Source organism: Macaca fascicularis, chromosome 17, assembly GCF_037993035.2.
Source record: "Macaca fascicularis isolate 582-1 chromosome 17, T2T-MFA8v1.1".
Classification (NCBI taxonomy): domain Eukaryota; kingdom Metazoa; phylum Chordata; class Mammalia; order Primates; family Cercopithecidae; genus Macaca; species Macaca fascicularis.
In genome coordinates, this window is record NC_088391.1 from 26,892,236 (window position 1) to 26,964,324 (window position 72,089).

The following is a 72,089-nucleotide window of genomic DNA, read 5'->3' on the forward strand; positions in this document are numbered from 1 at the left end:
TAGAATTGGGTTGTTTGTAACATGAAGGATAAATGATCGCAGGGATGGCTATCCTGTTTTCCATGATGTGATTATTACACACTGCATGCCTATATCAAAATATCTCACGTACCCCATAAATATACATAGCTACTATGTACCCAAAAAATTAAAAATTAAAAAAAGCCTGAAAAAAAGAAACATATACATCTGTTTACCAGGCTTATTCTAAGTTCTTCAGTGGCTATGATAACGTCTTCCATTTTAATAAAAAATCATAAAAAATATTCCTAAAATTATTACAGTAGTGCCTATGAGGAAATTCCAGGAGCTTATTATAATGCCTCAACCCCAATAAAAAGAGAATAGAGGGCTTCCATAGGTTACCACCCACCTGGATATCTGGAACTAAGGCTCAGCAATTATAATACCCCGGCAATACTAAACACACCTCGTTAGCGAAAAGGAGAAAGAGTGACCTTAAAGTTAGAAATGCCTGAGGGAAGCAGCAAGCCAGCCGGAACAATTACCTAGCAATATCTTGCTAATTAGTACAAGCCCATGGTTCAAAAATGTTCCCAGAACTTACATAAGAGCCATCATTAAAGACTAAATATTATTGGCCTGGATAGAAGAAAAACTCTTTAAAGTATAAAGTCTTAATTTCCAAAATAATTTCGTTTTATTTTTAATTAGACAAAAACATTCAGCCATATGAAACACTCAGTTCTTACACTCCATGGTAATAAGGAATGACAAGCCCTTTTCCTTCTAACTTAGCCTTCTGCCTTTTGAAGTTGAAGCTTGTATTACTACTATCATAATTTAAATTAAGGTGCTTCTCTAGCAGCTTCTAGCAGCCTGTCTTGCACATCTCTCTTGCCTATCCAAACTCATAGAAATTGTGCTCTCAAAAGTCCAGTGTCTTGACTGGATGTAGTGGCTCATGCCTTTAATCCCAGCACTTTGGGAGGCTGAACTGGGCAGATTACTTGAGGTTAGGAGTTTGAGACTAGCCTGGCCAACCTGGTGAAACCCTATCTCTACAAAAATACAAAAAATAGCTGGGCGTGGTGGCATGCACCTGTAATCCCAGCTACTCGGGAGGCCAAGGCAGGAGAATCGCTTGAACCCAGGAGGCAGGGGTTACAGTGAGCTGAGACTACGCCACTGCACGCCAGCCTGGGTGACAGAGTGAGACTCTGACTCAAAAGAAAAAAAAAATGTCCAATGTCTCTTTTGGAACAAAGCATTTTTCAGCACAACATTACTATATCTCTGTATGTTACAACAGAGATTTAAACTATTTGACATCCCCCAATTTTTCTAACCATCTCTCGAATCTCCTTCCCATGAGGTCAGGTTTGTGAGGTCCCTTGGAACAGGCTGCTTAGGACCATCGAAATAGAGTTTGGCCCTGCTGCAGAGGGACTCCTGATCAACAATCAAAGGTTGTTTCTCTGTCTTATTTTCTTAAAGGAAAGTTGCCTTATTTTCATGCTAACCTGGACATATCATCAGGTTATTTCTCACTGGTATTCCTAAAATAGAGGACAAGGTAGAAGGTGGGAGGTGTGGTGTGGCTGTTCTGGGGCCCTCACAGGAGAAGGCTCCTTTACAAATACAAGCATTTGTAGAGTAATAGCTCAATGTGCCAGATAATAGGCCACTGCCTCTCAGTGCCAAACCCACCCTCTGTACTCTCCCCTGTGATTCCTCTGCCAGCTTCTCCTTGTCAGGTGCTGCCGAGAGGGGAACTAAACGGAGATTGCAAGGTTAGAGGAGGTAGAAGGGATTTGCTCCTTCCTGCTTGCTTCCTGTGTCACCCTGCTTTCCTTCTCTACACCAGCAGGTGCAGCTCCGTCCCAGAGCACCAACGGAACCAGTGCGTTTTCCCGGTACTTGTGCATCTAGCCCCATGGTACCCCATCAGAGATACCAGCACCAGCCGGCCAATGTCCCTGCCTTAGAAGTCAGGACACCTCCTCTCAGCTCAGAGAAACAAGTACCTGCAAAGCAATGGCTCCTTCTCAGAATTCTCACTTGCATCTCCATGAGATCTGTTTCATGTTTCTAAGGTTTTCCAATTCCCACCTTTTCTCCTTGTTCTCCCAGCCCTAACAGTGGCAGCTGCCTCCTGCATTTGCTCCCTCCACAACAGCTTCAGTCATTTTGCCTTTCATTTCTTAGTTAGCCATTCTTTACATTAAATTCTCTCTTATAAAATAAAACAAGTGGTGGTCTCTGTCTCCTGACTGTGTCCTGACTGCTACGTTCATAATGTAATTGTCCAAAAGAACAAAGAGGTATGTATAATGGAGGCTGTTGCTCAAAGTGTGGAAATTAGGTAAAGTCACAGGAAAATATTAGGATGCCCTTACCAATACTTGGAGTCATTTAAGGTTGTACAACAGAATTATCAGTCGTGAAATGCGGAACTATTATAAGCCGAATGCTTTGAATATGAAAAGGTAAATCTATTACTGCTATGGGTCTTTAAAGATCAAATCAGATGCACAGGGAAATACTGACTACATTCAGAGCGCCCCAGAGATGGATAAAGGGAGGTGAGGGGAAGGTATGCAGAAAATATTGGAGAACAGGCTGTCCTTTAACCAGATACAAACTCTGCTAAGGTGTCACTCTGACTTTAAATTAGGAATCTTCTACCTTGTGATGAAAAGGGAAACCTTTGTGTTCATTCACCCCGGGCATGAGAGATACATGAAAAGTAACCCTGTGTCACCTCGCTGTCTATGACAGACATACTAGCTACATCCTCAATTAATAGCAAAGATTTTCATCAAGTGAAGGCAATACTGTCCCAAACTGGCAGGTATAGATTAAAGGAAAAAATAAGTCCGGAAGTCTGTTTTAGAAGGAAACTGTTAGATGATTTTTTAAATGCCATCTGAGCAGAGAAAAGCGCATTAAAAGTGGGGTGCAGAGGGTCACATATAAAACAAACTGGTTGACCCCAAACCATCTAGTGTATTTCTTGTAGAAATACTAATAAAGGACTTTCTGGTTCTCTCTCTCTCTCTCCTTCTCTCTCTCTCTCTCTGTCTCTCTCTGTCTCTCTCTGTCTCTCTCTGCCTCTCTCTGCCTCTCTCTGTCTCTCTGTCTCTCTCCTGCCCCCTACCATCCCTCCCTGCCTGTCGCACCATGGGTCTGCCTAAGCACAGACACATCCATCTATCTGATTCACAGGGCAGTGGAAGAGATCGTCTACCTTTTCTGTTTCAACCCCAACTACTTTGTTCTTTTTTTGTTTTTATTTCTTATATATGACTATGATTTACATGTATATTTCTTAAATATATTCTGGGGGGTTAAAAAGACATCACTGCCAGAGCTACAAATTAGACTAGCCAAAGCCATCTCCCCTTTACCCATTATATAAACAAAGGAACAAGAAACATGGACACAGAGTCACTGACGTGAATCCAGAAGTCAAATTAAAAAAAAAGGGGGGGGGAACTTTGATACGAGTTGGAAATAACAGAATATTAAATCAACCATAAGAGCATGGATTACAAAATTATAAGTATATACACAGTAAGTTCTAGAGAAGAACTACTATAATTTAAATTTTATTATACAAATACTTATTTCAAAATTGCTGGGCTGAAACTAAATTAGCTCTTCAATATGGTTAAGTGGTTGTTTTTAGTTTGGGGTGAAATTTTGTTACAAGGCTAAGTATGAAATCTGTTTCCATAAATTTGCTTTAATTGCCTGCATCTCCTAACCAAGAAGGAATATAAAGAATTGGGGCTATAAATTGATAGTTTACCACCACCAAGACTTTAAGAAAATGTTACCAAATATTACAAGTTTAGTAAAAGTCTTACATATTGGAAATGTGAGGTGTCCTCAGAAAACTCAGTTCTTCATTTGGGCTAAAATCCAGGATCAGACCACTAGCCCTCCACCACCCACAACACATAAAGGACATAAAATCAAGGAAAAGGCAGCAAGACTCTACCCTGTGCTCATTCTCAGAAGGAGGAAACATGTATTGAAATTAAAAGCATGGGCCAGGCATGGTGACTCATGCCTGTAATCCCAGCACTTTGGGGGGCCAAGGTGGGTGGATCACGAGGTCAAGAGATGGAGACCATCCTAGCCAATATGATGAAACCCCATCTCTACTGAAAAGAAAAAAGAAATTAAGAGCATAGTCTTTGAGGCAGGCAAACTGAGTGTGAGTTTGAACTCAGACTACGTAGTTCACCTGTCTCACCCCAATTTATTCGTCTGCAAATGGGACCACCAGCAAAACTACTCTCAAGGGTACCAGAGATGCCCACGTTGTCAAACTGAATGAGCCCTTCTCCACCTGGATAGTGGAAATACCTCCTGAGATGCTTAATTCTATGTGTCAACTTGGCTAGGCTGTGATGTCAAGCTATCTGGTCAAACACCAGTCTAGAAGTGGCTGTCAAGATGTTTTTCAAATGGGATTACCATTTAAGTCAGACCTAGACCTCTTGACTTCATTTGGCATAGCAGAGACTGTCCCCCTTTTGAAACAATTTTCCCTATGCTTTCTACAAAGGAAGCCTTCTCACCCCACATCTGCTCTGGTTCACAGTGGAATGAGCCAGTCCTTCCCGACATCCTTTGGGCCATGTTTAGTAGGAGTTGAGGGCACTGTTGTATAAGATCACTGATGGAGAATACCATGTCCCCTGCTCATTCTGTCATGGCATTTCCCAGGTAAAACACCAGCTCCTCAACATCTGAGCTAAGCTCCCCCACCTTCCCCACCTTCTCTGTACCTAAGGATGCTCACACTGTTTCTTTCTTTCTCTTCCTTCTTCCCTCCCTCTCTCTCCACTCTCCCTGGTAGTATCTCTCTCCCCCACCCACTGAAGTTGCCTGGATGGATGAGGTAGGGCTGTGCTCTTTGCTTACCCCAGAAATCCAGGGGATGGTCTTGATTGCTCCTGCTTCTTATCCCCTTTTGCAATCAGCACCAAGTGTGCTCATTCTATTTTCAAACTAAAGCTTGACTCCGGCCACTTATTTCAATCCCCTCAGTCATCACCCTAATCCACCATCTTCTCCCACTTTGATGGTGGAAATACCCCCTGCGATGGTTAATTCTGTGTGGCAACTTGGCTAGGCTGTGATGTCAAGCTGTCTTGTCAAACACCAGTCCAGAAGTGGCTGTGAAGGTGTTTTTTGGATGTGATCAACATTTAAATCAGTAGATTTTCAGGAAAGCAGATTATCCTCCACAGCTGGGCTTCATGCAATTATTTGAAAGTCTGAAGAGAAAAGACCTAGGTCCCCTGAAGAGGAAGGAATTCTGCCTCCAGATTGCCACTGGACTCAAGACTGCATCATCAACCCCTGCTGGAATTTCCAGCCCACTTGCCCTGTAGACTTGCCAGCCCCCACAATTATGTGAGCCATCTCTTTAACATTCTCTCTCTCTCTCTCTCTCTCTCTCTCTCTCTCTATGCCCCCAACCCCCAGTCATGCTCTCTGGAGAACCCTAACATAGCCCCCCACAGTGGTTTCCCTACCACCACTCTCCTGTCTGGTCTCCACAAGGTAGCCAGAGTGTTTGTTTTTAAAGCATAAATTATATCACGTCATTTTCCAGTGTAAAACATGTCTGTCACTTTCCACCACATTTAGAATAAAATCCAAATCCTTAAAATGCTCTTCAAATCTTGACATGATCTGATCTCTGTCCCCACTCCAGAGTCTACTCTCCATCCTGTGGCTACTTGGTGCACCCCAGTAGACTTCTTCTCTGTTTCTCCAGTGTGCCAAGCTGCTTCTCCCCTCAGAAGCTCTTCCCTTGGCCTGGGGCACACTTCCTAACCCTCTCACGGGGCCTCCTCCTAATCATCCCTGTCATTTCCTCAATGAGGCTCTCTCCCTGACCCCCAGTAATAATACTAGCTAAAGGTTAACACTGTGCTGGAGTCTGTTGTAATCATTTTGCATATGTTAATTCATTTAGTCCTCACAAAAACTCTATAAAGTCGGTGTTATTATCACCATTTTACAGATGAGGAAAGGGAGACACAGGAAGCTTAAGTAATGCACCTAAGATGACACAGCTAAGAAGTGGCAGAGCTGGAATTTGATGCAAGTCTCCTGGATCCAGAGTCTGTGAATGTAACCACTGAGTTAATCTGCCCCTAGGAGGCAAAATTGAATGGCTGCCTCTCATTCACAGTATTTATTAAAATTCACATTTTACGTATAAATATACACACAAATACACACACATGCACATACATATACACATATAACATGAACACACACATATACATGTTTGTATGGTTATTTGCTAGCTCCCACCACTATCCTAGCAAGCACCATTAGGACAAGGACACTACCTTGTTTTACTCACCTGTGTATCTAGTTCAGTGATTGGTACATTAATAGTATTCAATACTTATTAATATTTATAGTCATATGCCCTTGTCCTTCTTTTCTTTAGTTCCTCATTTTAAAGGTTGCAAATTCTCAAAACTCAACTTCATTGCCCCAAAATCAGATAGGAATAAAAATGGCAGTCTGTAATAAAGAGGAAAAGAGAGAAGAATCAAGTAGACACGATAAAAAGTGATAAAGGGATATCACTACTGATTCCACAGAAATACAACCTACCATCAGAGAATACTACAAACACCTGTACACAAACAAACTAGAAAATCTATAAGAAATGGATAAATCCCTGGACACGTACACACTCCCAAGACTAAACCAGGAGGAAGTCGAATCCCTGAATAGACCAATAACAAGTTCTGAAATGGAGGCAGTAATCAATAGCCTACCAATTTAAAAAGCCCAGGACCAGATGGCTTCACAGCCTAATTCAACAGAGGTACAAGGAGGAGCTGGTTTCATTCCTTCTGAAACTATTTCAAACAATAGAAAAAGAAGGACACCTCCCTAACTCACTTTATGAGGCCAGCATCATCCTGATACCAAAACCTGGCAAAGACACAACAAAAAAACAAAACTTCAGGCCAATATCCCTGATGAACATCGATGCGGAAATCCTCAATAAAATACTGGCAAACTGAATCCAGCAGCACATCAAAAAGCTTATCCACCATGATCAAGTTGCCTTCATCCCTGCGTTGCAAGGCTGGTTCAACATATACAAATCAATAAACGTAATCCATCACATAAACAGAACCAATGGCAAAAACCACATGATTATTTCAATAGAGGCAGAAAAGGCCTTCGATAAAATTCAACATCCCTTCATGCTAAAAACACTCAACAAACTAGGTATGGATGGAAGATATCTCAAAATAATAAGAGCTATTTATGACAAACCCAAAGCCAATATCATACTGAATGGGCAAGAGCTGGAAGCCTTCCTTTTGAAAACTGGCACAAGCCAGGGATGCCCTCTCTCACCACTCCTATTCAACATAGTGTTGGAAGTTCTGGCCAGGACAATCAGGCAAGAGAAAGAAATAAAGCCTTTGCAGATGACATGATTGTATATTTAGAAAACCCCATCAGCTCAGCCCAGAAAATCTTTAAGCTGATAAGCAACTTCAGCAAAGTCTCAGTATGCAAAATCAATGAGCAAAACTCACAGGCATTCCTATACACCAATAATAGAGAGCTAGATCATGAGTGAACTTCCATTCACAATTGCTACAAAGAGAATAAAATACCTAGAAATACAATTTACAAGGGCCCTGTAGGACCTCTTCAAGGGGAACTACAAACCACTGCTAAAGTAAATAAGAGAGGACACAAACAAATGGGAAAACATTCCATGCTCATGGATAGGAAGAATCAATATCATGAAAATGGTCATACCACCCAAAGTAATTTATAGATCCAATACTATTCTCTTCAAGCTACCATGGACTTTCTTCACAGAATTAGAAAAAAACTACTTTAAATTTCATATGGAACCAAAAAAGAGCCTATATAGCAAAGACAATCCTAAGCAAAAAGAACAAAGCTGGAGACATCACAATACCTGACTTCAAACTATACTACAAGGCTACAGTAACCAAAACAGCAGGGTACTGGTAACAAAACAGATATATAGACCAATGGAACAGAACAGAGGCCTCAGAAATAACATGAAACATCTACAACCATCTGACCTTTGATAAACCTAACAAAAACAAGCAATGGGGAAAGGATTCCCTATTTAATAAATGGTGTTAGGAAAACTGGCTAGCCATATGCAGAAAACCGAAACTGGACCCCTTCCTTACACCTTATACAAAAATTAGCTCAAGATGGATTAAAGACTTAAACATAAGACCTAAAACCATAAAAAACATAGAAGGAAACCTAGGCAATACCATTCATGACATAGGCATGAGCAAAGACTTCATGACTAAAACACCAAAAGTAATTGCAACAAAAGCCAAAATTGACAAATGGGATCTAGTTAAAGAGCTTCTGCACAGCAAAAGAAACTATCATCAGAGTGAACAGGAAACCTACAGAATGGGAGAAAATTTTCACAATCTATGCATCTGACAAAGGGCTAATGTCCAGAATCTACAAGGAACTTAAACAAATTTACAAGAAGAAAACAAACAACACCATCAAAAAGTGGGCAAAAAATATGAACAGACACTTCTCAAAAGAAAACATTCATGCAGCCAACAAACATATGAAAAAAACCTTATCATCACTGGTCATTAGAAAAATGCAAATCAAAACCACAGTGAAATACCATTTCACATCAGTTAGAATAGTGATCATTAAAAAGTCAGGAAACAACAGATGCTAGAGAGGATGTGGAGAAATAGGAACGTTTTTACATTGTTGGTGGGAGTGTAAATTAGTTCAACCATTGTGGACGACAATGTGACGATTCCTCAAGGATCTAGAACCAGAAACGATTTGACCAGCAATCCCATTACTGGGTATATACCCAAATCATTCTACTATAAAGACACATGCACACATATGTTTATTGCAGCACTTCTCAATAGCAAGGACTTGGAACCAACCCAAATGCCCATCAATGATAGACTGGATAAAGAAAACGTGGCACATATACACCATGGAATACTATGTAGCCATAAAAAGAATGAGTTTATGTCCTTTGCAGGGGCATGGATGAAGCTGAAAACCACCATTCTCAGCAAACTAACACAGGAACAGAAAATCAAACACCACATGTTCTCACTCATAAGTGGGAATTGAACAATGAGAACGTTTGGGCACAAGGAGGGGAACATCACACACCAGGGCCTGTCAGGAGGTGGGGGGCAAGGGGAGGGATAGGATTAGAAGAAATACCTAATGTAGATGATGGGTTGATGGGTGCAGCAAACCACCATGGCACATGTATACCTATGTGACAAACCTGCACATCCTGCACATGTATCCCAGAACTTAAAGTATAATTTTAAAAAATGGCAGTCTAGATGAAGAATTGGACTAATGTCCTCAGTGTCTCACCTTGTCTATGTATCATCCGTGTTCATTACATGGACCAGCCCATAGCAGCATAGGCAAACTGCTATCTATGGGGTAAGATCTGAGAATTTCCTAACCTCCAAAATTTCATCCATTATCTACTTGAAATAAAATGATTAGAGTTGCTGTTCCTTCCAATCACTCATTTGCATTCAAATATTCCCTGGAAGGTAACAGCCTGAAGTCACTATTAGTTAGCTCCTAGCTAGGATTACAAGACAGATAGCTCTGTGGGATAACAACACTGAGTGGGTGTTTCCATACCCCATGTTCTGGTACCTGGAGCTGGGTTACCAGAACTAGAGTGGGAGTGAGCTTTAAGTAGGGCAGAGAAGATCCAAAGCTAATTTTGCCTTTGCCACTATGTTCAGGAGCTCCCAACTTGGCCTTGCTACAGCTGCTTTGACAGGTATCATAAATGCCTCCTATGGTTTACAGAAAATCTCTTTTTTTTTTTTTTTTTTTTGTTTAGCTAATGCTGTATCCATGCAACAAGAAAGTCACCAATTTAAAAAGTGAGAAATTTAGTTAATCAAGAAGTTGTTTTGGCTTCAAGACACCAAACTAGTTTGGCTGATTTGTCACTGATTTAATGAAAAGTGCTGGGGTCATGTAGTTGCAATCCAATTAAACATTGTTTCTTTCTGCCTCTCCCCTACTGGGGACAGTGGAAGACAACTTAGTAGTTAGGCTTAAATTGGGAAAATGATGATAAGCATCAAAAAAATTTCAAAAATAGGTTTTTCTTCCAACTTCTCAAATTTATACCTTTTCCTTTTAATTGTGCTAGGCCAACATTTACAGACAAACTCTTATAAACTCACTTTGCATTCGAACTGACTATTTCAGAAAGGACTTATTGAGCTTGCATTTGCTAGGTTGATCACTTTGAAGCAAAAAAAAAAAAAAAAAAAAAAGAAGTTCCAGTTTGTTTTCAGAGTAGCATCAAAGAGTCCTAACTCCAATCCACTAATTCTGAAAACAAAAGTAGTTAAAATTATTTGAGATTTCACTTAGATTAAAAGTTACCTACAGTTATATTGTGCTTACTAACAGATAAAATAGTAAAGGATGATTAACAGGCATAATTATTTGACTGCCATTATAAATCAGAACAAACAAAATGTTCCTATTTCTAGATCTGTGGGAAATATTTCCAGAATAAAGTGCAAAACATGGAGATGACACTCAGATCACCAGTAAAAGGTCTAAGAAATCATCAGAGAAAAAGAATCACAAATGCAACTGATCCTCAGAATCCTGCTGCTCACGTATACCCTTTCTGACTGAACTTGCTAAGTCAACTCTCTTAAACTATTCACTAACACACCCATTACTCTACATAGTGAAAAAGAAAATAATTTTTTGAAATAAGGTTTAAAGGAGGTATATTGTACAACATGGTGACTACAGTCAATGATATATTGTATTCTTTAAAAACACTGACAGTAGATTTTTAAGTGTTCTCACCAAAAAAAAATAACTATGTGAGATAATGCATATATTAATTAGCTTGATTTAGCCATTCCACAATGTAATATATTTCAAAACATCACAATGTACACGACATATACAATTTTATTTGTCAATGTAAAAAATAATACAGACACCCTAAACTCCTTTAAAAAATAAAAATTAAGTTTTTTCCCTCTGGCCATCAGTTGCCTAACCATTCTCCCCCATCCCATCAAACTGTTGGGAATGTGTTTATTGTTTTTATTAGCAAACATTTATTGAGTGTTTACTGTATATCTGGCAAAAATGTTAAGTATTTTGCATGTAGTATTCCAAAGGGAAAGGGTCTTTTATAATCAATATATAATGCATCACATTACATTGTAGTGGCTATGAATTCAGTTTATTGGGAGTAAAAGAGAATAAACAGATAATGGCTCATGAATGTTTTTCCTAAACTCTCTTTAAACTACAATGTATCAATCTTTTTACTACTCCAGATTGAAATTTAAGGGAAAAAAATGTTTAAATATGTTAAACACATAATAATTCTGGGAACTTACATATGAAATTTTCATGTTTCAAAAACTCCCAATACAGTTGTAGGAGGTGAGATTCCACATTAAAATATATCAAGTGACAGAACAGCTTTGAATATTGGAAGCACTTATGTCACAGACTGGCAGTAAGAGTTGGCTGACTGACTGACTGATCCTTCAAGTTCTCATCTCAGAGTTCCAGAAGGTTCCTACGAAGTTTCTTACACTGGGAAACTTTCAAGATTTCAAAACAGGGTTTGTTTTCTCATTATTTTCCCTGACGAACTTTTAACATTCTGTTTCCAAATAGATGAACAAATCATTTCACAAATGGCAAGTGGTGAAGCTGTACTTATTGGAAAGATAAAGATGAAACAAACCTGCCAATACAAAACATCAAATTTCATAAAGGTTCAGATAAAAAAAATGCTATTGATTGGACTTGATGCACATATATGTCAGCAGCCTTAAAGCTCTGTTCCATTAACCATTTAAATGACTGCAACTAAAATTATTTCCAATGAGTCAGAAAACGGGTTGTTCCAAATAAGCAAAAGCCTGTCTTCTTAATAACATACTAAATTTTGTCCTTGTACCCCTGTTTTTATATTGAGGACCCTCTTGATTTTTCTCTTTTATGCAACTTCATTTTTACTGTGCATTTCCATATGTTACCCCATTATCAGTGTCTGTAATTCTGTAGATCACTGTGGTAGATTTCATTTTTATTCCCAACTATTTGCTGATCCTTCCAGTGGGGTGATTTTGCTCTCTGCTCCATTGATGTCAGGCCTGGCCATGTGAGTTGCTTTGGTCCAGAAAATGGGATGGAAATCATGGCACCATTTACAAACTTAAACTTTGAAAGTGACCACATGTGACCTCTATGTCTTTCGCCTCTGCCAAGAACACAGTCATGTCCCAGGTAGGCACCTCTTTGGCCTGAAGCATGGAGGAGAAGCACAACTAACATGAATGAGAAACAAATCCACATTGCTGTAAGCCTCTGAGGTCTGGAATTCACCCAGTATTCCTTAGACTATTGTTGACTAAGGCAATCAACGGCCTTCGCATTTTTTAACTGTATATATCCTAAAATAATTTTGAGAAACTATAGGTCTCCTCTAAATGGTTAAAGTTAACAGCTAAAACTTTCCATTGTATGCCTTAAAATGTTCAAAAGTTGTCATTTGCAGCACATTGTAAAAATCAACCATTTAAATAAAACTATTCCATCATTCTTTCAAACCTGCCAAATTGGGTAAAATGTCTAGTCGTAAGACAAGCTATCATGTGCTTTAAAATGACATAAATAAGTTTTCTTTGATAGTTAGAAAATTTACATCATTCCTTTTTGCTCCAGAACTTATATTTTTCACTTTACTTTCCCCACAAAGTCGAATTCTGGTATTATCAGTCACCTGTTCAAACTCATTCAAAATTAAATCCATTACTCTTTTTTCATTTTTATAGATGTAAGCAATTAAAAAATTCTTCACATAGGTAAGTAAATTAGAATGAAAAAATTTTGCTTCTTACTTAAATGCCCAACATTATATTGCAATCTGTCAAAAATTGTTTTAATGTTTTATTGACTGACAGCTCAGTTAGATTCTCCTTTAATTTTGTCAAAACCTAAGAACTGTAAATAACTGAGTTTTAAAATTATTCATTATCTAGACACTATACTCATTCACTTAATTTCTGAGAATTATTTTTTAAATGGCTTTACTGAGGCTTATCAACAAATACATAATTATACCTGTTACTCCACGTGAAAACATTTTGTGTAATCTAATATGGAGTGAATTTGGAAAATCAAAATATTGTTAATTATAGTACTCCTTACTCAAAATATTTTTGACAACTTTTTTTTTTTTTAAAGACAGAATTTCACTTTTGTTGCCTAAGCTGGAGTGCAATGGCACGATCTCGGCTCACTACAACCTCCACCTCCTGGGTTCAAGCGATTCTCCTACTTTAGCCTCCCAAGTAGCTCGGATTACAGGCACGAGCCACCACACCTGGCTAATTTTTTGTATTTTTAGTAGAAACGGGGTTTCACAATGTTAGGCAGGCTGGTCTCAAACTCCTGACCTCAGGTGATCTGTCCGCCTCGGCTTCCCAAAGTGCTAGGATTACAGGCATGAGCCACTGTGCCCGGCTGATAACATATTTTTATCTGATCATTCAATACATGCATCCAAACCTCATAACTGCAGACTCAGCTCTGTCAATTTATGGAGGTACCCACCATGCAAAGCCAGTTGTCATCACGAAAACCAATCAACCAAATTGGATTTGCTTTCTATTAGAAAAAGTCTGTCCTCATTTTTCAATCTAAGTAACCATTAACACATGTTCTTGTAACAAGTATCTCACTTCTGAATTCTAACGCAGATGCATAGTATTGGAACAGACCTTTCCCATGAGGTTGCTACCTGGACAAAATAAGGCTTCTCTAATCTTCAATATTTTCAAGCATCTTTAGGAGCAACCATGTTTTACTGCTATGTCTCTTCCTTCTGTCGTGAGCACTGTCACACACCAGGTAGGAGCTGCTCTGTGACTGCATCCGGAAGTGAAGAGAGAATGGAGTATATTCTCTTCACTCTCCTCTCATGTGTCTCTCCCCAGGAAGTATTGCACTCACTGACAAGTAGGGGATATAAGAAAATGCCATCGCTTCTGCTACTCTACTTTACAATATATTTGAGTTTGGAGAATTGCCACAGAAGCTGAAATACCATGTCTAATGCCACAGTTTTCACCCCCCCCCCCGAAATATGTAAAAGACAGAGAAAGTTACAAAATCCTTTAATCAGTGAAATCATCATCATAACTGATATTTTTCATTGGATTAGAGGTTTTTATACCTCTGAACTATTCACTGTGGGAAGATTTCAGAGGTGTGAATTTATGCCTTTCTTTTGGAAAGTGAAAACAAAGGCAGAAAAGAAGGATGCACGTGGCTTCCTGAATTGCAGGCTCCTTTCCAAGACAATAAATCACAGAAAAGAGTATGTATGGATGTTGAACATATGTCAACTGATGCCCTTAAAACAATTTGTCCCCACGTAGCTTTTGGAAAGATGTCCTATTCTCCAACAGGTACCAGAACCCCAATGTTGCCATAGATGTCAAAGCAACTGGGAAGATTATATGTAATTCACAATTCTTGAAAAATAAGACATTTTATTCTCTACTATGTGCATGAATTTTCTATTACCATATAACAAACATCAACAGAAGAAAATACACATTTATTACTTCATAGTTTCCATGGGTCTAAGTACACACAATCCCAGCACATCTTCACTGGGTCTTCAGCTCAGGGTCTCACATGGCTGCCTCAAGATGTCAGCTGGTGCTGCAATCTGAGGCTGAGCTCCTCTTCCAAGCTCACTGGTTACTGAAAGGATCCAAGTCTTAGGATTGTAGGACTGAGGCTCTCTCTCCCAGAGGCTGCACATGTTCCCTGCCATATGACCCTCTCCACCATGTGGCAGTTTGTTTCCTCAAAGCCAGCAGGACAACGTCTCTGCTGCTTCTTTTCTCTCTACCTCTAGACCCTCCTCTAAAAGGCTCAACTGATTAGGTCAGGCCTGCCAAAGTAATCTCCCTTTTGGTTAACCTGAAGTGAACTAATTAGAGGGCTTAATTACATCCGTAAAATTCCTTTACCTTTGCAATAGAATGTAACATAATCCAAAAAGTAATATTCCATCATTTTTGCTATGGTCTACTGGTTAGACACAAGCTACAGGCTCCACCCAGTCAAGAAAAAAGAGTTTTACAAGGGGTGAGTCATTGGGCATCATCTTAGAATTCTGCCTACCACACTATTTAAGCCAAAAATAAAATTAAAATTATGAATATAACAAACATGGAGTGTTTTCTTCAAGTTTTAGAATACAAAATGTAAAGTACGGCCCCTAGAGCACTCATTATTTGGTGATTCTTAGAAGGATTACCAGGGAAATTAGCTTACAACATAGATTTTCCTAGCCCCACTCCTAGAGATTCTAATTCAGCTGGCAAGGAGTCGACCAGGAATCAGCATTTTAGGTAAGTTCTCCCTGATGATTCTGATATAAGCTCTGACCACACATTGAAAACCCCTAAATAGTGCTTCCATAATTAAAGAATGACTTACATTTTCCTAAGGCTCTTCAGTTTGGGCCAAAGAATTCCTCCAAATGGGCTTCTTAGCCCTTTGTTTTATATAAGCTATATTTCACAGGCTCCACCTCTCTGCCTAGCACCTAACATATTGAGAAACCTTTATATAGGTTGAGGAAGTACCCCCTTCTGTGTAGAGTCTTTCTTGTAAGAGTAAGCAGATAGCCTTCTCTCTGCTGTAAACCAAATATAAATTTTTAAAATAGCATGGAGTGGATAGAAGCCTGGTTTCTTCTCCAACCGGAGTTTCTACCATTCTTGAGAAAAGAATGGGAAAGGACAAAAGTCTAACTCTAAAGCAGGCCAAGAAACTCCCTTAAGCAGTGACCACCTCATTGGTATGTTCCCTACTAAGACTTTTGCCGGTTTCTGAAGATAGGACCTCCTTGGACACTCTTTGATCAAAATAGGGTGGGAAAGCAGTGGTGGCCCCAATGATGTGCCTCTGTATTTTCCAGATAGACTCTACCTAACTTATGAAACACAGCAAATGTTCAAGGTGGTACGTAACTTGGGCTAGATTGAATTGTAGGACCTTCAAGTGCCTTCTTTTCAGAGGAGAAAAACACTGGGAAAAGTTCCAGAAGTTACTGAGGGACATCAGGACATCAGTAGACATCATCGGCATCAGTTACAGATACCCAAAGAGTAATAAGGTGCCATAAAGACAAGAGGGAAGAAACCCACAGCACTTGATTCATTCAACTAATAGCTATTGAGTGCTTATAATGTATTGCACCATGCTCTAAGCCTTATCATGGCCCCTCTACATTTTGCACTAGAGAGAAGAGATTTGCTTTCTCACTGCCTGGTTTCGCCCCTTCTTGAAAAGCTTATAAAACCATACTCCTCTCAGCATAGGATCACCTGTGATCAAAAGAAAGAAGGGTGCTTTGACAATTGTTCCTTCCTCCCTCTTAATCCAAGGATACCAAACCAGGCCAATTACAGTTCCCCCTTGCAACTTGACCTTGACTTCTAAGCAAAATTCTCAAAGATAGAAAAAGAGGCAGATCAGTGCGGCTCTTAGGAAGCAGGGAATAATGCACGTGCCTCAGTCCCCATGTGGGTAACCCAGAGAGAATAGGTAAAATAAAGGAACCAAGATGTGCAGCCTCATAAGATGGCTGAGGTTGAAACATGCACTGTTCTACTTTCCCCACATGTTAAACTGGCAGTTCACACTGGCTGACCCAAGTAAAATATCTGAGTAGGCAAAATGTGACTGTGTCAACCCAACCTTCCAGGTCATATCTACATTCTTTCCCCGCCATAACCCTTCCTGTGTGTCCATGTTATCCTTCCTGGATTCTACATACTATATCTTTGAGTTCTCTTCCTATTAAAAAAAGTTCTCAGGAAAGAATCAGAAAGCCATTTATATGACCTTAAAACACAGGTTGATTTTTTTAATCTTTATTTTTATTGTAGTTTAACAAATTATAGTTGTATATATTTATGGAGTACAATGTGAGGCTATGATTTATGAATACAGTGTGAAATAAATCAACCTAATTAACATATTCATGACCTCAAATACTTATGTTTTGTGGTGAGAACACTTGAAACTTTCAGTAATTTAGAAATGTGCAATGGATTATTATTTACTATATTTGAAAATGTTAGTGATGAAAGTTACCTAATCAGTTGTCACTACTGTATCTAGAAACCAATCTTGAAAATGTGATGGCTTTTTTAGTGCCATCTGCTCGTGGAGCCACCGCTGCTACCCTGAGTCACCTCCTGTGCAGCTCTGGCCACCTGGCTCCCCATATTAGCTGCCGATATTTGGAGTTCTTACAACATGGCAGACATTGACAACAAAGAACAGTCTGAATTTGATCAAGTTTGGATGACGTTAAAAAAGTAGAAGAAGAAGAAACCGGTGAAGAAACAAAAATCAAAGCACGTCAGCTAACCTTTCAGATGATGCAAAATCCTCAGATTCTTCAACTCTTCAAGAAAGACTTGATGGTATAATAGAAACACCAACAATGTATCCAACAGGATACACTGAAAGCCTGCCTAGGGTAGTTAAAAGACAAGTGAATGCTCTCAAAAACCTGTAAGTTAAATGTGCACATATAGAAGCCCAATTCTATGAGGAAGTTCACAATCTTGAAAGGAAGTATGCCGTTCTCTGTCAGCCTCTATTTGATAAGCGATTTGAGATTATTAATGCAATTTATGAACCTACAGAAGAAGTGAATGGAAACCAGAGAATATGATGAGATTTCAGAGGAGTTGAAAGAAAAGGCCAAGATTGAAGATGAGAAAAAAGAGGAAGAAAAAGAAGATGCCAAAGGAATGCCTGAATTTTGGTTAATTGTTTTTAAGAATGTTGACTTGCTCAGTGATACTGAGAGGTGACAATGTGCTAGCAGCCCTCACTCTCAGCGCCTCCTCAGCCTCCTCATCCACTCTGGCAGCGCTTGAGGAGCCCTTCAACCCGCCACGGCACTGTGGGAGCCCCTCTCTGGGCTGGCTGAGGCCGGAGCCTCCTCCCTCTGCTTGCCAGAATGTGTGGAGGGAGAGGCGCCTGCGGGAACCGGGGCTGCGTGTGGCGCTCACTGGCCAGTGCGAGTTCCGGTGGGCATGGGTGCAGTCTCTGAGGGCCCCGCACACGAAGCAGCAGGCCAGCGCTGCAGGCGCAGGGCAGTGAGGGGCTTAGCACCCCGGCCAGCAGCTGCGGAGGTTGGCCAGGGTCCCCCAACAGTGCCGGCCTGCCGGCACTACACTCAAATTCTCACCAGGTGTAGCTGCCTCCCCACGGGGCAGGGCTCCGTACCTGCAGCCTGCCATGTCTGAGCTCCCCCCACTGCGGTGGGCTCCCTCACGGCCTGAGCCTCCCGGACAGGCGCTGCCCCCTGCTCCCATGGTGCCCAGTTCCATGGACAGCCCAAGGGCTGAGGAGTGAGGCGCGGCTGGGGACTGGGGGCAGCTCCGCCTGCAGCCCCGGTGTAGGATCCACTGAGTGAAGCCAGCTGGGCTCCTGAACGGATGGGGACTTGGAGAACTTTAATATCTAGCCAGAGGATTGTATGCGCACCAATCAGCACTCTGTATCTAGCTAACCTAGTGGGGACTTGGAGAACTTTTCCTTCTAGCACTCTGTGGCTAGCTCAAGGATTGTAAATACACCAATCAGTACTCGGTGTCTAGCTCAAGGTTTGTAAATACACCAACTGGTACTTTGCATCTAGCTAACTCTGTGTCTAGCTAACCTAGTGCGGACTTGGAGAACTTTTCCATCTAGCACTCTGTGTCTAGCTTAAGGATTGTAAACGCACCAATCAGCACTCTGTGTCTAGCTCAGGGTTTGTAAATACACCAATCAGTACTCTGTGTCTAGCTCAAGGTTTGTAAATACACCAATTGGTACTCTGTATCTAGCTAACTCTGTGTCTAGCTAACCTAGTGGGGACTTGGAGAACTTTTCTGTGTAGCACTGTGTCTAGCTCAAGGATTGTAAACGCACCAATCAGCACTCTGTGGAATTCCACACTGTGGAAGCTTTGTTATTTCGCTCTTTGCAATAAATCTTGCCGCTGCTCACTCTTTGGGTTCACGCTGTCTTTATGAACTGTAACACTCACTGCGAAGGTCTGCAGATTCACTCCTGAAGCCAGCGAGACCACGAACCCACCGAACCCACCAGGAAGAAGGAACAAACTCCGGACACACTATCTTTAAGAACTGTAACACTTACCGCGAGGGTCCGTGGCTTCTTTCTTGAAGTCAGCAAGACCAAGAACCCACCAATTCCGGACACAATATGCTTCAGGAACGTGATGAACCTATTCTGAAGCACTTGGAAGATATTAAAGTGAAGTTCTCAGATGCTGGCCAGCCCATGAGTTTTGTCTTAGAATTTCACTTTGAAACCAATGAATATTTTAAAAATGAAGTGCTGACAAAGACATATAGGATGAGGTCAGAACCAGATGATTCTGATCCCTTTTATTTTGATGGACCAAAAATTATGGGTTTTACAGCGTGCCAAATAGATTGGAAAAAGGAAAGAATGTCACTTTGAAAACCATTAAGAAGCAGCAGAAAGACAAGGGACGTGGGACAGTTCGTACTCTGACTAAAACAGTTTACAATGACTCTTTCTTTAATGTTTTTGCCCCTCCTGAAGTTTCTGAGAGTGGAGATCTGGATGATGCTGCTGAAGCAATCCTTGCTGCAGACGTCGAAATTGGTCACTTTTTACCTTAGTGTATAATCCCAGGATCAGTGTTATACTTTACTGGGGAAGCTACTGAAGATGATGATGATGATTATGATGAAGAAAGTGAAGAAGTGGATGAGGAAGGAGAAGTAGAAGGAGATGAGGAAAACGATCCAGACTATGACCCAAAGAAGGATTAAAATCCAGCAGAGCACAAGCAGTAATGAAGCAGGATGTATGTGGCCTTGAGGATAACCTGCACTATAGTACCCTAAACACAACTCTTATTCACTTACAGCCTTATGTTTTTGTATTTTCTTGGTAGACTAGGTTAATTTTTTTAAACGACAGGAAACTGATATTTTAAAGACCAATTTGTTCTACCTGGCATTTTAACTAGTTTTTCTGGCCGAGATGTTGAATGCACAAATTCTGTCACACTTGTTCATTCATTGCTACATAATTTGGTTCTTCTGGAATATTTTTATGTGGCTCTTGGAGTACAGTTGGGAAAATTAACAACTGTTAAAGGAAACACTTTTTTGTGATTTTTTTCTTGAAGAACCAAAGTATTTTTTCAGCTGGTTGTTGAATAGGGTTAAGTCCACTCAGATTAGCTGTGCCTTTCATTGCTTTGTTATAGAAATGCAGTGACTTATACTAAGACAATTCATCATTTAAAACAAATTGGCAACACAACTATATGGTTAAGAATTTCCAGTATAAGCACACCCAGTAACTGTATTAGATTGTTAATGGCTTATTGTGTTATAGGTGACATAGTTAACCGTAAAGTAACCTGACTTAGTATAGTTACTGGTACCACAGTGAGGTGAATAGAACAGGATTTTCATAATTTAGACTGCATTTAGCTGTACTTTTAAATTTAACCTCCATTAACTAAGCATCTTTTCTCTGTGGTAGGGGTCTACCTTCTGCTTCCCTAGAAAGGATGAATTTCCATCATTTGACAAGCCTGTTTTCAAGTTATTTGTTGTTTGTTTGCTTGTTTTTGTTTTTGCAGCCTAAAATTAAAATTTCAAATATAAAAATGAAATGTGTGATGATGCTCTTTTAAATAGCTGTGAAGAAATTATTGTGTGCTTGTTCTTACTTTGTCCCTATTTTGTTGTATAATATTTAAGTAAAAGGAGATTATTTATCCTTATTGAATTTCCAAAACTTATATTTGCATTTACCATTTTTTAATGATGGAGAGAAAAGTTGGTTGTCTTACTTTGATAAGCTTGGCACAGGACCTATCACTTTTTGATGCTTTGGATCAAAATTCTGTCACCAGAATGCTACTAATTAGTTATATGCAAGGAACAACCTAATCACTTTAATACAATGATTGAAGTGCTACAGGCAGTAACTACTGAACACCAAATCACAGTGTTTTAATTTGTGACATGTTAGAATAATGGGACTTTCTTTAGTATAAATATTCTATTAACTAATCCTTGTGCTGTTAAGTTATAGGATTTTGACTCATGGGTCTGAAAAAGGCCCTGCTAAATCTTGAACATTGATACAGTTGAAGCCTTGTCTTCAGACCCAGGAGAAGCTGACAACCAAAATGAACTTCTTTCAAGAGACACAGGAGTTGATTGTATGGACTGAACTAAAAGGGGACTGAAATAATTTTTACAGCTTTTTTTGTTTGAAACATTGCTGATTCTTGAGAGCCTGGAGAACTTTTTTTCATTTTGAGCTATCTATAGCATTTAACAATTGAATACAGTATTGTGTTATAAACAGAATTTGAGGCATATTTCTTACTCTGCCTAATTTCTCCAGAATTTGTAAATTATGTGTGAATATTCTTTTTTTTTCTTTTTTTATTTATTTATTATTATTATTATACTTTAAGTTCTAGGGTACATGTGCATAACGTGCAGGTTTGTTACATATGTATACTTGTGCCATGTTGCTGTGCTGCACCCATCAACTCGTCAGCACCCATCAACTCGTCATTTACATCAGGTATAACTCCCAATGCAATCCCTCCCCCCTTCCCCCTCCCCATGATAGGCCCCGGTGTGTGATGTTCCCCTTCCCAAGTCCAAGTGATCTCATTGTTCAGTTCCCACCTATGAGTGAGAACATGCGGTGTTTGGTTTTCTGTTCTTGTGATAGTTTGCTAAGAATGACGCTTAATTTATGGCAATGTGCTTGTTTGCATAAGTTCAACAAGAACCTATTTGTTTTTAGAACTGAACACAGAGGAACTGGTCATTTTTCCAGGACTTTGACTGAAATGGCCTTGTGAAAGGTTCCAGCAAGGCCAATTTAAGAGAGCCTATCTGGACAATGATTCTTGCTGCACTTTGTCTGGATAATCAGGCCAAGTGTATGGGACTGAAGCTTATTTTGCAGTCAGACTGGTCCTGCTGAGATTTGTCTTTGGCGGAAGCACTGGACTGTGTTTCTGAAGAAAACGATAGCATTAGATTAACGTTTGAATCCATGCCCCTCCTTAGCATGAGGCAGCCAGAAAGATTAACAACCAGATTCCCCATGATTGAGGCACTGATACATAGAAAAGGGAGACTAAAGCCAACCCAATAGTCCCATAGACAGTTTTTTGTTTGTTTGTTTATTTGTTTGTTTGGGATAAACATAGAAAGTGACCCTTCTGGGCTTAAAGCCTGAAACCTACATTTGTTTTATCTGAGTTCTTTCCTCAGGGGAAGACCCCCCAGGCCTCTCAAAAAGTATCAAAGAACTGAAACTCTTCAGATTACCACAACCAGACAATGAGACACCAGGCTCCTTATTCATCATGATTGCTTTCTTACCCCTCTCCAGTTCCTGTTTTCCCATACATAGTTACATTTCTTCTCTGCTATATAAGCCCCTAATTTTAGCAGGTCAGGGAGATGGATTTGAGACTGATCTCCCCTATCCTCAGCAATAGAGCCTGATTAAAGCCTTCTTTCTTGACATTACTCATCATCTCAGTCATTGACTTTCTGTACAGTGAGCAGCAGGACCTAGACTGAACCCCTGGTGTATCAGTAACATATTCACCATGCTGACTAATATATTTCAAAGAAATAAAATACTTATTCCTTCTGTATAATTGAAGATTTGTACCCTTTGACCATCATCTCCTCATTTCCTCCAACTCCCGGCCTGTAGTCACCACCTGCGATGGTTTCAATGTCCTCCACAAATCTCATGTTGAAACTTAATCCCCAATGCGGCAGTATTGAGAGGTAGGTCCTTTAACAGGTGATTGGATCGTGAAGGCACTGCCCCCATTAATGGGTTAATCTTTTCAAGGATTAATGAGTTAATGGATAAATGAGTTATCATGGGAAGGAGGGACTGGCGGCTTTATAAGAAGAAGAAGACAGACCTGAGCACACATTAGCACACTCAGCCCCCTCACCTGTAATTCCCTGCGCTGCTTTAGTACCTTTCAGAGAGTCCACACCAGCAAAAAGTCTCTCACCAGAGACAGTCCCTCAACCTAGGACTTTCCAACCTCCAGAACTATAAGAAATAAATTTCATTTCTTATAAATTACTCAATTTTAGGCATTCTCTTATAAGCAACAGAAAATGGACCAACACATTACCATTGTACCCTGTTTCTTTGAGTTCCTTTGTTCTAGATTCCACATATAAGTAAGAACATGCAGGCCGGGCACGGTGGCTCACGCCTGTAATCCCAGAACTTTGGGGGGCCGAGGTGGGCAGATCACGAGGTCAGGAGATCGAGACCATCCTGGCTAACACGGTGAAACTATGTCTCTACTAAAAATGCAAAAATTAGCCAGGCGTGGTGGCAGGGGCGCCTGTAGTCCCAGCTACTCGGGAGACTGAGGCAGGAGAATGATGTGAACCCAGGAGGCGGAGCTTGCAGTGAGTCAAGATAGCGCCACTGCACTCCAGCCTGGGTGACAGAGCAAGACTCTGTCTCAAAAAAAAAACAAAAAGAAAAAAAGCAGAACATGTAGTATTTGCCTTTCTGTGTCTGGCTTATTTAACTTAACATGTTTTCCAATTTCATCCATGTTGTCACAAATGACAAAACTTATTTAAGGCTTAATAGTATTCCATTGTATGTGTGAGTGTACAGTGTGTGTGTGTGTATATACATATGTATATGTGTATATATGTGTGCATATACTGTGTGTGTGGTGTGTGTATACACATATATGTACATGTATATACACACATGTATGTGGATACACACACACACACCACACACACACTGTACACTCACACACATGGAATACTATTAAGCCTTAAAAAATACACAAGTGTTGGGGCGGAGCAAGATGGCCGAATAGGAACAGCTCCAGTCTCCAAATCCCAGCGCGAGCGACACAGAAGACCGGTGATTTCTGCATTTTCAACTGAGGTACTGGGTTCATCTCACTGGGGAGTGCCAGACGATCGGTGCTGGTCAGCTGCTGCAGCCCGACCAGCAAGAGCTGAAGCAGGGCGAGGCATCGCCTCACCTGGGAAGCGCAAGGGGGAAGGGAATCCCTTTTCCTAGCCAGGGGAACTGAGACACACAACACCTGGAAAATCGGGTAACTCCCACCCCAATACTGCGCTTTAAGCAAACAGGCACACCAGGAGATCATATCCCACACCTGGCCGGGAGGGTCCCACACCCACGGAGCCTCCCTCATTGCTAGCACAGCAGTCTGTGATCTACCGGCAAGGCAGCAGCGAGGCTGGGGGAGGGGCGCCCGCCATTGCTGAGGCTTACGTAGGTAAACAAAGCTGCTGGGAAGCTCGAACTGGGTGGAGCTCACAGCAGCTCAAGGAAACCTGCCTATCTCTGTAGACTCCACCTCTGGGGACAGGGCACAGTAAACAATAACAAAAGCACCCGAAACCTCTGCAGACGCAAATGACTCTGTCTGACAGCTTTGAAGAGAGCAGTGGATCTTCCAACATGGAGGTTGAGATCTGAGAAGGGACAGACTCCCTGCTCAAGTGGGTCCCTGACCCCTGAGTAGCCTAACTGGGAGACATCCCCCACTAGGGGCAGTCTGACACCCCACACCTCACAGGGTGGAGTACACCCCTGAGAGGAAGCTTCCAAAGCAAGAATCAGACAGGTACACTCGCTGTTCAGAAATATTCTATCTTCTGCAGCCTCTGCTGCTGATACCCAGGCAAACAGGGTCTGGAGTGGACCTCAAGCAATCTCCAACAGACCTACAGCTGAGGGTGCTGACTGTTAGAAGGAAAACTATCAAACAGGAAGGACACCTACACCAAAACCCCATCAGTACATCACCATCATCAAAGACCAGAGGCAGATAAAACCACAAAGATGGGGAAAAGGCAGGGCAGAAAAGCTGGAAATTCAAAAAATAAGAGTGCATCTCCCCCAGCAAAGGAGCGCAGCTCATCGCCAGCAATGGATCAAAGCTGGACGGAGAATGACTTCGACGAGATGAGAGAAGAAGGCTTCAATCCATCAAATTTCTCAGAGCTAAAGGAGGAATTACGTACCCAGCGCAAAGAAACTAAAAATCTTGAAAAAAAAAGTGGAAGAATTGATGGCTAGAGTAATTAATGCAGAGAAGGTCATAAACGAAATGAGAGAGATGAAAACCATGACACGAGAAATACGTGACAAATGCACAAGCTTCAGTAACCGACTCGATCAACTGGAAGAAAGAGTATCTGCGATTGAGGATCAAATGAATGAAATGAAGCGAGAAGAGAAACCAAAAGAAAAAAGAAGAAAAAGAAATGAACAAAGCCTGCAAGAAGTATGGGATTATGTAAAAAGACCAAATCTACGTCTGATTGGGGTGCCTGAAAGTGAGGGGGAAAATGGAACCAAGTTGGAAAACACTCTTCAGGATATCATCCAGGAGAACTTCCCCAACCTAGTAGGGCAGGCCAACATTCAAATCCAGGAAATACAGAGAACGCCAGAAAGATACTCCTCGAGAAGAGCAACTCCAAGACACATAATTGCCAGATTCACCAAAGTTGAAATGAAGGAAAAAATCTTAAGGGCAGCCAGAGAGAAAGGTCGAGTTACCCACAAAGGGAAGCCCATCAGACTAACAGCAGATCTCTCAGCAGAAACTCTACAAGCCAGAAGAGAGTGGGGGCCAATATTCAACATTCTTAAAGAAAAGAATTTTAAACCCAGAATTTCATATCCAGCCAAACTAAGTTTCATAAGTGAAGGAGAAATAAAATCCTTTACAGATAAGCAAATGCTTAGAGATTTTGTCACCACTAGGCCTGCCTTACAAGAGACCCTGAAGGAAGCACTAAACATGGAAAGGAACAACCGGTACCAGCCATTGCAAAAACATGCCAACATGTAAAGACCATCGAGGCTAGGAAGAAACTGCATCAACTAACAAGCAAAATAACCAGTTAATATCATAATGGCAGGATCAAGTTCACACATAACAATCTTAACCTTAAATGTAAATGGACTAAATGCTCCAATTAAAAGACACAGACTGGCAAACTGGATAAAGAGTCAAGACCCATCAGTCTGCTGTATTCAGGAGACCCATCTCACATGCAGAGACATACATAGGCTCAAAATAAAGGGATGGAGGAAGATTTACCAAGCAAATGGAGAACAAAAAAAAGTAGGGGTTGCAATACTAGTCTCTGATAAAACAGACTTTAAACCATCAAAGATCAAAAGAGACAAAGAAGGCCATTACATAATGGTAAAGGGATCAATTCAACAGGAAGACCTAACTATCCTAAATATATATGCACCCAATACAGGACCACCCAGATTCATAAAGCAAGTCCTTAGAGACTTACAAAGAGACTTAGACTCCCATACAATAATAATGGGAGACTTCAACACTCCACTGTCAACATTAGACAGATCAACGAGACAGAAAGTTAACAAGGATATCCAGGAATTGAACTCATCTCTGCAGCAAGCAAACCTAATAGACATCTATAGAACTCTCCACTCCAAATCAACAGAATATACATTCTTCTCAGCACCACATCGTACTTACTCCAAAATTGACCACGTAATTGGAAGTAAAGCACTCCTCAGCAAATGTACAAGAACAGAAATTATAACAAACTGTCTCTCAGACCACAGTGCAATCAAACTAGAACTCAGGACTAAGAAACTCAATCAAAACCGCTCAACTACATGGAAACTGAACAACCTGCTCCTGAATGACTACTGGGTACATCACGAAATGAAGGCAGAAATAAAGATGTTCTTTGAAACCAATGAGAACAAAGATACAACATACCAGAATCTCTGGGACACATTTAAAGCAGTGTGTAGAGGGAAATTTATAGCACTAAATGCCCACCAGAGAAAGCAGGAAAGATCTAAAATTGACACTCTAACATCGCAATTAAAAGAACTAGAGAAGCAAGAGCAAACACATTCGAAAGCTAGCAGAAGGCAAGAAATAACTAAGATCAGAGCAGAACCGAAGGAGATAGAGACACAAAAAACCCTCCAAAAAATCCATGAATCCAGGAGTTGGTTTTTTGAAAAGATCAACAAAATTGACAGACCACTAGCAAGACTAATAAAGAAGAAAAGAGAGAAGAATCAAATCGACGCAATTAAAAATGATAAAGGGGATATCACCACCGACCCCACAGAAATACAAACTACCATCAGAGAATACTATAAACACCTCTACGCAAATAAACTGGAAAATCTAGAAGAAATGGATAATTTCCTGGACACTTACACTCTTCCAAGACTAAACCAGGAAGAAGTTGAATCCCTGAATAGACCAATAGCAGGCTCTGAAATTGAGGCAATAATTAATAGCCTACCAACCAAAAAAAGTCCAGGACCAGATGGATTCACAGCTGAATTCTACCAGAGGTACAAGGAGGAGTTGGTACCATTCCTTCTGAAACTATTCCAATCAATAGAAAAAGAGGGAATCCTCCCTAACTCATTTTATGAGGCCAACATCATCCTGATACCAAAGCCTGGCAGAGACACAACAAAAAAAGAGAATTTTAGACCAATATTCCTGATGAACATCGATGCAAAAATCCTCATTAAAATACTGGCAAACCGGATTCAGCAACACATCAAAATGCTTATCCACTATGATCAAGTGGGCTTCATCCCTGGGATGCAAGGCTGGTTCAACATTCGCAAATCAATAAACATAATCCAGCATATAAACAGAACCAAAGACAAGAACCACATGATTATCTCAATAGATGCAGAAAAGGCTTTTGACAAAATTCAACAGCCCTTCATGCTAAAAACGCTCAATAAATTCGGTATTGATGGAACGTACCTCAAAATAAGAAGAGCTATTTATGACAAACCCACAGCCAATATCATACTGAATGGGCAAAAACTGGAAAAATTCCCTTTGAAAACTGGCACAAGACAGGGATGTCCTCTCTCACCACTCCTATTCAACATAGTGTTGGAAGTTCTGGCTAGGGCAATTAGGCAAGAGAAAGAAATCAAGGGTATTCAGTTAGGAAAAGAAGAAGTCAAACTGTCCCTGTTTGCAGATGACATGATTGTATATTTAGAAAACCCCATTGTCTCAGCCCAAAATCTCCTTAAGCTGATAAGCAACTTCAGCAAAGTCTCAGGATACAAAATTAATGTGCAAAAATCACAAGCATTCTTATACACCAGTAACAGACAAACAGAGAGCCAAATCAGGAATGAACTTCCATTCACAATTGCTTCAAAGAGAATAAAATACCTAGGAATCCAACTTACAAGGGATGTAAAGGACCTCTTCAAGGAGAACTACAAACCACTGCTCAGTGAAATCAAAGAGGACACAAACAAATGGAAGAACATACCATGCTCATGGATAGGAAGAATCAATATCGTGAAAATGGCCATACTGCCCAAGGTAATTTATAGATTCAATGCCATCCCCATCAAGCTACCAATGAGTTTCTTCACAGAATTGGAAAAAACTGCTTTAAAGTTCATATGGAACCAAAAAAGAGCCTGCATCTCCAAGACAATCCTAAGTCAAAAGAACAAAGCTGGAGGCATCACGCTACCTGACTTCAAACTATACTACAAGGCTACAGTAACCAAAACAGCATGGTACTGGTACCAAAACAGAGATATAGACCAATGGAACAGAACAGAGTCCTCAGAAATAATACCACACATCTACAGCCATCTGATCTTTGACAAACCTGAGAGAAACAAGAAATGGGGAAAGGATTCCCTATTTAATAAATGGTGCTGGGAAAATTGGCTAGCCATAAGTAGAAAGCTGAAACCGGATCCTTTCCTTACTCCTTATACGAAAATTAATTCAAGATGGATTAGAGACTTAAATGTTAGACCTAATACCATAAAAATCCTAGAGGAAAACCTAGGTAGTACCATTCAGGACATAGGCATGGGCAAAGACTTCATGTCTAAAACACCAAAAGCAACGGCAGCAAAAGCCAAAATTGACAAATGGGATCTCATTAAACTAAAGAGCTTCTGCACAGCAAAAGAAACTACCATCAGAGTGAACAGGCAACCTACAGAATGGGAGAAAATTTTTGCAATCTACTCATCTGACAAAGGGCTAATATCCAGAACCTACAAAGAACTCAAACAAATTTACAAGAAAAAAACAAACAACCCCATCAAAAAGTGGGCAAAGGATATGAACAGACATTTCTCAAAAGAAGACATTCATACAGCCAACAGACACATGAAAAAATGCTCATCATCACTGGCCATCAGAGAAATGCAAATCAAAACCACAATGAGATACCATCTCACACCAGTTAGAATGGCAATCATTAAAAAGTCAGGAAACAACAGGTGCTGGAGAGGATGTGGAGAAATAGGAACACTTTTACACTGTTGGTGGGATTGTAAACTAGTTCAACCATTATGGAAAACAGTATGGCGATTCCTCAAGGATCTAGAACTAGATGTACCATATGACCCAGCCATCCCATTACTGGGTATATACCCAAAGGATTATAAATTATGCTGCTATAAAGACACATGCACACGTATGTTTATTGCAGCACTATTCACAATAGCAAAGACTTGGAATCAACCCAAATGTCCATCAGTGACAGATTGGATTAAGAAAATGTGGCACATATACACCATGGAATACTATGCAGCCATCAAAAAGGATGAGTTTGTGTCCTTTGTAGGAACATGGATGCAGCTGGAAACCATCATTCTTAGCAAACTATCACAAGAACAGAAAACCAAACACCGCATGTTCTCACTCATAGGTGGGAACTGAACAATGAGATCACTTGGACTCAGGAAGGGGAACATCACACACAGGGGCCTATCATGGGGAGGGGGGAGGGCGGAGGGATTGCATTGGGAGTTATACCTGATGTAAATGACGAGTTGATGGGTGCAGCACACCAACATGGCACAAGTATACATATGTAACAAACCTGCACGTTATGCACATGTACCCTACAACTTAAAGTATAATAATAATAAATAAATTTTTTAAAAAAATGACTGTTCACAGTGACACCCTGTGGCTGCAAGAAGTAATAACAATATCTGACCCATCTCCATATTCCCCTCACATATGTGTAAGTCCCTAGAGTTCATAAATATCAGGAGGCACATTAAAAGGAAGATGCTGTGAACTTCCTCTGAATCTGGCATTAGCAAGTTCCACTTACCATGTTATGGTTTTTGCTGTTGCTGTTACTGTTAAAATGAAAAATAAAGAAGTTACAGCCATAATTGTCCTGTAGTACTGTATATATAGCAGTTCAAACTGGAAAAAAATTTGTAACTCATATCACAGAAAGAGGAGCCTTTTTAAACATCCCTGGAATCCTTTTTATAGAGGAAATATATTGGAAACTCTGGAACTAGATACGCCAAAAACTATCAGTCTGAACCCAAGGGAGCTCCAGGCCCCCAACCTCTACTGTTGTGTGGCTGCCTGTGTGGCTGCAGAGAATTATGTGTGGCCCAAGAGCACTGCAGAATGCTGGGTCAAACCCAGTTTCTGGATGACGTAAAACTGGGGAAGAATTTAAATCAGAGGATGATATCACCATGTCATCTGTATGCTGCAGAGGATGTTTTTTAAGGGTATGAAGCGGACTAGGTAAGAGTGGGAACAAGATGGCAAGATTGTTAGAGTTTCACCAAAGGACAGACAACCTTTTGACAGGTATAAGGTCACAAATAACGTCAGACATCAATACATGCAAGACATGCTGAACTGAATTTATTCATAAATATAAGGGCTATTGATAAATTATCAATAACAGGCAAGAAAAACAATAACATAATACTAATAAGAAATCTCTGACTACCTTGGAAATATGATTATCATCACAATCTTCTTAAATACTTTTCTGTTAAAAAGTTGTTTTATACTAGATTTTTTTTTCCCTCAAATCCAGCTTGTAAAAATTATTTTCATCAAAATGCATTCAAATTCCACTGAAAACTAGGGAATTTAAATGTGTTGTGATGAAATCATGTTTCCAAGCTAATTTTTAGGGAGAATCTAATAAAAGAATTCTTAACAGAAAAGTACACAGTGCCTGCTGGGATAAAAATGAAATGAAGTTTCAAGCAACTTTTGAGTAAAAATCTGGTAGAAAACACTATTTTTAACAGAAAATGTGGAATTTAAGCACGTTGTAATGCATGTCATGTTTTCAAGCTAGTTTTGAGAAAAAAATATATCAGTAAAAAAAAAAAAAAAAATTTGAAATAGAAACATTTGGGATTTAATCCTGTTGTGTTTTCCAAGCTAGTTTTGAAGGACATTTTAGTATAAAAGACATTTTTAACAACAACAACAACAAAAAAAAAAAAAAAAAACAGTTCAGGAATTAAGCAATACAATTGAAACATGGACACAGAGCAACTCTCAGGAGGTACCCTCAAGTTGACATGAGATTGTCCTAAATATGTCAGAAGTGGTCAGGCCTTTGTGTCATTTGCTCCTCAGCTTTCCCCAGTGACCAGGTATAGAGTGTAGGCTGTCCCCGGGGTTGGGCCAGAAGCTTGGGTGAAGCAGTTGCCTTTACCTCAGGGCAATTCTCTAGAAGTGACTGAGCTGTGAGCTGTCAGCAGCCTGGGAAGTGAATGCTGGAGTCCTCTTTGGGGGATCTGAGTAGTGCTTGGCAACACTGTGGGCAAAGAGCATCTGCAGGACATTCAGGGAATTTAGGAAGAGGTATGAATCGACACCATAGAGAACTCCAGGTACATCAGAGCTTAACGGTCTCACTAGCTCAAGAACAGATGTCTGAATGAAGACTTAAGTTCTCAAATAGGCAGCAAGAAACGTGTTTTAAAATATTTAAACAAGAAAAAGGGAGGGAAGCTAAACAAGGTAACTTTTTTCACCATGTGGAAACTGACAAATTCCAAAACCACATGCTGTTGAAATACAAGAGACAACTTAGAATAACAAAAGGAAGTTCAATCACAACTTTAGAAGACAAAGTCTGGGATTGCCTTGATGCAGCTGTGTTGTAGTATGTACAAGAAGTGGAAGAGAATTTTTCCTATTTCCCAAGATTTGAAACCAGCTATCCCAAGCTGAGACCAAGAAAACAACACATAACACACAACTAGAGCCAGACACCCACCACGGAACACCCTCAAAGTTCACTGCTCATCCCTCTCTTAGTCTATAAATGCAAACCTGAGAATCAAAGAAATCATTGGAGGATACAAGTCAATGAAATGCAGTATTCATAATGAGTTTTCCCCTCTCTTCCCTGGGATCCCTATCTCAAGTCAAGCAAGGAACTGGCCAAGAGAATCATTCTACTTGGCCACCAGAAGGGATAGTAGCATTTTATTCTCTCACTGGGCAGTGGCCTTGCTGATCTTTCTGTGCATCTATTTGAGAAAAATGCAAGAGCATGGGGATAGGGTTGCCAGATAAAATACACGACGTATAGAACTTACTTACACTAAAAAATATTCATTGTTTATCTGAAATTCAAGTTTAACTGGATATCAATCACTTCTTGGCCCTTTGGCTAAGATCTAGGGCAAATTCAGCTGGGTGTCCTGTGTTTTATTTGTTCAATCCAGCCTTGGAATTGGGAGGAACGGCAAAGCAGAAAGAGCTGGTGGCAGATGAACAGTGCAAAATGGACACAATTGAAGGTAGTTGGATTGGACTTGAGCCAGCTTGCAGGTGCCCACGCAAGATCCTGCCGGCAGGCAGATCCCAACACTAAGAACCTGTAGAGTGGCTTGTCTGGGATAGAGACTCTGCAGAGGAATCAGAAAAGATCAGGAAACTGCGGGGAAGCTCCAAAGCGTCCTACAAATAACCCACTCATGCATATGTCCTGAAAGAGGTGAATGCTTGCCCAAGAGACATTTACTCAAAGCCAGAGAAGCAAAGTAACAGCAGAAAGATGATGAAGATGCCACTCAAGTAAGAAACACTGTGTCTTTCCATGTCCCTCCATAGCTTCTACCAGGGGCGACAGAAACCCAAAGGAGCAGAGGTGGAAGAAGAAATGAAAGGCCAGGCTCTGTAAGTCTCCTGACCATAGCCAGAAAGGGGAAGGGAGGATGATAGGAAATAATCATTAAATTGGATGTCCAATTGAAATTTTAACCTGGGTCAGTACATTCGTTATTGATATAGTGAGATGTTCGTCCCTTCCAAATATCATGTTGAAATGTGATTCCCAATGTTGGAGGTGGGGCCTGGTGGGAGGTGACTGGATCATAGGGGTAGATTCCTGATGAATGGTTTAGCTCCATCCCCGTGGGGATAAGTGAGTTCTCGCTGTTAGTTCTAGAAAGATCTGGTTGTCTAAAAGTCTGGGACCTCTCCTTTCTCTCTCTCCTGCTCCCTCTCTCGCTATGTGACATACTGGTTCCCCTTCTCCTTCCACCATAACTAGAAGCTTCCTGAGGTTGTCACCAGGAGCAGATGCTGGCACCACACTTCCTGTACAGCCTGCAGAACCATGATCCAAAACAAACTCTTCTCTCTTATAAATTACCCAGCCTCAGGTATTTCTTTATAGCAATACCAGAATGGACTACCACAGTTTGGTCTCTTATAAGAGACGTAGTGACTTAAAACCACATATATTTACTCTCGGTTTCTATGGGTCAGGAATCTGGGTACAACTTAGCTGGGTGTTCTGCTTCAGGCTGCAATCAAGATGCTGGCTGGGGTTACAGTCATCTCAGGGCTCCACTGGGAAGAATCCACTTTCAAGCTCATTCATGTTGTTGTTGGCAGGATTCCATTACTTGTGAGCTCTTAGACTGAGGGCCTCAGTATCTCCCTTCCTGTTGGCCAGAGGTTACCCTGAGTTCCCTGCCATATGGGCCTCTCCAACATGAGGGTCATTCCAGAAGCTGCCTCCCACAGACTGCATTAACCGAATAACTGAAAGTGAACCGAGGGCTATGGTGCTACCCAAAATGTCAGTTATGGATAGAGAAAGAATTCTGAACAAAGCATACGCGGAAGAGACACTGGAGAAAAACATCAAACTTTTACATTTATATCCATCAAGTTTAAACAGTTTTATAAATTGGACAAAAGCATTTACCTTATTAAAGGCGGCATCAGTTGAGTAGTAAGGAAGGGACACAGTGTGGTCATAGAGGGATCTCATGAACTCCTTTTTTTTTTTTCCCCCACTTTGTTTTTATTATATTTTAAGTTCTGGGATTCATGTGCAGAACATGCAGGTTTGTTACATAGGTATACACATGCCATGGCGGTTTGCTGCACCCATCAACCCGTCATCTACATTAGGTATTTCTCCTAATGCTATCCCTCCCCTAGCCACCCCCACCCAACTGGTGTGTGATGTTCCCCTCCCTGTGTCCATGTGTTCTCATTGTTCAACTCCTACTTGTGAGTGAGAACATGCAGTGTTTGGTTTTCTGTTCTTGTGTTAGTTTGCTGAGAATGATGGTTTCCAGCTTCATCCATGTCCCTGCAAAGGACATGAACTCATCCTTTTTCATGCCTGCATAGTATTCCATGGTGTATATGTGCCACATTTTCTTTATCCAGTCTATAATTGATGGACATTTGGGTTGGTTCCAAATCTTTGCTATTGTGAACAGTGCTGCAATAAACATACATGTGCGTGTGTTTTTATAGTAGAATGATTTATAATCCTTTGGGTATATATCTAGTAATGGGATTGCTGGGCCAAATGGTATTTCTGGTTCTAGATCCTTGAGGAATTGCCACACTGTCTTCCCCAATCGTTGAACTAATTTACATTGACACAACAAAAAAAGAAAAATTACAAATTACCCAGCCTTGGGTATTTCTATTATTGATTCAAAAATCCTCAGTAAAATACTGGCAAACCAAATCCAGCAGCACATCAAAAAGCTTATCCACCACAATCAAGTCGGCTTCATCCCTGGGATGTAAGGCTGTTTCAACATACACAAATCAATCAACGTAATCCATCACATAAACAGAACCAATGACAAAAACCACATGATTACCTTGATAGATGCAAAAAAGGCCTTCAATAAAATTCAACACCCCTTCATACTAAAAACTCTCAATAAACTAGGTATTGATGGAACTCATTCTTTGGAGACAATGAGAAACAGATTTGAAGCCAAGTCTCACCACTGCTGGTACTGTTGGGTTAATTAACATCTTTGAAAAGCAATCTTCTTCTCAGTGATCAGTATTGGCTGAGCATAGTAGATTATGTATATGTTTGTGTGAGGTATTTAGCTTATGTGTAGTGGCTATTAATATCATTATCCTTATGCAGTCCTCTAAAGCAGTGGTCCCCAACCTTTTTGGCACCAGGGACTGGTTTCATAGAAGATAATTTTTCCATGGATTGTGGTGATCATGAGGTTCAGGATGAAACTGTTCCACCTCAGATCATCAGACATTAGATTCTCATAAAGAGCACACAACCGAGATCCCTCGCATGCGCAGTTCACAACAGGGTTCGCACTTCTATGAGAATGTAATGCTGTGGCTGATCTGACAGGAGACAGAGCTCAGGAAGTAATGCTCACTCATCTACCACTCACTCCTTCTGTGTGGCCCAGTTCCTAACAGGCCACAGACAGTACTGGTCCATGGCCTGGGGGCTGGGGACCCTTGCTCTACAGTTCATCTATGCAAGGTTAATGACTGACAGAACCCAAAGACAACTGTCCTTATTTCTATTTTAAAGCACAAACATGACAGAAGTCACAACTGTCATTCATGCATATGTAAGTACAGATTTTTAGATTGTACCTGAATTTTGTCTAGGTAAGTCATTTTGATAAACTAACTCTCTGCTCAGTGACCTGAACTTTCACACAGAAAGTGAAAAAGCAGTCTGCTGACATCTAGGCAGAGAGGTCTGCATGAAATGAAATATCACTTGTGTGTATCCTCCCATAAAGCATCACAGGGTCAAGATGCCAAGAGAGAAACCAACGCAGTCATGAACAAGTAGAGTTTCTTCAACTCACCAGCCAGAGCCTCTCCCTTGAAGCAACATTGCAACACTCTTTTCCCCATAGTTCAGAAAAAAAGAAAAAATACAAAAGGGCTTTATAAAAAAGATTTATTTTACCTCCCAAACAGGAGACTTTGGGGCTCATACCAGCAGCTTCCTCCTCCTCTTGCATCATCATCATCACCACCATCACCACTGCCACTATTAGTTACTGAGGTTTCCCCTTGTATATTTTTTATCTATTTCTTATACAGATTGTGCTAAAACCTAGCAGCTTAACAGTTTAAAACAACAGATGTTTATTATCTCGCATAGTTTCTGAGAGTTAAGAATTTTGAAGTCATTTATGAGGTTCTTCTGGTTCAGGGACTACCATGAGGTTGCAGTCAATCTGTTCATAGGATAGAGGGGACAGGCTACAGTAATCCAAAAGCTCAACTGAGATTGGAGGATTCACTTCCAAGTTTAGATTTGTGGCTGTTGGAGGCTTCAGTTCTTCATCATGTGGGTCTCTTCATAGAGCAATATGGAAGCTGGCTTTCCTCAAAGTGAATAATTCTAGAGAAAGTGACCAAGGCAGAAGCCACAGTGCCTTTCTAGGACCTATTCTCCAAAGTGTTCGGCATCACTTCCACTTCTACCTGTTTCTTAAAAGCGGGTCACTAAATCCAGCTCACACTCAAGGGGAGAGTAATTAGGCTTTAACTCTTGAAAGAAGAAGTATCAGATAATTTGTGTATATATTTTCAGAATTACGTTATTTGTACTATGGTAAACATGATACATATATTTTCTTTCCTAATGCGAAAGAAGTTGTTTTGTTCATGCAACACACATGTTGGATGCCTTTGTTCATCAAATAAATATTTACTATAGTCTTTACCTCCCTAACGGTGTGTTCTAAGTGCCTGTCTTGTGCAGGATTTTTAACCCTTGGTGGTTCTTTTAACTAGCCTATTATTTTCCTTAATGTACCTGTGAGGGTCTCTTCCTACAGACTTGCAATAGCATCTTCTTGCTTTTGTCTGCAAAAACATCCCCACACTTATATTTCTTTCAAGCCAACTTAACTCATTATAAACTAGTACTTTAAATCTACACTTACATATAACATTTATAATTTAACCATTGTCTGCAGCAGAGATATAATACAACATACACAGTGGCTATTATTATCATTATCTTTATGCAGGTTGGCATTTTCCCAAAAAGTTAAACACAGAGTTTCCATATGAACCTGAAATTCCACTCCTAAGCATATACCCAAGAGAAATACATATGTATATTCACACAAAAATCTGTAAATGAATGTTTATAGCACATTATTTACAATAACCAGAAAAGTGGAAACGAATTAAATGTCTATCAACTTAAGGAATAGGACAAAGATGGCCACTCTTACCACTTTTATTCAACATAGTACTGGAAGTCCTAGCCAGGAAAATTAAGCAAGAAAAAAAAGTACAATGCATCCAAATAGGAAAGGAAGAAGTAAATTTCTCTGCTTGCGGATGATATGGTGTTATATATAGAAAGCTCTAAAGAGTATACCAAAAAACTGTTAGAACTAATAAATGAATTCAGTAATGTCACAGAATAGACAATCAACATAGAAAAAATCAGTAGTGTTTTTATACACTAACAACAAACTATGCAAATGAGAAATTAAGAAAACAGTCTCATTTACAACAATATCAAGAAAAAAACTTAGTAAGAAATTTAAGGAGGTAAAAGACCTGTATACTAAAAACTATAAAATGTTGAGGAAAGAAATTGAAGTAGAAATAAATAAATGGAAAGATAACATGTGTTCATAGATTGGAAAAATTTAAATTGTTAAATTGTCCATACTACCCAAAGTTATCTACAGATTCAATGCAATCCCTATCAAAATGGCAATGGCATTTTTCACAGAAACAAACAATTCTAAAATTTGTATGGAACCACAAAAGATTCTGAAAAGCCAAAGCAATCTTAAGCAAAAAGAACAAATCTGGAGGCATCAAAGTATCCAATGTCAACATATACTACAAAGCTATGGTAATCAAAACATTATAGAACTGGCACAAAAGCAGACATATTAACCAATGGAACTGAATAGAGAGCTCAAGAATAAATCCATGCATTTAAGGTCAATTGATCTTTAACAAAGGTGCCAAGAGCTCATAATAGAAAAAGGACACTCTCCTCAATAAATGACGTTGGGAAAACTGAAAATCTACATGAAGAAGAATGAAATGGTACCCTTACCTCAAACCATATAAAATGGCAACTCAAAAATGAATTAAAGACTTCAATGTAAGACCTGAAACTGTAACACTACCTGAAGAGAACGTAGGGGAAAAAAGCTCCATGGCGTTAGTCTGGGCAATGATTTCATGGATATAACCCCAAAAGCACAGGCAACAAAAGCAAATATAGACAAACGGGATTATATCAAACTAAAAAGCTTCTGCACAGAAAAAGAAAACCAAGAGACAACATACAGGGTGAGAGAAAACATCTGCAAACTACATACATGATAAGGGATTAATATCCAAAATATATAAGGAATGCAAGCAACTCAATAGAAAGAAAACAAATAACTCAATTTAAAAATGGGCCGGGGACCTGTATAGACATTTCTTAAAAGAAGACATACGAATGACAAACAGGCATATGTAGAAATGCTCATCATGACTAATTATCAAGGAAATGCAAATTAAAACCACAATGAGCTATCACCTCCCACCTGCAGAATGACTATTATCAAAAAGATAAGAAGTGTTGGTGGGGGTGTGGAGAAAGGAAACCTTTGTATACTGTTGGTGGGAATGTAAATTAGTACGGCCATTACAGAAAACTGTATGGGCATTCCCCAAAAAATCAAAACTAGAAATATCATATGATCCAGCAATCCCACTGCTGTGTACACATCCAAAGGAAATGAAATCAACATGTTGAAGAAATATCTGCACTCCCATGTTCATTACAACATTACTCACCATAGCCAAGACATGAAATCAGCCTAAGCATTCATCAACAGGTGAACATATAAAGAAAATGTGATGTATATATAACATATATATAATAGATACACATATAGGAATATTGTTCATCCTTTAAAAAGAAGGAAATATTGTCATTGTAACCGCATGGATGAACCTGGAGGACATTATGCTTAGTGAAATAAGCAAGTCACAGAAAGACAAATACCTCATGATCTCACTTATATGTGGAATCTAAAAAAACTGAACTCCCAGAAGCAGAGAATGGAATGATGGTTGCCAGGGTCAGGGGGTGAAAGATAGTGGGAAACAGGAAAATATTGGTCAATGGGTACAAAGTTTCACTTAGGATAGTTTCATAGATCTATTATATAGCATGGTGACTATAGCTAATATTAATATATTGTATATTTGAAAATTGCTGAAAGTAGATCTTAAATATTCTCACCACAAAAAAGCTGTGTGATGTGATTGATATGTTAATTTGCTTTTTTAACCATATCACTATGCATACATACATCAAATTACATTGTACATGATAAATACTGCATATATAATTTTTATTTGTCAATTACACTTAATAGAGCTGAGAAAAAAAATGAACGTCTAAAAACAGATGAATAGATCAATGAAATGTAGTCTATGCATCAACAAATTGTAGTATATGCATGCTATGGTTTGGCTGTGTCCCCACCCAAATCTCAACTTGAATAGTATCTCCCAAAATTCCCACGTTGTGGGAGGGACCCATGGGGGCATAATTGAATCATAGGGTTCATCTTTCCCATGCTATTCTCATGATAGTGAATAAGTCTCATGAGATCTGATGGGTTTATCAGGGGTTTCCACTGTTGCTTCTTCTCTCATTCTGTCTTGCTGCTGCCATGTAAGAAGCACCTTTCATCCTCCACCATGATTGTGAGACGTCCCCAACCACGTGGAACTGTAAGTCCAATTAAACATCTTTTTGTTCCCAGTTTTAGGTATGTCTTTATCAGCAGCATGAAAACAAACTAATACAATGCATAAAATAGAACATTATTCAGCAATTGAAAGTAATTAAGTATTGACACATACTACAACATGGATGAACATTGGAAACATTATGCTAAGTGAAAGAAGCCAGTCACTAATGACCATACATTGTATGAGCCCATTTATATGAAATGTCCAGAATAGGCAAATCTATAGAGACAGAAAGTATATCAGTGGTTGTCTAGGGTTTAGGGGCAAGGGAGGAGTTGGATGGAAATAAGGAGTGACTGCTAATGAGTACAAGATGATGAAAATGGCCCCAAAATACATAGTAATGATAGGTGCACAACTGTGAATATACTAATATTAAAATGTACACTTTAAATGGTGAATTGTATGGTATGTGAATTACATCTCACAGATGTAAGTAGAGCTCAGTTGAGCTGTTAAAAATTTTAAAACAAAAGATGAGTGTAATGGTATAATCAGATCAAAAGGCAATATATTAATATGTATTGTAGTCAGTTTATAAGGCACTGAGCACCTGCTGTATGCAAACCACCATCAGTAAAATTATGAAAAATTCACAGCGCATGACAAAAATAATTAATTCTATATTATATGAGTAGTTTGACGTATGCTATAGATGCCTAATAAACAAAGAAAAGGTTACTAACATTTCTGTTTTGCACAGGCATTTCTTCAATTTTTTAAGTGAAGGAGAGAAATAACGTTGCATAAAATTAAAATCCTAATTGCTCAGCCCTTGGCTGTATTTTGTAAAGAAGGCAAATAAACACAAGACTGTGATCAGAAGCTTTGGAAATCCTCAGAGAATATCAGAAGCAAATGAGTTGCCAGAGGATGTTTCCATACAGAATTAAACACTACCCTTTCAAGACTAACAACTGGTTTATTTATAATTGCAGACTCTTAGTTGAAAAGGCTAAAAATTACTTCAATTTTGAGTTTTCTAAAATTTTAGCTTTTATCTACTATCTCAAAGGGAAAAAAATTATGAGTTGAGAGACTTCACCTTGAAAGATGAGAATCTGAGGTGATTCATTCTCATTCCAATAATGAAGTAAAAACATCCCCTATTCAATAGGCATCTGAAATAGCCAATCCCCAAAGAAACTAAAAATTATGTTCAGTGACAACATGTTATTTAACTCACCAGGGCGCTGTGATGTAACACAGTGTAACTCAGACCTGTACAAGGAAAATTGTCAGGCAAAAGCATTTCTTCCTTAAGAAACACCTTTGGCAACCGAGATGGCAAAAATGCATGTAAAATTGTGAGCATGTTTAGATAATGACCCTGACTAATTCTGTAACTCTGTACAGATTAGTTTCCTTCCAGATCTTTAGTGGGGGCATTTCCAAAGGCTTCAAGCCAGATAGATGGCTTAATGGGAGAAGGTAGCAGTTTAAAATTTTTATATATTTCATATGCGTTTATACATAAAATATATAATTTACATATTTATAAATATTTTTATACTTCTACCTATATATTTAAAATTTAATTATAATTTTTACATATTTATATTTATAACGTATATATGTGAGGGTGGGTGTGTATGTATGTGTATATATATTTGCGTGTGTGTGGGTATATAGGCATAAGTCTCCAACACATCTTAGGTAAATTTCGAGTGGGGAAGAAGTCTTAACATAAAGCTCGCTGTGCTTTTAGACCCACTAAGTCGGCACTTACTTTTCCCCTGAAAATTTCTCAAATGCCCTCACATTAGCTTTTCATTTCACACATCCTCTATGGGAGATAGAAAGGAAAAGACTCAGCATCCCCTCTATCACCATGTACTTTTGGGTTATCTGAGATGCAAAATAAATGGTAGGGGACTGCCAGATTGTCTCTCTATAGTTTCATATTTGCAATTTTACCTAAGCAGTGACTTTGCTAAAAAGCTTTTTAAAGTACTTCATTTCTAGGTGAGAACTGCCCTCACCCGTGTATCAACTGCTATAAACATCTATACTACTCAGTCACTTGATGTCTTTAATTAGCACCCCTCTGAGATTCACAAGACTGAGGTGCTCATACACATACAATACACGTAAAAGATCTAACTGGACTGTAAAGTAGACAATAACTGGTTTCTGTCTCCCATGGGAGTGCAGCCCCCAGTGTCCTTCATGAGTAAGTGTGAACAGCGCCCTACTTTGAGGGTCTCCAAAGCCTATTTTACTCTGTGCTAGCACCTTCCCTGCACTGGCTACAATTCAGTCTACATGTTGCACAATGACTCCCTGCTGCATGTACATTTCCAGGGTTTTCCTTGCTGTGTCTGATAAATAATCACAGCAGGAAAGAGTATTAAATTTAAATTATTAGGGATTCTTTTCCCTACCACCTTGAAACTACTCAACCTAAACATTTCTTAGGATAAGCTCAGAGTAAAACTCACCATTCCCTAATTCTGTAAAGAGAGACTCTGTTCTGAACAAGTTTGGTAAGGAAGGAAAAAAGAAAAGGGAAATCAATTATTGTTAAGCCTGTAAATGGCCGGGCACTTTAAAAACAGGTGTAGAAAACAGTAAGGGTGTATGCCAGAATGACAGAAGTGATTATCTCCATGCACCAGGATAAGAGGACTTTTTTATTTTCTTCTATGAATGAGCAGTCTTTTCTAAATTTTCTATGAAAAATTGTATTTTGAAGTAAAATTTTTAAGTGGAAGAGAGGGGAAGATTCCAGATAATAAAAGGAATTCTTACTTGCTCTCCCTAAAAATAATCACACTAGCTTTTTACTGTCTTTTTACCAGCTTTTCTCCTAACTGATGTGGGTGGGAAACAGACCATGTTAACTAAAACTATTACAAATTTATTTGCTGTTTTTAATCCTGGTTTTACTTTGTTGCATGATTCTTTAGACACCTAAAGCCTTCCTGCTCTTCTCTTCAATTCCTGTAGGGGGAGTCATGCAGGCTACTCCCTCCCTGGGTTCTTGGTCCTCCCCTGAACCAGGAAAGGGTTCCCCTTACAAGAAGTATCAGGAACTCAACACTGCATTTGCAGTCTCTCAAGCCCCTGGAAAAGGCCCCCACTCCATCCAGTGAGGGGTTTATATCTCAAATGCCAGAAGCTCTAAAGGAGAATCTGCCTATACACACAACTTCAGCCTCCTCAAAGTTCACAGGAATTATGGTCACTTCAAGCCACTGTCCCACTCATGTGAAAGAACTGGATATCCAGGTATCTTCTCATGTGGGCTTGCTCGTGTATTCCCAAAGAAAGAGAATTTAGCACCTGTTCCAACAAAACTTTAAACAAGCTACTGTTAATCTACAGGGAAAAGACCAGGAGGAAAGAAGAATTGAAATGAACATTATTTAGAAACTTTCTATTAAGACGGCAGAAAGCTATTTTATCTGAAGACAGGAACTTCCCTGGGTTGGGGGCCGACTCCTGGATGCCACCATACCTAATATTTCAAATGGAGTCCTCTACAGCTTAAATAGGACACGGACGAATTAAAACTCTGAAAAAAAAAAAAAAAAAAAAAAAAACTACACCAGGATTAAACAATATATCTAAGGAGAAACTTGGGAGGTATTAATCTCTCTAATAGGAAAAATGAATAAATCCTTGGCAAGGCAATACTTTCAGTGAAGAAAGTAAGTTATTCAAAAAAACCCAAGGAAATTTTAGGATTCTAACTGGAGAGAAAAGAAGACCTTAGTTCTAGGGAAAGTCGGGTTGAAGCTGCTACTTACTGAAGTTCTTTGTAGCAAGCAGAGACAACATAGCCTACGTCCTCATCCCAGAAGATATCAGGTGCCCTCAAAGTAGGGTCTTCTCCAGAGCAAGAAGTTTTGAAGAATTACAGGTCTAAAGACCCTAAACCCAACCCCTTGGCACCTGGTATGTTTTAGAATTCTGAATTGTGGGGATTTTAGGAAAGAAATCTCGTGCATAATCAACAATATTACGTAACTTCTGCAGTGGGATCTGGAGCAACACCCCGTTAATCTTTCTCAAGCAAAACATATGAAGATCTACACTAAGTGGGACAAATAAAGGATATACATAAATAGACTCACATCAGTTCAAGTTTTGCTGCCAGAAAAGTTGTGGAAAAAAGAATTCAATTTTATGAGGTTTTTGGATTTCAGAATTGTGACTCAGGGATTATGGACCTGTACATTTTTTAAATGTCATCTTTCCCAGCAGAGACTGAGAACGATGCTTTATTTATCTTCACCAGTTTCTAGATTATGTCTGGTGTTCAGTAAGCATGTTGGATTTAATTGATTAATCCTCGGGCTGTGAGCCTCTCTCCCATTTGCTAGTGGCTATTCACTAAAGAGCCACTGGACACCCATGGAGGGCCAAATTGCAAGAACAGGGTACTCAGCTCAAATGTACTCTTCTTTGAATTGAAGTAATTAAAGACAAAGTAAATGTTATGCCTAATTTTAATCCATTATTTTCCAATTCCAAGTACTTCCATTGTTTAAGCCACCCAAAGATCATAAAGACCAAGAATTAGATATTTGCAATATTGTCTTGTTTGGTGATTTGGTGACAATGTTCTGGAAAACACTGCGAAAATGACAAGAATGTCCCATCTGGTTCCCATAATTATTCATTCTTGTCTCTTTGAATGTACTGGCCTGGAGACAAAGGTAATACTAAAGGCATAATAAGAATAGCAGTTCCGTCACACACCCACGGCAGACGCAATTCAGTCCCCATTTCTCCTCTCGGCCAGGTTTCCATGCAGGGCCCCGTGCAAGTAGCCACGTGCACATTTCCCACTCACCGCTGCCAACCCGACGTCTTCCTTATAGACCCGCCTCCTCTTTGTCTTCCTGCCAGTCACTGCTGCTCTGTCTGGAAATAGATGTGTCAAGTTGTTCTCTAGATTTCAGGTCCTTTAGCATATGGGACAAGGTCATCCTTCTTTCTCGGTCATACAGGCAGTATAATTAGTCTTACCTTTCACTCCATGAGAATTAGAATGTAACTTTAAACTTTAAAGCAAGGAGAACAACATGGGTTTACTGTTAAATGCCCAAAGCAACATGGACATCAGAAAAGACAGCCACAAATAGAGTATCAGCATTCAAACACCCAGACCAGCTAGATATTTCTATCTGCTATCACATAAGACTGGTCCCTTCAAACACACAGTTGCTCGATCTAGAAAATGCAATATGAAGACATTTAAATCTAGATAACAAATACATTTACTCTCTAATAACAATATTGCAAAATTTTTAAAAAGTCACCCCAAGGTTGCTTTACTTAGTAAAATGTCTCAAATGTATTTTTGCTTTATTTTTTTAAGTTATTTATAGAAAAGGTGATACATGTACAGAGTTTTAAGATGGAAGCAATTAGGCCAGGTGAGGTAGCTCACAAGCATAATCCCAGAGCTTTGGGAGGCTGAGATGGGAGAATTGCTTGAGGCCAGGAGTTTTAAGACCAGCCCAGACAACATAACCAAACACCACCTCCAAAAAAAAAAAAAAAAAATGTAGGTGTGGTGGTGGTGGTGGTGCCTATAGTCCCAGCTACTCTGGACGCTGAAGTGAGAGCATTGCTTGAGCCCAAGATTTGAGGCTTCAGTGAGCTATGATTGCACCACTGCACTCCAGCCTGGGTGACAAAGCAAGACCAAAATGGAAGCAATTAAATATTGCTTAAATATAGTGGAAATTAAGTCTCAGCTCCTACTCCTGTCCCAAAGGCCCCCAGTTCCTCTTTCCAGAGGCAACTACTGTGACCAGATTATAGATTCTTCCCAAAGTATTCTGTACATATACAAGTGTATATCACCTTTTCAATATAAATTCTATCACACCACACACACTGTTACATATTTTGTTCCTCTAAGTGTATTGAAATGGTTAATTAGGAAAGATTCTCTTCACCCCAGAGTCAGACAGGACTCCAGGCTTTTCCCATCCCACTCTGGTGAACTGGACGAGGAGGGAAAACTGGCAGTGGCAGGCATCTAGAACATCACCACCTTCTGCAACAGGTCAGGCAGCAGGGAAACAAAGGTACAGCACGTTCCATCCAGAGGATTCAGCAAAAAGTACCCAAAAGACAAAAGGCTGCAGATGGTCTACATCTGGAGGACAGAGTGACAGACTTCGGTTCCAGGATCAGGGGAAGGAGCAACCTGGCTGTCCAGGTGCACAGGCAGAAAGCTGGCATTCGGCAGCCTTCCAGCAGGCTGTGGGACTCACAAGTCAAAGCAGGTCCTGGCGAGGGGCCTGACGAGAAGACAGAGGCCCAGTGTTGAGGATGTGAACTCGGGCACAGGGAGGACACAGAAACCAATGCCCAAGCAAGCACACAAGAGATTTCGAACCTCAAACAGATTATTAGGACTGTAACATGAGGTTAGAAGGGGGCTAATGCTGAATCCCTCAGTATGTAGCTAGATCTCCTAGAATCAGGCCCCGGTAGCTAAGAGTACGGCTGGCGCATGTGTCGAGTGGCTTCTGGAGAGGCAAAAGGAGGCAGCAACCAGGCAGCACCAGGCCACAGCAATCCAGGCTCCATCATCCATCCTCACACCATTGTCACTATCCCCTAACTAGTTCTTCATCCACAAAATGAGGTTTAACCACCTTATCTATAAGGTCCCTTCCAACTCTAATTATCTGGCCTTCCCTCCTGAAATCATTTGTCTTTCCAGTTTTCCCAACTGCCAGCTAGCAATTTACTAACTCTTTATGTTTGAGCCTGTCACCCTCCTCTGCAACAAGCACAAACATTTAGAACTCTTGATGGGCTCACAATGCCAACAGCTGAAGCCCTCAGTGCAGCATTTGGGGTATTCAAGTTCAATGCTTCCTAACTAACCCCAATAGGTGGTGCTATGGGTTGAGTTATGACTCCCAAAAAGACACAGCAAAGTCCTAATCCCCAAAAACTATAGATGTGACCCCTTAATTGGAAATAGCAGCTTTGTGGATACAATTCAGATATAAGTTAAGGTCCTACTAGAGTAGAGTGGGCCCTTCATCCAACATGACTAGTGGGTGTCCTTATAAGGAGAAGACACTGAGACACACATACACAGAAGGAAGACGATGTATGGAATGAACCCTCCATAGAAAGCCCTAAGTCATAGAGTTCTGAGAGCCTCTGGGTCGGTAAACACACTGAGATGCTGGAAAGTGGTGCATCCCAACTCCACAAAAGCAGAAGGTTCTGTGCTTGGGACCCTTCTGGACCTCACTTTATATACTTCTTCATCAGGCAATTCATCTGTATCCTTTACAACTCAACCATTAAATGTAAGTGAAGTGCCTTCCTAAGCTGTAAGCCATTTAAGCAGATTATCAAACCTGAGGGTTGTGAGAATCCCCAGTTTATAGCCTGTCAGTTAGAAATACAGTTGGCCTGGGACTTGCAGGTGGCATCTGAAATGGGGCAGTCTTGTGGGACTGGGCCCTGTCAAAGAGTTAGAAAAGTGGTGTTGGAAAAGACATCATGTATTTGGTTTCAGGAGGTGAAAATCCTCTCATTTGGTGTCAGAAGTGATGTGATTAAAAAAAAAAAAAAAAATCCACTCAATATTTAACAAGAAATCAATGATTCAATGATATTAAAGGACTACTACTTTCAAGAAAAATAGAAGGAAAATCATAAGAAATTTATCAAAAAAAATGCTAAGAAAAATACTCTGTGACTCTTCATTAGGTATTCCAAGTTATATTCAATATCTCTAGTACAAGAAAGAAACCCTATTGAAAAGGTATTTTATTCTTTACTGTATTTCAAAAAGAAAATTGATCTTTTAAATGTAGAATTCAAGATAAGATAATTACTGGAAAGTTTACTATGAAAAATAGTGAATTGAATGCTAATGTGTAAGGTGACTCATGAAACCGACTGTAAATTACCAGAAATATGTTTCTTTGGAGCCAAAATAGTATCTCATTTTGGAATAATATGCATTTTAAAAAATCTAAAATAATGATTAAAGGAACTCTAATAGGCAATTGATTTAGAAAGTCTGATAATATCCTGCCAACTTATAGATGTTATTGAACTAGGAGAGGTGAGTGGACATGTATCAGCAGACTAGTACTAATGACCGTCTGATTTACCTAGACCCTAATTTCCTTCTCACTAAATTATTTTAGGAGTAGCACAGCTCCTAGAATCAAATATCGTAGATGAGAAAAGACCTTGAAAGTTGTATCATCCAATCTCTTGCCCAGCGTGGAATTCCTGCCACTTCCTCCCTAACATGCCCATCAAATCTTTGCCTAAATATAGCCGACAACAGTCTCTGCTTTGAAAATCACCTACTCCATTGCTGAGTTAGGAAAATAGGGGCCCTTGAACCTGTTCCAAAGGGGGCATCCCAAAGGAGTAAGCCCCAAAAGAGGCCTCTCAACATTATCACCTGGCCCTCAGCTTTCACATTTCAACAGGAAGATCTCACCTCAGAAGAAAGATGAGTGGTGATTCTTTAGCAGAACTGGTTTCACTAACCAGGTCAGTCAGCCCTCTCATTTCACTAACCACCCCCTCAAGTCCTGGGAACCACCTGACAGTACACCTTGGCATTTCCTTCCACATGAGGTTACCTCCAAGCATCACCAGTAAGATCAGAAGCCCCCGAAAACACCATGGGTTTGGCCTTTGCTCTCATTACCAGCACATTCTTATACGAAGGCTTTGGGAATGGAAGAGCTGGATTGGGGGTCCTGAGGTTAACCTGCATGGATTTCAAGATGACAGCTCTTAGGTCATTCCAGAGGAATACAGACAGGTATTTGACCAGGGAAGTAGTCTATATCTTTTCACCTTAAAAGGAGGCCTTAAGTAGGACAGGTTATAACGAAAAAAGTTAACAGGCCTTATATGCAGTTTTTGTGGTGGTTGTTGTTGTTTTTCTTTTGAGACAGGGTCTTGCTCTGTCACCCAGGTTGAATGCAGTGGCACAATCACAGCTCACTCCAGCCTCAACCTCAGGCTTAAGCAATTCTCCTACCATATTCTCCAAAGTAGCTGGAACTACAGGGGCAAGCCACCACACTCAGTTAATTTTGTACTTTTTGTAGAGACAGAGTTTTGCCATATTGCCCAGGCTGGCCTCAAACTCTTGGCCTCAAACAGTCTACCCACTTCAGCCTCCCAAAGTGCTGGGATTACAGGTGTGAGCCACCACGCTAGGCCTATTATGTATTAGTTTTCTATGCTGCATTAAAAATTGCCACAAACTTAGCAGCTTAAAACAACACATATTTATTATCTCACTATTTCTGCAGCTTCGGATTCTGGGCACAGCTTATGTGGGCCCTCTACAAGCTGCTACCAAGATGTCCACCAGGGCTCAGGTCTCCTCTAAAGGCACAAGTAGCAACAAATCTTCCAAGCTCACTGGAGAATCCACTCCTTTGCCCTGGTCAGCTCCTAAGCACTGCCACTTGCAGCTCCCAAAGTTCACTCATAGTTCCTTGCCACATGGCCCTCTCCATTGCCTTCTCACAGCATGGCCAATTGCTTCTTCAAAGCCATCAGGGGGAAGAGCAAGTCCGCTCACAAGGATTCTTACATAACCTGACATGATCACCATCACTGTTGCCATAGTCCACTGGTTAGAAGCAAGTCACAGGCCCCGCCCAAACTCAAGGAGGGGGTTTACAAGGGTGTGGATATCAAAAGGTAGACTTGACAGGGATCACCTTAAAGGTAGCCCACCACAACCCCAAGAATCTGTATTTTTTAAAGCATCTCAGTGATGTTGATATTTAACCAGGCTTTAGAATATTGTTATAAGATACAGCAGAGGAGGCAAAATAAGGGGGAGATTATTTTAATGTTGTTGTTTGCAAACCTTGACTGCACCTTAGAATCACCTAGGGAGTTTCCAGCAATCCCATGACAGGTGACACTCCAGACTGGTTGAATTAGAATATCTGGGGGCGGATCAGTTTTCCTTTTTTAACACTTTGGGTGATTCCAAAGCACAGCCAAGGTTGAGAATCACTGTTTTACCTGCACAATGAGGAATCGGAGCCAATCTTAATGGGAAAAAGGCAATCTTTGGAGCAAGTTTTGAAAACCAAATAGATGTTTTCTAGGTGAGAAAAAGGAGTGACAAGAGATAAGGCAGGAACATTTGTCGTGATTTAATGAAGCTGGTGGATTCAAAGACAGAAATGGATTTGAGAAACACTTAGGAGGTAACACTGATTAAGACTTTGTGCCAAATGTGAGGCTGACCAAGAAGGAGGAACATAGATAATTTCCAGATCTTGGGTTGAGACACCTCAAGAACATGGGAGCCACTATCTATAAAAAGAGTCAAGAGGAGAAGCTGGTTGGGGGACAGGGAAGGTGGGAAAGATGATGAGCTCAGGTCTAGGTATGTCAAGTTGCACATATTTTTAAAGGAGATTTAAATTAACTTGCATGAATATTTTTTTGGTTTGCTAAATTCAGTTAATATAGACTGGGCATTGCCAACATTTTCCCAGTTAATTTATTATCCTCTATTTTCCATAGCACTCAACTGCCCAGTGCAGAGCCATGTAAATTCCATACCCGCCTCTGACTTCCTTCCCTCTAAGGTCATTTATTCTTTCACTAGTGGCATCACCCTTGGATGCCCCTTCCTATCACTAAATGTCAAGTGACTGCTTTGCAATGCTAAGTACTGAAATCTTCATATGTGCTGATTTAGCAATTATTAGGTGTGAGGTTTTTCAGAACCGTAAAAAGTGAATTGTTTTTAAAAAGCCTCTTTAATGTGTTCAACTTGAGTTCTTCAGTTCCACTTTCTGAAGACTTCCACTGAAATGAAGAAAAACTTAGTTCCCTGAAGCCTTCAATGAGTCACCAGTCTTAAGCAAACAACCATCTTAAAACTATATTGCTCTAGGATGGAATATTTTCACCCTAGGGCTTAACACACAACTACCAAAGGTACAATGTTGTCACAAAGTAGGAAATCTAGAGATATTTTAGACTTCTGCAATCGTGGTTATAGTCAAATGTTGATGAATGAATATCTCTAAAATGTACAGAAGCTAGAGTGCTAAGCTATGTCATGCAGTGTAAAATTATCTAACTAGTCCACGCCAACATTCATTGGCTTATCTAAACATTAATCAGGAGTCTGACTAGTGTTAAACCTTGGGAGAATTTATGCTTTTGCACATAAGAATTTGGCCTAAAAACTTCTCACACTCTTGAAGTGTTAGCAATTGCTGACCTTTAATGATCCAATGAAAACAGTATTATAACTATTGCTTCCTCTTATAGTGTCCATAATAAATGTTCAATTAAAATTTATTACCCAGCATTTCTATTCTAGTCATTTTCTTAAGCATTTTATCCTAAAAGATAATTTTTTAGTTCTCCTCCAAGGGAAAGAAAACCTCTTTCCAAAATTAAAAACATAATATTTAGACAACAAAAGACATTTAAAATATCACCTGAAAGTTTTGAAGAGAATAAAAAAATTGCATTGACATTCTTTTCTCTCTACTTATGAAAATAGAACACATTTTAAAACCCAACTCCAAGTTTTAGAAGGTCTTTAATGTGAAAGGGAATTCGCACAAAAGATGTTACTAACTGAAAACTCTTGGAAAGAGTAATAAATTGTGATTAAATAATACATAATCATTATTAAGAATGTTATTCAGTAGCCAGAAAACATATTTTACTATAAAATAAAATGATACGGTATTTATCATTAGACAAACTATTGACAAGATTAGTTTGGGAAATGAAATAAATCTTCCCATTAATTAGATGAATATTATACCCTAAAATTCCCATAAACTAAGTGAATATGACTCAATAAGAAGCCAATGACTGAAACTGGACCCTTCCTTACATCTTATACAAACATTAACTCGAGATTGATTAAAGACTTAAAAGTAAGGCCTAAAACCATAAAAATCCTAGAAGAAAACCTAGGCAATACTATTCAGAACATAGGCATGGGCAAAGACTTCATGTCTAAAACACCAAAAGCAATGGCAACAAAAGCCAAAATTGACAAATGGGATCTAATTAAACTAAAGAGCTTCTGCACAGCAAAAGAAACTATCATCAAGGCTTGGTGCAGTGGCTCACACCTATAATCCCAGCACTTTGGAAGGCCGAGGTGCATGGATCATGAGATCAGGAAATCTAGACCATCCTGGCTAACACGGTGAAACCCCGTCTCCACTAAAAATACAAAAAAGTTAGCCGGGCGTGGTTGTGGGCGCCTGTAGTCCCAGCTACTCGGGAGGCTGAGGCAAGAGAATGGTGTGAACCCAGGAGGCAGGGCTTGCAGTGAGCCGGGATCGCACCACTGCACTCCAGCCAGGGCAGCAAAGAGAGACTTCATCTAAAAAAAGAAAAAAGACAAAGAAAGTGTCATCAGAGTGAACAGGCAACCTACAGAATAGGAGAAAAATTTTTTGCAATCTACCCATCTGACAAAGGGCTAATATCCAGAATCTACTAAGAACTTAAATAAATTTACAAGAAAAAAACAAACAACCCCATCAAAAAGTGGGCAAAGGATATGAACAGACACTTCTCAAAAGAAGACAATTATGCAGCCAACAAACATATGGAAAAAACCTCATCATTACTGGTCATTGGAGAAATGCAAGTCAAAACCATGATGAAATACCATCTCACACCAGTTAGAATGGCGATCATTAAAAAGTCAGGAAACAACAGATGCTGGAGAGGATGTGGAGAAATAGGAAGCTTTTACACTGTTGGTGGGGCTGTAAATTAGTTCAACCATTGTGGAAGACAGTGTGGCGATTCCTCAAGGATCTAGAACTACAATACCATTTGACCCAGCAATCCCATTACTGAATATATACCAAAAGGATTATAAATCATTCTTCTATAAAGACATATGCACACATATGTTTACTGTGGCACTATTCACAACAGTGAAGACTTGGAACCAACCCAAATGTCCATCAATAATAGACTGGATTAAGAAAATGTGGCACATATACACCATGGAATTCTATGCAGCCATAAAAAAGAATGAGTTCATTTCCTTTGCAGGGACATGGATGAAGCTGGAAACATCATTCTCAGCCAAGTATCACAAGAAGAGAAAACCAAACACCACATGTTCTCACTCATAAGTGGGAATTGAGCAATGAGAACACATGGACACAGGAAGGGAAACATCACACACCGGGGCCTGTTGGGGGGTGGGGGGCCAGGGGAGGGATAGCGTTAGGAAAAATACCTAATGTAGGTGACGGGTTGATGGGTGCGGCCAACCACCATGGCACTGTATACCTGTGTAACAAATTGAAGATTCTGCACATGTTCCTCAGAAGTTAAAGTATAATAAATATATATATATATTAAAAATTAGAAAATAATAAAAATTTTAAAAAGAAGCCAAAATGGAAAATCAATCCGTTAAACTTTTTCATTTGTAAAATACTTCACATTTTCAAAACACCTTCACACCATTATCACATTTTATCTTAATAAAATATCTATGACAAGATGCTCATTATTCAGAAAAAAAGAGGGGAAATGAGGTTTGCTAATAGACCAATAAGCTTTGCAAACTCCCTCCTTTGAAGTGGGTCAAGGTGAAAGCATGCAGGGGTATTTCCTATATGATGAGGATGATCACCCTCATTATATCGGCCTGAGGTCATTGTTGAGCCATTACACATAAAAACCTATTTCACAGCTTCTTTCCTGCTCACCAAACAGCCAAGTAGAACACATTTATGAGACTCTGATTCACCCTAGAATCCTTCAGAAAAGATTTCTGATTTCCTTGAGAAAGGAAAAGCTATTGTCTATTCTCTAACAATTTCATTTTCAGTAGTATCACTCTTTACATGTGACAGTCTACTTCTTCACTACGCTTTATCCTTCTTTCCTAAACTTTAGGCAGACCATCTCAAAGCTCAAGAGAACCCTAGGCGATTTCTAGTTTTTTAGACTTCCAGAAAAATGAAATACAAAGAGAACCAAAATAGAATTGCAAATTTATGATTTAAAAAGTAATACTTTTAAGCAAATATGCATATAAAAACATGCTCAACCCCATATGTCATTAGGGAATTTCAAATAAAGCAACGAGATGCCATTACACACCTATTGGAATGGCCAACATCCAAAACACCAACAACACCATCTGCTGGCAAGGATGAACAACAAGAACTCTCATTCATTCATTCTAATTCTGATGAGAATCCAAAATGATACAGCCACTTTGGAAGAAAGTTTGGCAATTTCTTACAAAATGAATGCACTTTTACCACATAATCCAGCCATCATCCTCCTTGATATTTACTTAGATGAGATAGAAATTTATTTCCACACAAAAATCTTTACATTGATGTTTATAGAAGCTTCATTCATAATGGCCAAAACTTGAAAATAATCAAAATGTCTTTCAGTAGGTGAGTGGTTAAATAAACTGCGATACATCTATACAATGAAATACTATTGGGTGCTAAGAAGAAATGAGCTATTAAGCCATGAAAAGACATGGAAGACACTTAAATGCATATTACTAAGTCGAAGAAGCAAATCTGAAAAACTACGTGATTCCAACTCTAAGACATTTTGGAAAAGGTAAAACTATAGAGAGGTGAAATGATCAGTGATTGCCAAGGGCTTAAGGGGAAAGAGGAAGAGAGAGGTGGAACATGGAGGATTTTTAGGGCAGCAAAATTACTCTGTATGATACTATAATATTGGATACATATAACTGTATGTTTGCCAAAACCCATACAGTGTACAGTTCTAAGAGTAAATTCTAATGCAAACTATGAATTATGGGTGGTAATGGCATGTCATTGTAGACTCATCGATTGTAACAAATCTACCAGTCTTGGGGGGGGTGTTGATAATGGGGAAAGCTGTGCATGTGTAGGGGCAGGGAATATGGAAACTCTCTGTACTCTCCACATAGTTTTGCTGTGAATCTAAAACTGCTCTGAAACATAATCTATTCAAAAAATTAATGCTTATAACATGTACACACACACACACACATAAATACAAATGTGTGTATAACTCCATTAAGAGATAACATCAAAGCTTTTAATTTGAGTCCCATGGCAATTCGTATGGTAGTTGCAAACAATACTCTGTGGTTTAAACAGAAGATAATGTATTAAAGGGTATGGTTAGCTTGCAGAATTTCTAGAGAAACCAAAGAATTCCATCTAAATGGTGCATATCTTGGAACCATCCACAAGCAATACTCAATCACAGGGAAGACTAGCCACCATTGCCACCGGCCACTTGTCCCTGAACACACATGGGACTGGATGCCAAAAGTCTGCCATAGGAGCCCCAGAAGAACCAGACTCCTCCACCATCACTTACCAGATGGTCAGTCTTTCCACAGCTGCCTCCTTATGTTACTTCTCTATCCAAGTCTTGTGCTGATGTATCTGACTGGAAGTACCTGAATCACATTCTTCCAAATAGCCTAGAACAAAAATATTTTAATGTATCATGAAATGGTGAGACTATCAATGTGGGAAACTATCAAAATGCTGGAAATCTAGAAAGTATCTCAAATCTCAAGTTATAGCAAAGAGACTTAATATGGAACAAAGTGAACCTGAAGAAAATCCAAAAGAGCCCAACAGAGAGCTAGATGTGGGAATCTGTAGCTCATTGGAGAGGTTAAGCATGGAGATATACAGATAAGAAATCACAGTATGTTGTGACAGCTAAAACCTAGAGAGCAGATGAGAGAGACCAGGGAGAGAACATTCAGTGAAAAGAACAAAGACCAAGGCTGAAACCTTTGGAATCACCAGGGTTTAAGGGTAAGACAGCGTAAGAGAATTCATGAAGGAGATGAAAATTGATGAAGGTCCCCAACTTTCAAGAAGAAAGGAGTATCAAGATTCAAAATCAGCAAAGCATTCCTGTAAGATAAGGACTGAAAAATTCCTGTTGGATTTGGAGATCTAGAGAAAGCTGGTGAGCACCATGAATGTACCTGCATTCTAACACTACCACGGTACATCAAAAGTCTGTTTTGTTGGCTCCTCTCTTAGCCTGTATTCTTCTAAAAGGCGGAATGATGTCTCATTTAACTCAGAATCCCAGCACTTAATACAGTACATGGAACAGGAAATTCATTAAAGATTTGTTGATCCTAACTGAACTGAGACCTGAAGTTTCCCTTTGAAAGTTCATCCAAGAAGCTAAGAGTAAAATTCCTGAGCATTCGAATCTTTGTACTTCTTGACACCCTGACTCGCCAACTTCTCTGATCCAGAATTACTCGTTATTAGCTCTTAAGATCACAAGTTTAAATAAGACTCCCCTTCCTTGCTTTCTGAAACTTTTCAAATAAAAGGGTGAAGGATATGAACAGACATTTCTCAAAAGAAGACATTTATGCAGCCAACAGACACATGAAAAAATGCTCATCATCACTTGCCATCAGAGAAATGTAAATCAAAACCACAATGAGATACCATCTCACACCAGTTAGAACGGCAATCATTAAAAAGTCAGGAAACAACAGGTGCTGGAGAGGATGTAGAGAAATAGGAACACTTTTACACTGTTGGTGGGACTGTAAACTAGTTCAACCATTGTGGAAGACAGGGTGGCGATTCCTCAAGGATCTAGAACTAGAAATACCATTTGACCCAGCCATCCCATTACTGGGTATATGCCCAAAGGATTATAAATCATGCTGCTATAAAGACACATGCACACGTATGTTTATTGCGGCACTATTCACAATAGCAAAGACTTGGAACCAACCCAAATATCCATCAGTGACAGACTGGATTAAGAAAATGTGGCACATGTACACCATGGAATTCTATGCAGCCATAAAAAAGGATGTGTTCATGTCCTTTGTAGGGACATGGATGCAGCTGGAAACCGTCATTCTGAGCAAACTATCGCAAGGACAGAAAACCAAACACCGCATGTTCTCACTCATAGGTGGGAATTGAACAATGAGATCACTTGGACACAGGAAGGGGAACATCATACACTGGGGCCTATTGTGGAGGGGGGGAGGGGGGAGGGATAGCATTAGGAGATATACCTAATGTAAATGACGAGTTAATGGTTGCAGCACACCAACATGGCACATGTATACATATGTAACAAACCTGCACTCTGTGCACATGTACCCTAGAACTTAAAGTATAATTTTAAAAAAAGAAAAAAGAAAATTATTACCTTCTCTATAACAAGATAATAATAATTAAAACAATAATAGCAGAAATAGCAATCACCTGTAGAGTACTTTACCTTTTACAAAGTATTTGAATACTCATAATTCCTATTCAATAAAAATAGCCGCCCTGTGAAATGAGTATTTTTATTTTCCCTGTGTTGTGACTGATCTAAAAATCACTCACACTTAGAGGTTCCTGCTGGACTCAGCAAGGTCTTCTGGCTTCACATCTCAAGCTGGTTTCTCTCTGCCACACTAGCTGGGATGACCCACAAAGAGGTTGTCTCCGTCATTTTAGGCCTCCGGGCTCATATGGGATTAGCATTTGGAGATAATTTTTCATGTTGGCATCTGTTGCTGGAGGTACTGAGGGTGGATATTAGTCATTTCAAGGGATTCAGTTTAAACTTAGTGAGTGAGATGATTTCTTAAACTCTTGGAGAAAGATGTTCAAAGTCTCACACCTTGATGTATTGAGGAGGGAAGAGATTTTTCTAAGTATTTGGGAATCAGGATTCCAACCTGGCCAGTTGACTTGACCTTTGAGTTCCTTCTTACATTTAGGAGAATGCTGATATGGGTAGGACCCAGAGTAAATTATTAGGACTACTGGGGTTGGTGGTAGGTTCTGCTTCACCAGGTTCTGATGATACTGCAACTGAACAAGGAACCCAGAATTCCAGGGTTGCAGCAATAGGGATAACGAAAGTAACCGCTGCTGCCCCTATTTTCCCCAAGTTTTACAAATACTTGCTCTTGTGCGCTCACTCTCTCAAATTTGAACATAAAACTCAATGTTCAGGCTACATGGTTCAATATCAGATTGCCCAGAACAACAAAAAAAGCAGGAGCAACTGGACAATTTCATTCAAAGTAAATCAAAGCAAAACTGTGACTTGAGCTTTTTTCTTCCTTAAAGTTTTTAAAAATCCTTCAGTACCTCAAGTGGATAGGAAATTGAGATTGTGTTCTTTGATTTTAAAATATTTAATTCAATTTCTTTCTAAAATTCAGCTCTCAGGATGGCTCAACTCATAGGTCCTTCCTAAGCCTAAAACTGTAGCAACCATTTGTAAAAATATAAGTCACATATTCACTTTTCCCATTTTACTTTCTACATTTACTCTCAAGTAAGGGAGGCGGACAGCTGAAGAAAAAAGGTGCAATCTGCCAAGAAAGTGGCTTTAGAATGAAGCTAATAGGCAGTTATTTTGTTGGTTAAAGCTGGTCTCTTAGCCAGGGTTCTTTAGAAAAACAGAACCAATAGGATAGATTCAACATAAACAGAGATAGAGCAAAGATGTATCATGGGAATTGGCTCACATGATTATGGAGGCCGAGAAGTCCCATAATCTGCCACCTGCAAGCTGGAGAATCAGGAAAACCAGCAATATAATTCAGTCTGAGTCAGAAGGTCAAAGAACAAGGAGCACCGACGTCTGAGGGCAGGTGAAAATAAATGTTCCAGCTCTAACAGGAAGAAAATTGACTTTTACTCTGCCTTTTTGCTTTACTCAAGCTCTCAGTGGATCAGATGATGCCTGCCCACCTTGGTGAGGGTGGGTTGTACTCAGCCTAGAGATTCAAATGCTAATCTCTTCCAGAAACACAGACACACCTAGGAGTACTGTTTGTCAACTCTCTAGGAATCTTTTAGCCCAGTCTAGCTGACAATAAAATTAACCATCACAGCTGGTAAAAAACATTTCTCATAATGAGAATTTTCATTGTTCTCCAGGATGAAAAGATGCAAATGTTGAAGTGCCCTAAGAAAATCCAGGAAATTGAGAGAAGGGCCTCAATTTGGGAAGGTGAGCAGAGAGCCTTGGTTGCTGCCGTGCTGAGGGGAAAAAAGTCTTTGTCGAGTGAAAATGTAAAACTTGATTGATGTGGAAAAGTCTCCTCCTCTGCCTTCCCTATAAAACCCTCAGTGACATCTTCTTTGGTCTACCAGGTATCTGGGTAAGTTGCTTCTTGAAGAGATGACAACGAGTTGCTGGGTCTGCAGGTGGTTACATGATGAACACAGAGAAGGTGGTTGTGGCTTCTGGAGCCAGAGGATGACAGTACACTGATATCTGTGTTACAGGATGTGGGGAACCCAAGAATCAATCCACAGGTATTCATTAAAAACCTGATAAGTACTTAGCAAGGACCTTGCCAACCAGTGTAGGGAAACAAATTAAAAATAAGACATAGTAGGACTGGAAAGAGAATTTTGAGTGAAGAAAAAGCCCACTCACAAAGCACGACTTGGAGTAGATAAGGAAGCCACAAATGAAACCTGAGTTTTCCAAATATTCTTAGCTTGAAAAGCAGCCTGTTCATCAGAATAGCACAGAACCTAAGGAAATCATCACTGATTTCTTCCTTCAAATACATCAAAATCAAAAAAATCATCTTTCTTTCACTCGTCTTTTATGTTTAATATCTGGAAGTCTTTTCAATCCCTAGTCTCACTTCTCTCAGCCTTTCTCACTTCATCTTTAGGTCCACAACATCAGAAAAGAAATGTAGTCATGTATGGTATAGATAGGTGTTTATGTCTCAAAACATTGCCACTTTCCAGTAAAGAGGCATCAAATCCAGAGATTTAAAAGAGTCATCTCTCAAAATAAAGATGGACAGTATAGAGTGCCTTCTGTATAGTCAGTTTGGAGACTTATCAAGAGCAGAAAACACTGAGTTTCTTCTTTTGTTTCCTTGTGTGTCTATCTCCCCTATTAGAATGTCTCCCCTACTAGATGCTCTAATATACACGCATCCTCTTTCTTGTTCATTGTCAGAGCCCCAGCACATATGACAATGCCAGTAGTGTATTCCAAAGAAAAATTTGTTGAATGAACAAATGAATGATGTGTTTTTCCTGAAAACTTGGCTAGTCTATTTAACTCTTCAGCAGGGAAAGAGGTGATGTTCATTTAAATCATTGGAATATTTCTTTAGAATTGTAGTTGTAACAATTGAGGAAGGAAAAAGAGTAGCCCCTGACACCCAGAAGCTGGCCTGGCTCTCACAGGTAGACCCTGTGAGTCTCCCATTAGACATGAACCATCTCACAGAACACCAGCCTCTGACCAGGCAACGTTGAGACCACGATTAAATAAGACCAAGCAGGGCCACTTCATGATTTTGTCTAAGTACAGACAAAAGCAAGTCACTGTACCACCCACGAAATACCAAACACCCTATCTCTTGGCCGAAATGAGGACTGCTACTTCTTTACCAATGACAGCTTTATTCTCCGTATAGTCTCCCCTTTTGTTGATAATGACTTCTCAATAAAAGTCATTGAGATCCATAATCACAGAATTGCCCTGCTTTCTAACACCATCCAATTTAGAAGGAATCCCTGCTACCTTAGACCCTGCCCTAAGTCACCTAGTCAAAGTCCAAATCTGATAAGGTCCTTCTTAACACTCTCTTACTGAACCTCCATGATTTCCATGAGGTGTGTTCTCCCTCAATGCAACAAGTAATGAACCAGCTTTATTCAAGTACAAGAGTGTTTCTGGAGGTCTTTGGCTGGCCATCATTAATGGGGTATTACATCCAAAAAAAAACATGAGACAAGAGTAAGAAGTTCAAACTTAGAATGATTTCAAAATACCAGCTACTGTTAGATATTTGATTGATAATAGTAACAATAGCTAGCACTACTTGAGCCACTACACCCTGCCAGACACCGTGCCCTATCTCCTTTAATCCCTATAACACTCTTAGGTCGATTCTATTATCTTCCCCACTTACAGATGGGGAAACTGAGACTCAATGAAGTAACTTGTTCAAGTTCACACAGTAAGTGGAAGAACCGGCTTTAAACCCAGATATTATACTGACCTTTCTACAGGTGGCTTACTTTCAGAGGGGGTTAAATTTTAATGTACTACATTTCTAAAGTTTCTTGACAAAGATACTATGTTCAGTGTGAGAGAGACAACCTTCAAACCAAGAAAGGTAAGAACTTCAGCATCTCTTCATAATATCCTGGAGGGCTCCAGGCCTCTGCCAAAGCAACTCTCCAACTTTCACTCTTCAAAGAAGCTTAGTCATTGGCACCAAATTTGCATCACAAAACTACTATCTCAATTGGTATGTTTTTTAAAAGCTAAAAGCAACTGTCCTTCTGACTGCATAAGTGTTTCTTTGCCAGATAAGATGGAACATGGGTTTTGCTCCTGCCAAAGGAAAGATCATCCTTTCAATAAATGGAACAGACTATTTTTCCAACTGTGCCATGAATGTTCTCCAGCCATCACTGAATGGGCTGAATTGACAAAATATCTCTCCCTCTTCTGAACTAATAATAACCAGAAATGGTTACATCTAAAGCTAAAACAGGGCAGAAAGCTGCAGGACTGGCACCCCAGAGAAATCGAAAGAAGTGTCAACAATGCAATATCTTATCAAAATGTGATTCTATTTCTTCTCTCACTTAGGAAGGAAATCTGCAGAATCGCACTGAAGTTGCATTATTGCTCTCCAATGCCAATCCAGGTGAGAGGCACACAAGATTATGAGAAAAGTTCTGAGACACTTGGCCCACATGTAATAATAAAAACAAGACCAATAGATAGCCAGCCAAGAGGCTCTTCGCAATGTCATCATTTGGCTTAATTCTGTTGGGACAAAGCAGGTGTTTACAATATTCCAGAGGAAGGAGACACAGGGCCATATTGCAGGAATACAATTTCCTGTGTGGGCCTGGCATGAGAGACCTAAATAAGATAAATTCACACAACAAGGAAGCTGGAAAATTTCCTGCAGTATTAAGACATTTCCAGGAGGAGGAAGAGGGGCCCCTGGGAACACTTCCATTTCCCACAGTAAGATTGTTTCTTTACAATTTGTTTCCTCTTCTCTAGTAATTCAGTGGCTAAAGCCCAGCCTATGGACTGGGGCTGGGTAATTATTTCACAGAACCCACTAATCCACATACATATTTATTTAAACTAAGTAAACAAAAACATTATTATACAAGGGCCTATAACATCATTTTACTCCGTAAAGAGGCCAACACTGGAAACATCTGGTCTACGCCATATCTCCTCATTCTGCTATTAACAATTTCATGCAAAACAAAACTCAAAAGCTTACTGAAGTCAATGCTTGTTAAGCAGCAATTTAATTTTTTTAAACCTACAACTTTCAAAGGAATTTCCAGGTCACTGAGATATGGAAAAATGTAATGAAACTGTAACAATTAAATTTATTTTGGACAGGGACCATTAGATACCTTAAGTAAAAAGTGATCTACTGAGTGCTGCCTTCATACGATTCATACTTTGGTCATGTCTAAAAGTTGTTTGTGTATTTACTGTCATATTTACTTGTCTCTGTTTTGGGTGCATTAGTTCTCATTTATTCTCTCTATAATGGGTCACTTTCAGAGCAGTCTTAAAATAGTAGAAGATGAGGACTCTGAAGTCAGATGTGCTCCATTTCTCATTATAATATAAATTAAGATAATAAAATATAGCAGACCACTCTTTTAGATTTACTCCAAACAGTGTTTCTAAGATTTGGAAATACAGCTGTGAGTATTTCATGCATTTGTTACTCTCTTATCTCCCGTTTTGTCTTCTTAAATTTGTCTTCTTAAATTCATATCCATGTTTCCCAGAAGCTTCTGAGAATTCTTCAGATTTCCATTTAAAAAATTGCAGGAGGAAATGCACTAAAGCAAAGTGATTGCTCCAGATGATGAAAGTAATTTCTTTTTTTTTTTTACAATGAGCACATGTTTTTATAATCAGGAAAATATATTAAAAATAAAATGTGGAAATAATAATTCTAACTCCATAATCACATGCAAACACCACAGGTAGCTAACTTTCTCCCATCACCAAAAATTCTGATCTCTTAGTATGCTTACAAAAAAGTATTTGCAATAACATTTGATAAAAACAGAAATATCCTAAGTCTATTTCTTGTTCACACAGATCATAGATGACAACTGGTCCTTCCACCTGTCTTTCCTTGTTGCTCTCTGCAATCAACAACCATGGAGTCTGTACTTTACTTTTTGTTTCACATCCTTCCTCCACCACTGGGAAGTAAGACTTTCAGATTTTGGAGGCAAACGAACAACCCTGCATCTGCATCCTTCAGGACTGGTTCTGTTTTCTTTTTTTTTTTTTTTTTGAGATGGAGTCTCGCTCTGTCGCCCAGGCTGGAGTCCTGTGGCGGGACCTCGGCTCACAACAAGCTCCGCCTCCCAGGTTCACTCCATTCTCCTGCCTCAGCCTCCGGATTAGCTGGGACTACAGGCACCCGCCATCGCGCCCGGCTAATTTTTTTTTCTATTTTTAGTAGAAACGGGGTTTCACCGTGTTAGGCAGGATGGTCTCGATCTCCTGACCTCGTGATCCGCCCGCCTTGGCCTCCCAGAGTGCTGGGATTACAGGCGTAAGCCACCGCGCCTGGCTCAGGACTGGTTCTTGATCTACTAAATTAATCTAGAAAATTCTCTCTTACTCATGCCTATTTTCAAAACTTAGTTGTACTGAAAAGATGGAAGGCTACAGGGAGAACTTTGTTTAAAAGAAACATTTAAATGCATCCAGTTATTATTTGTAAGATATTTCCCTGTTGTACATTTTCTGTTTATTATTGTGATCAATATTTTAAGTATCTTTGTATTATTAACTGGGTTTCCAGGAATAGTCTTAATTTATGATACTGCTTTTAGAGAAAATAGGGACTTAATACAACCATCATATAGGATGGAATTATGTAGCAAGTTGAAGGCATAAAACCCAGTTTCCTCCTATTTCTACCCTTTTTTTTTTTTTAACCATCTATTTTAACCAAGTTTTCCTTCTTAAAGCATTATGGCCTGCCATAATTATTTGACCAGCTTCCACTGTTCTTTCTGACAAAATAAAGAGGGAGTAATGACATTCTGGTTTTCCATGAAGAAAAATATCAAAAAGTGAATACAAAAGAAAACAACTGATGATGTTGCCTGTACCCTGGGGAAGAAATATACTTAACATAATCCATGCTCAGGAAAGCCTGCCCTTCTTATACTGATAGGAAATTAGATGCTCTAAAATTAAACTGCAAAGCCATGGTGATTTGACGATGTATAAAGTTGACAGTATTGAAAAAGTAACAGCCCAGATCCAAGATTTCAATATCATCAGACTTCTCTAAAATTGTTGTTCCCTTTTCTCTCTATGATGTCATGTAGAATAAATCTGCCTCCACTAGTAATTTGCATACAGAATCTGGTGACATCCATCTTCCCTAATAATTCATACCAACTTCATTTCTTAGGTTCTCTACATAGTCCCTAAAAAACCAGCCAGTCACCCTCCCAGGCCACTGTTCCTAAACCTTAGGCTTTTCCTGCACACAGAACTTCTTTGTTGTATACATACAATTGCAGTTATTTCTAACTTGCTTCTCTGTGGTTTAATCTCCCATTCTCAGCAGAGCTTCATAACATAGGAGTAGGGTTTTAATGATCTCCATTCAACCTTCTATTCATATGAGCAATAGAATAACTGGGCCAGGCTGCTGGCCTTACTGGGTCCTGCCTCCCTTCCCACCACCTCAGCCTCACCCAAGGCCCCTTTGTGAATATGATCGGTCCCCATTCACTTCCCTCCACTCAGCTCTCCGTGGGGCTTGGAAACATGCCACAAGCATTATTGTGTGTTGTAAGAAAGTGCTCCCTGCAATTCATCATTACTTTCTTTGAAAAGATGACTTTTGTAATCCTTCATCCTAGAATATTGACCAAATCAGAGGGGGAAAAAAACAGGCAAAAAAAAAAATATCATTAGGCTCCCTTATGGGTTGGTGTGAGGGAAGTTAGTGACTATTTGTGAAGTAAGAAAAATAAGAAGACAGCTTTAAGGACCCCTAGAGGACTTAGGTTTATGTTTAAAGCATTTTGAAATGCTAAGAGATGTTTAAAGGTTAAATAAAACCAGAACATGTTTTGTACAATTGAGATAGTACATGCCCCTTAAAGACACTGGGCACTTGGTTCTGCAGGTTACTGAGGGAGGGCAGAGCTGTATCAGTTAGAATATGCTGGACTGCAAGTAACAGGAACCCTGATTCAACTGGTTTAAATAAATAAGGAAGTTTATTAGATTACCTCTAAGGAAGTCAATAGTCAAGGGGGCTGCATGCACAAAATGACCAGGGTTCCAGTCCTGTTTGCCTACAGCTCATTTGATTAGGATGTCTTCTATGTGTCTACGTGTATGTTTTGTCCCCAGGTTCCCTGTCCTCATAGGCTACTGAATCACCTGTCCTCATCCAAGAAGGCTACCAGCCACGACTGGCACAACTTACTATCTTGTTTATTTCCTGTAGGTGAGACAATCTCTCCCCTCATCATGAAATATAAGACCGTGCTTGGGCCTAGTTAAATCTCATGCTCCACCTAGACTAATAATTGACTGCAGAACTGTCACATACTTCTTCCCTAAATCACAGGACTCAATGAAGAAAAGCTGACACCAGAACCAAATCAGAGGACTGTCCTGTTAGGATGGCAGGAAGGAGAGGACAGGCAACCAATAGTATCCATTGCAAAAGCATCATGACTACAATTGTGAGGTTTGGTGTCCACAGACCAGCACTGAAATTCCAGCTTCAGAACTTAACCTTAATTATTTAACATCTTCTTGCCTCGGTTTTTGCGTGTGTACGGAATGTCAGATGGTTGTTCTGAGGATTAACTGAGACTGCAGGTAAAGAGGTAGGCACAACATATGGGACGTGGTGAGCACTGAGTAAATGATGGCTGTGGGGAATATTCCTGAGGCTACTGTGACTGACATCACTGGGGATGTTGTTATCATCACCGTCATTATTCATTATTAAAGTCCTTCTTAGCAGCTCTGATTCTGGGCCTAATTTGTAGATTTGGGGGGTTTCTGAGCAGTTAATGAATCAAGGCTCATAAACCAGACAAGTTCATCCCCTCATCCCTACACGAGGGGATTTCTGTAAGTAGATAAGAGCTGCTGCCCTCCCCACTCCCAGGGAAGCCATGGCACAGACCTCCACTGTCCTTCCACCTTTTAAGAATTCTCCTGATGACTGTGCCCACAGAGACGTGCACCATCCCTGCAGACCAGAAGCATGCAGCCCAGAAGAAAGTTGCAGCCCCAGTCCTGGGAGTTTGTCTTTCCCCTTTCCTGGCTGCCCCTGGTATCCAGTGGCAGAAGAGGCTCCCCAGGAAGTAGCATCTGTGGATCAGGATGGTGTCTGCTTCCCTTTCTTTTTATTATATTCTTGTCTCGCACATGGAAAAGGTGAGTCAGTGAGTCCTAAGGATATTTGCTCTGCCACTATACTTTGAAACTAAACCATCTACCATCCCCAGTATACAATCCTGGTTGAGTACAGATCAGCTACAGGGTAGTTATGAATTTAAGAATACTGTAGTCCCTTTTCCCATTTCCACCATCACCTGAGAATTCCGAGGAAACCAGGCAAATGTCCTTCCCCACCTAACTCTCATGTACCATTCTTCCCTGCATCCTGGAGATTACCCCCCACCCCACTGTCCTGTCATGACCCTGCCCCAGGTAGGTCTGTTGGTCTTGTTAGCTAGTGCAAACCTTCAGACTGCAACAGAGTGTGATTCGTTTATCTTTATTTCTCAGTGTCCTCGCCTTTCTTATCCTCCAAAGCCCTCTCCTTACACATATCCTCTACCCCTAGTACCCCCATTTATCTTTAGCATTAAGTTCCTGGGAGCCCTTTCTGTTCTTTTGCTTCAGTCAGTGACATGGTTTGGCTCTGTGCCCTCACCCAAATCTCATGTTAAATTGTTATTCCCAATGTTAGGGGAGGGACCTGGTGGGAGGTCCCTTGGATCATGATCATGAGGATGGATTTGGATCATGGGGACGAATTTGGATCATGTGGGTGGATTTGGATCATGGGAGCGGATTTCCCACTTGCTGTTCTCGTGATAGCAAGTGAGTTCCCATGAAATCTGATGGTTTGAAAGTGTGTGGCCTCTCCCCTTCACTCTTTTCTCTCTCCTGCCGCCGTATGAAGACGTGCTTGCTTCGCCTTCACCTTCCAGACATGCCTCCTTTACAGCCTGTGGAACATTTTTATGAGCCATTTTCTCCATAAATTACCCATTCTCAGGTATGTGTTTAGAGCAGCATGAGAAGGAACTAAAGCAGGCAGTGATGGTGTTTTCTAAAGGAATCAACAAAATGAAAATACTTTTTCCATGAAAAGTGACGTTAGTGGCAGAGTGGAAGGAACAGGATCTTAGAGTCAGTCATACCTGGCTTCACGGCCCAGCTCTGCCACAGCCATGTGACCCTGTGGAAGTTACTTAACCTCTCTGAACTTCAATTTATTCATCTGTCTACTGGCATTTTTTAAAGGTTAAATAAGACATAAATGAAAAGTGCTGAGCTTAGGACCTAGCCCAACAAATGAGAGCTTTAAACTGTGATAGTTACAGCACTAACAGAAGTAAGTCAATAAGGAAGATTCTATTTTAGGGGAATTCTCAGCCAAGACAAGGGGCACTGTCTTCTCCTTGTCAAGTCCTAATTTAATAAACAAATCATTTCACAAGATTGTGCAGGAAAAATTCAGAACACCAGGAGGTGGACATCAACCAGAAGGATCTTTACACAAAGTCCTTTCATTTTCTACTTAGCCCTTGGCTGGTGAGTTTTCTGTCAAGAAAGGCTTTAAAGGGGATTTCAGTGAGGACCCCTCTGTCTTTCACAAGTCAAGTAAAAAGAGTCCCTTCTACTGTCAACCTCCATGGACCATCCCTGCTCACTCTTCCTGGAGGTGAGGTCACCTCCTCCCTCTTTTATCCGGAATAATTGACAGTAATGTATCCCATTACAGCTTTTCATTTCTCATTTGGAGCAATGAACAGTGAGCTTCCTCTATTCTCTAATAGTGATATTGGAAAGTTGGAAGTAGGTAAAAATTATCATCACAAGTTATATAGCCAGGTATAGAGATTTTCTCTCCTTTTTTTTTTTTTTTTTTTTTTTTTTTTTTTTTTTTTTTTTTTTGAGACGGAGTCTCGCTCTGTTACCCAGGCTGGAGTGCAGTGGCGTGGTCTCGGCTCACTGCAACCTCTACCTCCCATGTTTAAGCAATTCTCCTGCCTCAGCCTCCCAGATAGCTAGGACTACAGGTGTGTGCCACCATGCCAGGCTAATTTTTTGTATTTTTAGTAGAGTTGGGGTTTCACCGTGTTGGCCAGAATGGTCTCTATCTCCTGAACTTGTGATCTGCCCGCATCGGCCTCCCAAAGTGCTGGGATTACGGGAGTGAGCCACTACACCCAGCCCATTCTCTCTCTTTAAGTATATAACTTGTATATATCATCTCCTGGGATCCTATCCTCTCTTGGTGAAAATTTATTGATGTTATCCTTTCCCAAATGAAGGTCAGATTATTACAATGTATCAGTCAGAGTCCAACCAGAGACAGCAACTACTAGCAATCTGAGCAGGAAATTGAATGTAAAGAATTACTGGGGCCGGGTACAGTGGCTCACGCCTGCAATCCCAGCACTTTGGGAGGCCGAGGCGGGTGGATCACGAGGTCAGGAGTTTGAGACCAGCCTGGCCAGCATGGTGAAACCCCATCTCTACTAAAAGTACAAAAAATTAGCCGGGCATGGTGGCACGTGCCTGTAGTCCCAGCTACTCAGGAGGCTGAGGCAGGAGAATTGCTTCAACCTGGCAGGCAGAAGTTGCAGTGAGCCAAGATCGTGCCACTGTACTCCAGCCTGGGTGACAGAGCAAGGCTCCATCTCAAAAAGAAAAAAAAAAAAAAAAATATATATATATATATATATATATATATATATATATATATATATATATTTATTAACTAAAACAGGGGACTGGCATGACATGGGATTGACTAGTAAGAGGTAAAAATAATTCTTGAGAATTTAGGAATCACAAAAGGAGGCACAGCCATGACTACGAGGCTGAGGGAGCACCCAAGGAAGAGACTCCTTCTCTCAGGCTGAGATGCAGACCTCATGGGAGAGCTGTCACTAGATGACAGAGAAGTTGCTGAGGTGCCACAGGAGTGGAGCTTGCTGCAAACCACCCCTCTAGGGTGCAAGAGAAAGCTAGCCTCAAAAGAGTGCCTCACCTGAGACCTCACTTCAAAGCCCCATGAGGGGTTAAAGAAGGCAAGCATGGGAAGGCGTCTCAATGGCAGCACTCAGCTGTGAGGCCATTTGCAAGGGTTCAGGGAATCTTCTGAATGCCTGTGGAGAAAGCTGCTCCCCGCAGGTTGCTGGAGAAGTCACAAGCAGCAGGCACCTGTTGAGAGAACACCAAGACCAAGAAATGTAGGCGACCCCTTGAGGTGGAAACCAGAGTGGGAGAAGAATAGTGAAACGTTCTTATATGTAAGAAGGAGCTGGAGGCATCCATGTGGGCATGGGGCACACCTCCCCACATGCACGCTGGGGAGGCAGCATGCCTCTAGGATCACACTATCCAATCAGGTGGCCACGAGCCACATCCATGTATCTCCCTTTACATTTTAAATAACTAAAATTAAAATTAAAATCAGTTCTTTGGTTGTACTAGCCATATTCCAAGTGCTCAACTGTCACATGACACAGCGGCTACCCTCTGGGACAGCCCCACTCTGGGAGCTGCTCTGCCTGTGGCTCTGGCCATCTGGCCTGGGAGCAGCAGTGAAGTATTTGTTGTGTTTGACCCTGAGGCAGTATTGCTCATTTCTCACAATCTTTGTGACACATTCAGGAGATTCAGAATGTCCTGAGTGCTCTGGTCAGAGGACCCAGGTGTTCTAAAAAAGCCAGCTTTATTTTCTTTAGGAGTCTTGCATAGTATATTAAATTTGTGACCCTATTACATCTACACTTCCTAAACTGGAATCCCTTGGCAGACTTAGAAGCCTCCCCGGGGTACATGTGGGGAGGTGTGACCCATGCCCACATGGATGCCTCCAGCTCCTTCTTACGTATAAGAATGTTTCACTATTCTTCTCCCACTCTCGTTTCCACCTCAAGGCGTTGCTTACATTTCTTGGTCCTGGTGTTCTCTCAGCAGGTACCTGCTGCCTATGACTTCTCCTTAGAAGTGTGCCAAGGAACCAGTGTTCCATGCCCAATTCAGATTTTTGAAATACTGGGTTAGGGCTCTTTCTACATAACAAACCATGTCCATATCCTCTGTTGATCCTAAATTCCTCCAACTGACATCCATGACCATGATCTGTATTGCTTTCCCTGAGAGACTTCTCCAGAGCCTGGGAGGCTGCTTTGCCAGTGACAGGCTGGAAGTGCAAGAAATTGGGAGCAGCTATCAGCAATAACTGACAGAAGTTGGTATAAAAATAACACAGCTTCTTGTTCCTCAAGTAGGATCATTCTAAGGCATGCATTTCACATGATCTCCCAAAGTTTCCCCTTGGAGTTAAGCTCTAGTCACTTTCTTGGTAATGCACACTTCATTGGCTTTCTTTCCATCCTTGTTATCACTTTCCTACTTCCTTCTATGATATCCTATATCTCCCAAATAAATTACTTGCCCTGAGACCCTGGTTTCACAATCTGCTACTAGGAAAACTCAAGCTAAGACACCCTGTGTGACTTCTTAGCATTTTAACACACTAATGAACATTATCAGTCCTCAAGAGAGGCAGAGCACATGCAGCAGCTCCCAAATGTGCTGTCTTTGGGTCCAACTTTTCATGGCACTCCTGTCACATCTCCCTGAACAGGGTTCCATAAAACCCACCTTGGGAAATGCTGGTTTGGAGCAAAAAGAATGGGCTCCAAGCTTATAACTCTGAGAGTTGCTCTAAACTAGACGTCAGCTTAAAGGCATCATTCCAATGGGCTGCTGTGGCCTTTGGCTTTATCGTTACAGTATTAGGGGTTCTTCTGAGTCAGAATAGAAACAAAATAGAATGCACTTTCCCGTCCCATTCAGAGCCATCATGCATTCCCGATAAAGCTCTGTGGGAAGCTCTGCTTAAGGCTGGGGCAGGAGAATGGCGCAAACCCGGGAGGCGGAGCTTGCAGTGAGCTGAGATCCGGCCACTGCACTCCAGCCTGGGCGACAGCGGGAGACTCCCTCTCCAAAAAAAAAAAAAAAAAAAAATGGCATCATGCTTGATATGGTTTGGCTGTGTCCCCACCCCAATCTCATCTTGAACTGTAGCTCCCATAATTCCCTCGTGTTGTGGGAGGGACCCAATGGGAGGTAATTGAATCATGGGGGCAGGTTTTTCCCATGCTTTTGTTCTCATGATAGGGAATACGTCTCACAAGATCTGATGGTTTTATAAAGAACAGTTCCCCTGCACACACTCTCTTGCCTGCCACCATGTAAGACATGCCTCTGTTCCTCCTTTGCCTTCTGCCACGATTGTGAGACCTCCCCAGCCATGTGGAACTGTGAGTCCATTAAACCTCATTTTCTTTATAAATTGCCCAGTCTCAGGTATGTCTTTATTAGCAGTGTGAGAATGGACTAATACAATGCTACTCAAAAGAGTGCAGAGAACGCAGAACACAAGGCCAAAGGGAGTAGGTGGCAGCCACCTGGGAATACAGTGAAAAGTTAGCCTTGCAGTGTTGGGGTGAAAAGTCAGAAAAGTGATAAGCTAGAAATAAATAAACAGTAAATAGCAAAAAAATGGAATAAATGTCTTTGTTCTTCACATTTCAGAATATTAGGCTTAAAGGACAGGTCTTCATGTCTAAAAGAAATACATCAAAGATAAAATGGAGGAATTGTTACCATATAT

General features: G+C 40.1%; 1 pseudogene; it reads left to right on the forward strand.

Moving 5' to 3' along the window:
• Nucleotides 1-17,368: 17,368 nt before the first annotated feature.
• On the forward strand, nt 17,369-20,000 carry LOC102141772 (nucleosome assembly protein 1-like 1; annotated as a pseudogene).
• The last annotated feature ends 52,089 nt before the right edge of the window (nt 20,001-72,089 follow it).